Source organism: Ptychodera flava, chromosome 14 (assembly GCF_041260155.1).
Source record: "Ptychodera flava strain L36383 chromosome 14, AS_Pfla_20210202, whole genome shotgun sequence".
Classification (NCBI taxonomy): domain Eukaryota; kingdom Metazoa; phylum Hemichordata; class Enteropneusta; family Ptychoderidae; genus Ptychodera; species Ptychodera flava.
Window position 1 is genome coordinate 26993495 of NC_091941.1, and position 56500 is coordinate 27049994.

At 35.4% G+C, this 56500-nt stretch overlaps 6 protein-coding genes across 11 annotated transcripts in view; 3 read left to right on the forward strand and 3 right to left on the reverse strand.

The window, feature by feature from the left end:
• Positions 1-367: 367 nt before the first annotated feature.
• On the reverse strand, positions 368-18032 carry LOC139149956 (WD repeat-containing and planar cell polarity effector protein fritz homolog). Of its 2 annotated transcripts, XM_070722044.1 has the most exons (27): positions 17858-17992; positions 16313-16417; positions 15726-15770; positions 15261-15305; positions 14803-14873; positions 14595-14654; positions 14158-14278; positions 13519-13655; positions 13065-13142; positions 12786-12886; positions 12483-12545; positions 12248-12347; positions 12054-12090; positions 11694-11764; positions 11412-11462; positions 10968-11039; positions 10383-10474; positions 10140-10244; positions 9593-9698; positions 8494-8608; positions 7634-7757; positions 7188-7250; positions 6483-6585; positions 5734-5848; positions 5043-5153; positions 2751-2863; positions 368-1969 (listed from the first exon to the last, which is right to left on the reverse strand). In XM_070722044.1, exons 2-25 carry the CDS (start codon positions 16371-16373, stop codon positions 5110-5112), a joined length of 1980 nt encoding a protein of 659 aa, XP_070578145.1. In that variant the 5' UTR covers positions 16374-16417; positions 17858-17992; the 3' UTR covers positions 368-1969; positions 2751-2863; positions 5043-5109. The 2 variants fall into 2 exon arrangements, with proteins under 2 accessions (XP_070578145.1, XP_070578146.1); XM_070722045.1 differs by lacking the exon at positions 5043-5153 and having other exon boundaries at positions 17858-18032.
• A 25-nt stretch (positions 18033-18057) lies between these two features.
• Positions 18058-22810, forward strand: LOC139149957 (coiled-coil domain-containing protein 97-like). Of its 2 annotated transcripts, none has more exons than XM_070722046.1 (3): positions 18058-18108; positions 18620-19302; positions 21111-22810. In XM_070722046.1, exons 2-3 carry the CDS (start codon positions 18678-18680, stop codon positions 21554-21556), a joined length of 1071 nt encoding a protein of 356 aa, XP_070578147.1. In that variant the 5' UTR covers positions 18058-18108; positions 18620-18677; the 3' UTR covers positions 21557-22810. The 2 variants fall into 2 exon arrangements, with proteins under 2 accessions (XP_070578147.1, XP_070578148.1); XM_070722047.1 differs by lacking the exon at positions 18058-18108 and adding an exon at positions 18306-18345.
• Positions 22811-26579: 3769 nt separating this feature from the next.
• On the reverse strand, positions 26580-38821 carry LOC139149962 (deubiquitinase DESI2-like). The gene is made up of 5 exons (XM_070722056.1): positions 38472-38821; positions 36381-36453; positions 35814-35907; positions 31966-32107; positions 26580-30375 (listed from the first exon to the last, which is right to left on the reverse strand). The coding sequence occupies exons 1-5, from the start codon at positions 38508-38510 to the stop codon at positions 30145-30147; spliced, it is 579 nt and encodes a 192-aa protein (XP_070578157.1). The 5' UTR covers positions 38511-38821; the 3' UTR covers positions 26580-30144.
• A 14-nt stretch (positions 38822-38835) lies between these two features.
• Positions 38836-47233, forward strand: LOC139149961 (membrane-anchored junction protein-like). Of its 4 annotated transcripts, none has more exons than XM_070722053.1 (11): positions 38836-39004; positions 40037-40201; positions 40364-40403; positions 40635-40710; positions 40990-41115; positions 42021-42055; positions 42467-42579; positions 42996-43140; positions 43739-43817; positions 44843-45011; positions 46638-47233. In XM_070722053.1, exons 2-11 carry the CDS (start codon positions 40098-40100, stop codon positions 46681-46683), a joined length of 933 nt encoding a protein of 310 aa, XP_070578154.1. In that variant the 5' UTR covers positions 38836-39004; positions 40037-40097; the 3' UTR covers positions 46684-47233. The 4 variants fall into 4 exon arrangements, with proteins under 4 accessions (XP_070578154.1, XP_070578156.1, XP_070578152.1 ...); XM_070722055.1 differs by having other exon boundaries at positions 42470-42579; XM_070722051.1 differs by lacking the exon at positions 46638-47233 and adding an exon at positions 45607-45703 and having other exon boundaries at positions 42470-42579.
• A 4565-nt stretch (positions 47234-51798) lies between these two features.
• On the reverse strand, positions 51799-55125 carry LOC139149963 (neudesin-like). Its single transcript, XM_070722057.1, has 4 exons — positions 54816-55125; positions 53601-53661; positions 52830-52933; positions 51799-52445 (listed from the first exon to the last, which is right to left on the reverse strand). The coding sequence occupies exons 1-4, from the start codon at positions 55008-55010 to the stop codon at positions 52314-52316; spliced, it is 492 nt and encodes a 163-aa protein (XP_070578158.1). The 5' UTR covers positions 55011-55125; the 3' UTR covers positions 51799-52313.
• A 182-nt stretch (positions 55126-55307) lies between these two features.
• The window catches only part of LOC139149960 (actin-related protein 2-B), a 12476-nt gene continuing 11283 nt past the window's right edge, over positions 55308-56500 (forward strand). Inside the window, exons 1-2 of the mRNA XM_070722050.1 lie at positions 55308-55468; positions 55849-55959. Of these exons, the coding sequence (XP_070578151.1) occupies positions 55421-55468; positions 55849-55959 (159 nt within the window). The 5' untranslated portion in view covers positions 55308-55420. The remainder of the gene's footprint in view (positions 55469-55848; positions 55960-56500) is intronic.

Consider the following 56500-nt stretch of genomic DNA (forward strand, 5'->3'; position numbering starts at 1 on the left):
AATCTGAACGAAATGAATTGAGGTGCATATGTATGCCACTGTATATCATCCTTGTACTAAGTTTGAAAGAAATTGACCCAGGTATGTCTGAGATATGTGCATGGACACACACACACACGTGTGTACACACTAGCCCAATCTATAAGTTGACGGACTGAGCATAAAAGGAATTTTCAAATAAAACTGAACAGAATAGAATTTTCCTTTCATTTTGTAAAATCTTCAGGATCAGTCACCTAAAGATTTGTTACAACGTTACAAACATTAAGTAACTGACATTAACATACCATAAGCTGAGCGAAGTGAGACATATAAAATATTTGGGAAAAAGACAGTGAAAATATTGAGAAAATCAAACAAAATGCGATTATTTACAAAGAAAATTACAATTACTTTTATTACAGAGTGCAAGTATTTTACACTGCGAAATGGTTTCAAAATTGAATACATTATAGCAACTTTGAAATCGCAAACTGATGGCAAATTTTGTAAATTTGTGATGAAAGACAGAGTCACCTCAAAGTTATCTACTTAGTAAGTTTACTGTCACTTTACAAAACCTAATTTGCCTAATGTTTTGAATATCTGATTAAACATATAAAGCTACAACTATAATTGTGACCAAGATCTGAGAAACAACAACAACAAAGTCTATTTATAATACTTGCAATGTAAGTGTGCATACTATAAATAGTGCCTTCAGTCAATAACAACTATTGGATTATAAACTAATATATGATAAATCAGTAAAGTAATTGAAATTAAATATTAGAAAAATTCATAAAAAATTAAGAACAGTATCACCTGTGTATGGTGAGTGTCAGTGCATACATAGGCCTTTTTGTAGGGCCTACGGTGCTAATGCCCAATATTGACAATCATCCATAATCCCTTACCATGTGGTTTTTCTCAAAATCTACACATTTCTCACTGTTTGAATACCACCAAGCATTCCATGGTACAGTAAATGTCACCATGTGATACAGTGTTTACTTCAAATTCCTCAAGGTTTAAAATGTAGGGGAAAAAATTGTTTGCCGGGTAATTCAAGACACCATTGTGAGAAGCTTTATGAGACTTGTTATTGGATGTTGCTGAGAAAAGAAATCACTTAAAATTTGTATCAGATCATTGAAACATGCCTGTGGCAGTACTCCGGAGATCAGGTCATTGCTTAAGATAACCCTTGCCTTCCCAAAACACTACCATTAACCGACTAAAGGTTAAAAGACAGGGTCTGCATACTCTACATACCCACAGTGCCTCTGGACAGAAAAAAATATCTGAAACACCGACAGATGGAAATGTTTTATTTTGATTTTCACTCAAACTGTTCTAGTCATCAACTGTCTGGAATAAATATGCCACAGTTCAAACCACATAAATTATCTCGGAATGTTTGCTTTCAAATAAAATGCACTCTCACCCTTAAGGTATCTTCACAGACAAGGTTTCTCTGATTTGGTCTCGTATGAATTGCATTAATAAGTTGAATTTATTCATTATTTATTGTTAAAAAATCACAAATAAGTTTAAACAAATTTGAGATGTGGCCATAAATGACATACTTTTGGTTGCCCAGGCTGAAAGAATCTTGTACAGTGTCTCTTTCCATTGTAACTTACAGAAACAACTTCAAGCAAACAACTTTGAAGGAAAAATTCTCTGCTTCCATAAAACGCTGGATGGAAGTTCTGTTGTGGAATACTTCAGCATGCTCCAATGCAGAATATAGAGCTGTATGCTACAACTTGGTTGACATCAAAATTGTAGAGATGTACAATACTGTGTTGCACTGGTAGATACAAAGGTCTCTTTTACATTCATGAGAGTCAATAAGTCTTTTCTCAGCTCTAAGTAAAGTTAATCTTCACTGGCATTCACACTAATCCAAAATGAATCACTTTCAGAGTCTTTGTACCACTATCCCTCTCTACATCCCGTTGCCCCTGGTTACCAACACTGGCACCTGAAATGTAAATTGAGAAAATTCCCTCAGTGTAAAACAGTCGCCATAAGCAGCATACCACAAATAAAACAACAGGGCCTTGAAAACCAAGGATTAAATTGCACTTTTACTATAATAAAAATATCGAAGAGGATTTCACTCGCAAAAATTGTCATGTAATATATTAATGATTATATATATGTAATGATATTCATAATATTCATATTATGTACCAGTATGTTTTGAAGTGAAACCATGCACTTTGATTACAAATGATACAACTGAACAGACCCTCCTACCTATCAACACAAGTGTCATGAAAGTGCTGATGAAAACCATATGTCATCTACTCTAATTACAACTCTCTATTGTGCGGTATTGTACTGGTTGGCATTGATCAATTGTTGGGACAACAATAGGCAAGTGTAGGGACCTTGAAAGCAAAATAATGGCTCCTCATACAAGAATCTGACAGATGGGAAAAACAGAATTTTTGTGAGCAAGTGTATCAGGTAAAGCTCAGTAATTAGACACTTTAAGAAAAAAATTGTGCCCTGTACAATCACTTCACTGTGAATGAATTAAACGTGCCTGTGTTAATTTCCTAATTAATTTCAAATTACAAATATCTATTTAAATATCAAATATAAATATCCATGATAGTTCAATTAACACAGAGTGTACCCAGCAACTTTAACTGTCATTCAGGTGTTTTTGTGTAGGGTTCAATACAAAGGGGAGAGATGTGAAATTGTTTTCAGCTTCATTAAACAGTCATAAATGTAGTGAAAAGAAATCTGACCTCTGGAAGCCAGGACTAGTGGATCATCCTTCAACACAGCGGCATATACATCACCGGGCACTGGTACATGACCATCTCCACTCTCATCCAAATAGATGTCATTCATATCAGTGCTGCAGGGAGAAAAATACATTAACAATTTAGCATATTAACATGTCTGGGGCAAACAGAAACTGTGCATTACACATCATCAATGAGCCATATCTGAAAGAAATATTTAATTATATCTCTATGATGCACAGAAAATGACAATTTAAAAGCAATCAATTATGGTAAGTTATCCATGACAACATCATCTGATAACATTCATATTCCTATGAAATGGAGATTAGCTATGATAAGTCACCACATTTATTAGACATTAATAAACTAGCCACAGTCAAGTAATTTAATAACACAGCCAGTTACCAGATGACTGTTTATTTCATGGGAACTGAATTACAGATGTTACATATTACAAATGCACTGATGTACATACCCAGATGGCAAAATTTAATGACCTAGAGTGACCTCTAACCCTAGACTCTGGCTATGGAATGTTAAGGTGAATGTCCTGTATAAACATACTTTCAATATTTTGTGAAGTTGTACTTCCACATTGATACAGATACTGGCTTTCACATTGACCTGAAGTACAGAGGTTAAAGGTCACTGTGTCTACTGCCAACAAATTTGTAAGTCTAGTCAAAAAGAGTTCCAGAATCTTGATGCAGTAGACAAGAATCACATATCTTTGTCCTGATTGATGATCCTAACCATGCATGTTTAGTGTCTCACATAATAATTTGATTTATGTCATAGCAAATAACCACAGGTTGATGAAGGCAATGCAAACCATAACACTGCCTTATTCCTATCCATTTTTGAAACTGCAATTTAAGCATCATCCAAACTTTTACAGAGATTAGACTCTGAAACATCTGTTTTATCAGCCTACATCATGCTGGCTATGTTCCTGTGTTTTATGTAAAGGCAGACAGTAGCAGGCCCCTATCAGGCTTGTAAATCATGAGGGACAATGTAATACAACCACTACACTCACATCAAAGACACGGGTACATGGATGTGTGATTATAATGATTGCAATGATTTTACATGGACAGTTTATGTCAACTTTTCAACAACATATCTTACTGACATCCAATTCTTTCATTTCAGTTACTATCATTTTATATATGACCATTTTTCCTGTGACCAATACTACTTCTAACTTAAATTGAAAATAATATAAGGTTATGCAATGTATATGCAAATGTCCAAACACATTATAACAGTTGGGATCTTGTCCTGGACACAGTACTTGTAATACAATACTTAAAGCATATGATGTACTACGACATACCAGTAACTCCTAATATTTTGTGAACATCCTGTACACTTTTTAAGGTCAAATTGTAAAAGCCAAGTTCAAAATTTGAGAAAGCTCTGTATGTACATCAGGTCACATGATCACATGCTGACAGGCACATGACCAGTGTATTAACTATGTACAAAAGGAAAATTTACCATGCGGAGTGAAGAGATCATCGTTGAACAGAGTCATTCAAAATAAACTCAGATTTTTTTGATAGGTGTCATGTGATATACTTTTTACAGAATACTCTAGTTGTATCAAGTTTTCCTAGTGTTTACATTAAACAGCTGCTGGGCAAAAGGTCAAATAGCATCCAATGACCTTAAAGATATTACACTCATGGCCATTGATATAGAAACTTACTATATGAAGAAACTAAATACGTTTCAACAGCATGATGTATAATAGTTCCTTTCTATAGGCCCATTCAAGCACCTTTTACTAGTGAAACACTTTCACATAATGATTGAATCTTTTCTATTTTCCCTTCATTTCACAAGCCATTACAATAACAGCATGTCACAGGTTTATTGGGAGACTGACCACTGGTGCTCACTGTAATTAGCATTTACAGCTGAAGTACATTTGGTATCAGCTATAGCACATTATGAAAACACACTGAATGACTTGTTTGTGACATTATACAAAAATACAAACAATTACAAGAATTCTTTGAAATTGCCAAGGGGAAATAAGTCTATTTTTAAATTCTATGATGTCATAAATGAGAATGGAAAGATTTTTCCACTATTTTTAGATTTCCTGATGTTTCATGTATGTTTCCTTCTTTTTTCAAACAGATTTAGAGATCTCGGCAACATAATTTATCACAATGCCCACATTTGAATGAAGCAACAATATCAAATCATTGCAAAAGATATTGGTAGCCCTGCCCACAACACGGCAGGTCTTAGACTTTGGGCCAGAATATCTCCTACCTCTTCCCATGGCTACTAGTGGTACCATTCCTATCGCTTTTACTGTTTCTTCTCTTAAGTTGCAGCTTCAGCTCCCTAGCGCTTCCTTTAGCTGACTTATTTTCTGACTTCCTACAATGAAATCCGACCACTCCACTCACACATCACCCTGTCATTAATGATGCTTACCCAGAGTAATCTACACTCGCATCATGAATGGGTTAACATGGATGAAATGCATGCACACACACACAACAGCTTAAACGTGTTAATCTATATTTCTAACTTAAAATTTATGATGTTACGTGAAGGTAATGAAATGGGCAAGACATGTTTGCTTTATGGTCAACACTAGGTGAATAAAATTTGAACTTGACCACTATTATCATTATTACTATTATCAATATTTTTATGATGATCAAATTTTATCTTTAATCTATTACACTGATAATATTACCGCATGCTATGTTAAGATTATATCATTAATACATGCTAGGATTCTTTGATTACTTATCAATATAAAGGGGAAAAAAATGAAACACTGAATGAGGAGGGAAAGGGCCCAGAAGTTAGGATTGGTTTTCACTGGTGGCTGTTCTTAAGAATCTGTGTTAAAAGTGTGGATATGCAGGTTCTTACACCAAAAATCAGCACCACAAGTATGAATATATTCTACACCGCAGGGAGACAAGCAACAAGTGAAGACTCTTACCTCTTGCTGTGGATACCTCTACGGACATGATCTCCATCATCTGAAACGTCACTCTCATTACCATTATCCAGTGAGACCCGATCACCAAACTCATCAACGGAGGAGTCAACACTATCTGTGATTTTTGAAAATACAACATTGGATGCAAAACGTTGCGGATGAGACATGCAGTGATATAAATATATCAGTGAGTCATAGCTGGCAGAGGATCTTGCAGGAAATAGCCCAGTCAAACAGCTGCCTATTATTTAAACAGTCATATACCAAGCCAGCCATCATCTAAACACCGTGTATACTAAGCCAGTTCTGGGATCCTGATAATTCAAAATATAACCTTTCCAAGCATCCTGGTATATGTTTCAAACTAGTCTGCTGGAAAATTCAGCGTTGTTACACGATTGGTTTGAGAAAAGCTTGACACCCTTATGACAAGTCATAGCTAAAATAGATGGAAGTACAGATTACATCACTGGTTTTTGATGCCTAATTTGAGAAAGGAAAGAAAAAAATATATCATCAACTGCAATCAATATAATGTTCACAGAGACTAATAACTAGTAAGGCAAACTTTCCCGATAATTTGACTGACAAATGCAAGCAACCAACTCCATCTTGAAACAAATAGGCAAAAGAAAGAAAGGAAGACTGAAGGGAACAGCTAACTTCACAAAATGTCTTGAAGGAGTGTAAGGTGACAGCAGATGGATGTATAAACAAGTTATAAACAAATTTAAAGGTCAATTCTTTACCAGTGCTTGATGAATGGGGATCATTCTCGATATCTTCAGCTTTCTTTTTAGCAGCTGCAGCCAATGCACGTTCTCCTTTGTCCATTGCAAGGTAATGAATATCCTGAAGAAATATTGACACATTTTGTAAAATACACAAACTCTTTGTTATCAACACTCATTGTGAAAAGGCATTGTGCAGCGTTCACAGATACAAAGATTATGAAGGTGCCTTTAAATTATTACAAGACGATACAACAAAATTTTCACTGTAGACTCCTGTGCTTTCTCTGTTTTTGTTCAGTAGACACAGCAAGGCTACCATTTCACTCAGATATTTTGAGTGGAGACAAAGTCTATGTAAATGTTGGTAACCTTTAGACATGACATGCTCTGTGATTTGTAACATTGTACATATTATAGATTAATATTCTAAAGGAAACACTACAGGTTGAAAGGTCAGTGGTGTTTTGTCTTTAATAGGCTTTCAACTCTGATGTGGTAGAGAGAATTTACATAAACACAATTCAACTGACTGTAAAAATTTATGTTGGTATAACAGCATTTTGTTAAAATGTTTACCAAAGAAAATTTGAAACCGGACAAGCAGAGACTTCATGATGGTCACTGACAGTTCTTATAAAAAAACAATAAAATTGAAAGTTTCCTGCCTGCATGAATGACTGACAAAGATAGACTTATAGCTTTCTAGGAGAACAGTCTTACCATGACAGGTCTCGTGAGTGCAGGTCAACAGCCAAAAGGAAAGCCTTTTCAAATCGTTGATACCTATCAGGAAAATTAAATCAGAATTTTCTCTGTGAAATATCTTTCTTAGAAAATCTATCTGCAACACACATTTAAAGAAACTCAAATTTTTGTCAAAAATTATTTGAGGTTATTATAGAGAAACTACAGAGAAACTGGGATGTTATACAAAGACATTTCACTGGTAAAAAATTTCATCTTTTAGAGATTTTGTAGGAAACGTGCATGTTTTAAACATTGCCAACAAGCTGTAACAGGCTCTTGCGTGAATATATGGATACAAAACTTCGAAGTCTGGCTGCTTTTACAGCTGACTTTTACATACTACACATTGTCACAGTCACAAAGTCCTGAACTCTTATAAAATTCTTTTCCTAACTTTTGTCAACATTTTGACCATTTACCTGAGTAGATGGTGGAAAAATCTCCTGGCAAGTCTACTGATAGCATCTCTGTACTCAATAATGATCACTTCAGATAGTGACCTTGGTGGGGCATAGAAAGTACCAAGGGCAGCTTCCAGAGCAGCTAATTGAAAAATAAGGACAACAACAACATTGATATGTGTGTGTGAATGTATAAAACAACAAAATTAATACAGGTACTATTACATAGCTGTGCTGAAATTCAAAAAAAGTTTACATTGGAGCTCCCTCTTCTCAAAACGGCTTTAGTATTTGAGACAAGATGGCAAAAAATTTGAATCTCTCTTCTAATGGATTATTGTAACTCCTCTGTTTATGATAGTCTGGCAGAGCTTAGATACAGGAAGCTGAGGATGTAAGTGTTTAAGTTTTTCCTGGAAGAACGTAGTGGAAAATAAATAAGTCTGATCCATATGGTACTCATTGAGAAAGAGACCCTCTGTGGTAGAAGTAAATGCCAATGCAAAGAAACAGCGCCCTCATAGATGAAGGAATGAAGTCAATTAAATCTTCACTTCCGAGGTAAGTGTTTCAATCCACTCACCAAAACACTGTACGCTATCTGTAAAGTTTTTGGAATAAAATACAATCCAAAATGAAAGAGCCAGATTACAAGTTTTCAGTCAAGATATTCATCATTGGCATTGACATTCATCAACACAAAGTAATGTTTTTGATCCAAGACCCTATGGTTTTCAGAGAATTTACAGCTTCACAAGGAATATTCTTGCTACACCTTAAAAGATGCTATTAAAAATGTATAAACCAATATAGTAGCTGTCCTGTTAAGATGCAAAATTATTGCATTTTGAAATGTTTGTCAAGAAATTCTGCCCTACCTTCACTGTCATCATTCAGTGGATATCTTAGCAGATGGTCCATGATTGCTGAGAGACATACAAAGCAGGCAGTGCCCTCAGTGTTCCAATTCATGGCAGTTAATAAATTCACAGCCTGTGAACAAGTGGGAAAATACAGACATATGCATTGTTTATTCTGCGATGTCGACATGAACTAGCGACTGTCATGATGTGTAATTCAATTCATCACATAATTCACATTTTGTTTCAGTGAACATTATGTGAGATTCAAATGATATAGGGTTTTATTGTCGGATGTAAATCTACATACCTTTATCATTTTTTCAAGATTTGTGGAAAATTTCGCCTATCACATATTCTTATTTATCACACTTGAATCTGATAATGAATCACATATTGAGATCAAGTGACCAGGATGACAGACAAGTTTCTAGAAAAATACCGCAATTATACGGTGTCGCTCAAATTTGATCAGAATTGGTACATACCAGTATGGGTACCAAAGATCAACAATAAATGTTGTTGCTATCTGTGAGTGCAGGAAAATTCTACGTTGATGTTATGACAATGATTTCTGCACAGTACAACCAGAAAAACAACAAGAAATATTTAAACCAGAAAAACAAGAATGACAAAAGTAATTAAGGTCTGAAACTTTAGGTACTGGAGGTCAACTTTAGCAACTTGATCATAGATGGTCTTCCTCCCCTCTACTGACGGTCTTCCTCCCCTCTACTGTCTATGGTTTGAGCAGGTCTGTCAATATGTAACAGTTCATAAACAATGACAGGAAATGACTCAAGTCAGTGGAGTAAGATTGTTTCAAGCCTGTTTCAGAATTTCGCTTTTTCTTACCTCATTTGCACATTTTTGACACTGATGTGTTCATTTGAACAAATTCACATCTCAACCCCTACATCTACCTGTACATCAAATACTGAGACGGTAGCTTTGGCGGTATGGGAGCCTTTGTGTGTGACGGACATACATCCGCACATACCCACAAATATACAGACATAGACGCCACTTAGACTCATCATATAAGCTCTTTTTGGTATTTATATATAAAACCAAATATGAGCTAAAAAGGTGAACAGAACTGGCAAAATAATCTCACCTCATCAGACTGCTTATAATGCAGATACTGGCGTACAAGTTGCTGTGCTCCTAACTTACCACGACTCATCACACCAAGATGAATTTGAAGCATTGCTAGTGGTCCCCTGCCAGTTGAAACAAACAGTTTCTAAATATTCCTTGACAATAAAATGTTTTGCATATCGTTTACAAATAAAAATACTCTTTGTGATATTTAAAACTGCCAAGTTGATTTGATTTCCCTCATTTTCATATCAGATAATTTTTAACATTACCATGCTTACTTTGACACACTGAGTTTTCTTCTTTTAAAAAATATCAGCAAAAGTACCATGTGATTATAAGCGTAATGGAGAAAGCTTCTGTTTCATATGGGTGAATTATCTTTAACATATTATATCATGATAGGATTACAAATAGGAAACCTGGATTTATTGTATCACGGCAAGGCAACGATATTCTCTAGGTACATATCAGAGACAGTGGACAAAGTAGGCAGTGTTGTCAAGGTCATTGACTAAAGATCTATATCGGGATTACTATATTATGATTTTGGCAAGGATTACCTGTCAAATACTAGGAGTAGAGAGTCAATTGCATCTGGGATAAATTCATTCACAGCAGGACTAAAAAGCCGACACCAGCTCATATTTACAAGACTTGAAGGTGACCTGAGATGTAAAACAAGCAAAGCAGAAAAACATTTCAATAATATTCTGTTGAAGGTTTGGTTCAATGTCATTTAATAATGACTGTAAAAATTTCTACAACTTTATTTCTTGATTTTGAAAATTTTTGTTTGCTATTACCTGAAATATGTTGCAAATTGCAATGTTGGAAATGGTCTTGGATCTTCTCCAATCAGCATCATCTGTAGAGGGTTCAGTGCCATGTCAAAACACTGGCAAAAAAAAAATAAATACATGCAAAGCAGTTAACTCAAGGCTGTCAGTCACTCCGCACATGAATAATTGCAGATATGAAATTTAATACCAATTGTCAAAGCGAAGATGATGTATAAATGCAAGACAATGATCACAAAATATACACAAGTCAGAAGTCTGTGCATGAGTAATGGCTGTAACAATAAAAAGTTCAATTAATTTCATCCATTGGCTGAATTTCTTTGTTTTTTTTCACATTCACCCCATTTCCATATTAACCTGTTCTTGAACACTGTTGGTCTTTGTCCATTTTGGATACTTAATATCTGCTCATAACAATGACTATTGGTTTGACGCTAACATCAACAAATACAATCAACAAACAATTAAAATATTCATGGGGAGGACAAAGTCAGATCCACTAGTAAATTAACTCAAAGTTTTCAAAGTTTTCTAGTTATATGATGTGAAATTCAGACATAAATTCACTCTATTCTTTGATGGACTTACCTGTACCTCTCCTCTGTTGCTAGCTACAAATACAACACAGCCACCTGGATGCCATGCTACCAGACTTGGCTCCTGAGGAAACAAGAAGTAGCAAAGAAGATCAAGTCATGTAGTGTGTATGAATCCAGTTGAAACCATAGTCCATGATTAAAATCAAAGCACAAGACACAGCTACACAGTTCACTGTCTGCATCATGCAGTTTTATTTGATCACTACACACTATTTTTTGCAAATAACACACAAGATTATATTTAACATCTTTCTTATATTTGTGTACAGACACACACATACCATATACAGCAATATTCAGCATAGCTCATTATCAAACAGTTTCATATGATTAACCATATCACCCCATTATCCTGTGTAGGGATCCAACTCTACCATAGAAATCAATAGCATTGGGCCAAGCCATGATGGTGAAAGTTTACGATGATATTTACCAGTTCAGCCTGTGTGTACTGAGTTAGCCTCTTGTGCTCATCATAAAGTACCTGTCAACCAAACGAAAACATGAAATCGTCAGAGACTAGTGAAAACATGTCGATAATTTGGGTGGTATTCACTGGTGGTGATGTTCACAGACAGATCTGAAGACAATAGTGGAAAGGGAAAACACCATATGTGTTGTACATTTGAACAAATCTGAACATGACTAAAAAGAATATTTTCATATTAGCATTCCATCAAAGGTGACTTAGACACCGAGTCTTTTTAAAACTTACCACTTTGGCATCATCACAAGCAAGAATTAGTTTATCTTCGGATGAGTTTCTACCAAAGGAAGTAACACCGGCTGAAAGGAAAAAGAAGTGAAACAATCAACAAAAGAAATGAAATTAAACAGTTCGTGTGAAACAAGTGTACTTTTTTCTGTTAAACTTATGTACTTTGTCGTGAATGTTACAAATTAACAAAAACTTGGTTGTTTGCCACATTAGCAGATTAGATCAAAGTCACAAAATGTGATGTCAGTCTGGAGATACAAACAAGACAGTGATTTTTTATTGATTGATGACAACAACAAGCTACAAGGAATGCCAAAGTATTAAGTGAAAGAATCCCTGATCCATCACTTTCCATACCTTTGGTGGGAATGGTCGTCACAGTTGCTCTTTGAATCTGAAGGACAAATGAACACAGAGAGGTTAAGTATCAGTCACAGCTCATGACGAGAAATAAAATTTACACCTAAACAAGCAGTAAGCAGTATATATAAACCATCTTTTTTAGTTGGCTCTTGCCCCATTTTGAATGTGAGACAAACAATGAGACTTACCTTTGATTTTGAGCATTCATAAATACAGCTATCAACTACTGCTTCACGTGCAGCTGATGTACCGACTTCTAACGTGTAAACATGACGTGGTTGTGTTGAACTGTAAATGAAAGTCATATATATCAAACAACATGATTTCAATCACAGACATTTATTAACATAGTAGATCTCATAATATTGAATCTTAAAAGCTGTACATGGAATTAAAATCATGTCAACCTGCATGGCTGATTACCTGAAAGCAACATGGATCGGGTCATATTCTGATCTCACAAAACACAGCTCTTCTAATTTTCCCCTGGAAAGATATAAAAAAAACCCCATAAACTTAATATTTCAAAAACAAACAACTTGTGAAATAGTATAGAAAGTAGAATTGCACACAATTTAACATCTACTTGGGCGTCTCTCAAAAAAACCCAACTATTAACATTCCATGTAGACAGCCATATATCAACTTGGATCAAGGAAAGATGGAGTGGTACAACATCACACAACATGAACAATAGAGGGCACTGTTCATTTACATGATACTCACTGACTCACACCCAGAATGACAATATTGGCACGATCTCTGTCACTGGACATTGGAGACCATGGCCAAGCTTCCTCACCAGATATCGGCCACCATACTACAATCTGAAAAGAGAAGAACCTCACAGTTGTTTGTCTTTTGCAATAAAGTGAACTGAACCAAAATGTTCAGAACTTGTTTATCAAGTTGTCAGCCAGTATAAGCAAATATTAAACCTCAACTTTGAAACCATGACAACTGCAAGGCCAGGTTAATCACTGAAATGTACAATTCTAGACCTACCCATTCTTGGTTTGTATTAACTGATAATTTTCTCTCCAATTTCCTTCCCTTTGGTCCAGGCACATCAAGATGTGATATCTGTCAAAATGAATGAAGACAATGCATCAAAACATCCCCATGCTATGCTTGATATATGGTCTGGGCAATACAAGCATTCCCCTCCCAATTTCCAGATTCCACTCATGTCTGTAGGTTACGGAATACCTCTTTTACTGAAAATTAGTTTCATTATGAACAGTGTGAACTGCAGGAAAAACAGACTACATATTCATTTCTATTTATCATCATGTTTATTAATTTTTAGATTAACTTGGTAGTGTATTAGCAAGAAGGTGAGTTTGAGAACCAGCTGGACTGGTTACTGGTGAATGGAGAGATTGTATTGTCATTTGTGTACTTTGGAGACAGATATCTTATTCAGCCTAGTCATTTATTATTCTCAGTGCAGACTTACCTTGGGATCTAATGTAGAGACCTTCTCTATTTTTTTGGATGGTGTCTCTCCTGGCAATGGTTTCTTATTGAAATAAACTAAAGTAACTTTGGCTTTCTCAGGGTAGGAGAATACAAAAAAGTTGTCTGTCACAACAGCTGTAAAATATGGAAAACGATACATTGAATGACATTTAGGTAATATTTAAATAGTAAAATTCTCTGAGCTATTTCTCAATGGCATGAGAGCTTCTGATGCACAGTGGATCAACACTTTAAACTGTAATTATCACTTTCAGCCCAGTTGCTGCTGGCATTTTTGATTTTCTGTAACATTACCAAACTCTATATTTTGTTAATCACTTGTGATGGGGAATATGGTGTGAGAAAGGACTGTTCATCAGTACACAGTAAAAGAGTTGATTTTTTGCTTGCCTTTTAGGGTATGTCGGTAAAAAGAAACAATTTGCCAAAGAATCATATATTTGCAAAAAGACACAATTCTCCAATTTACTAACAGTCAAGAAAAACTACTTAGAAGTACACACTCAGAATGTATGTCACAAATATGACTGCCTATTCACTTCAACTGGAAATTCAGGTAGCCAAGTTTCTTTCTAAAACAAAAAACTTATCAACAGACAGGTTAAAGTTAACCTACCGCTATTCAGGGGTTCAGCAGCTAATTTTCCTTGCAAAGTTTTGTCAATCAATAACTTATCAATGTCACCTGAGTGTACTGATATGTATATTGTAATCAGGACTCCATTGCTAAGTATCATCTGAAATAAACAACATTTGCAGAGCATTAATCTGTTGTAAATACACTATGTCAAACCCTTATGAACAATCATGATCAATGAGAGATAGTTGTATTTTCTTTGAAAGCGTTCTAAGACATATGTTCCAAAAAAGTACGCTAAAAGTAACACATCTGAACAATAACTTACAGTTTGTTTCCCAGTGATTTTTTTCACTCATTCCGAGTCAGTGGCTTGATGCCAACTGACAGGAAGTTCTGACACAACTACCGCACGACTTTATAGCAACGAATAAACATACACAATAAGGTCAAACTTAACAATGCAAGGGATTTACCTGGAATGACTTTCTACCTTTCCATTTGATATGAACACATTTATGTGTTGCTAAAAGTTCCTGAAACAAATAACAAATAAAGCTTGAGAAAAACTAATTTAGCTTTCAAAGTGAAAAGACAGGTTTGAATAAAGTCAAAAGCAGAGTATTTCGGCAAGAAGGAGGTATGTCTTGGCAAAGAAGTGGGGTATGAAGGTTGAAGAGTCACCTCTAATTCTCTGATAGTGTCCCTGAGTTTCTCTGGTCTCCGATTCTTTGGAATCCACGTGACATCTCTACCTACAGAGAAATTAAAGAAGACACTGTTTGATGCACAGCTAATCTTCATTAAATTTTCAGTCATCCACAACTTCTAAATTACTAGTCTTTGACTATTCTATTCCTTCATACGCAGCTTGAAAGACACAACAGCCCATTGAGTTTGTACTCTATAAAATGACCGTTTTGAAAAGCTGTCTTTTTGGAAATGTTTTAGATCACGAGAACTTACGGTCTTTTCAGGGTCTTAAAAAAGGGCACAATTTGAGCTGTAATTTATAAGGCTCTTTTAGAAGTGACTTCATATTGTGAATGTCTTGATTTGTTTATCAAATGTGTTCCAAAAATGAAACCAATGAAATTACAGTACTTGAACTGATGAAACATATATTTGGAAGCGGCACTTACTTTCAGCATATTGTTGTTTTTCTTCTAAATAATGGTTTGTAATGGCTGTAAAATATGGTGCAATTATTAGTAAGCTTCTAACTGTTATTTGCAGTACAATGTATAATACCTGATATTGCTGCAACAAATACAATATCAGAAAACTGGAGGCATAACCCATTTCCTCGGTTTGCATTTCTCACAATGATGACTGCATTTAAATATCTTTGCAGAATAATTCTAAGATATATCATAATGACTATGAAAAACATTTTAAACCATACAGAATGCAAAACCCAAAATATCTTACAAACATTCAAAGAAAGTGACATTCCTCTATGATATTTCATATGACAAAACTATAGAACGATAAAGCTATATGAATAATGTGAATCAAACAGGAGAAAAAACCCCAGAATATACATAGATAGTGTGTAGAAGTTTGGCTGCTGACTGTACATCAAAAATCACACCATGATAACTCACTCTGTTCTCCTTTATCATGGTAGGTATAGCATCCTATATCTCCATCTGCAAAAGAAACAACTGTAGCATCAGATGAATTCAAAATGTTAAAAAATACTCCACCTTTTAGTTTTATTACAATGTCCATGAAGATTTGTCTGTTCTATTCCAACAGAGACATTTAGTTTCTCATTTTTACAATGAGGATTCAGTAAAATATACAAAAGGTCACAGTATGACCATGTTTTGACATTGAAGCATTGCACAGAAACTGGTGTGTACAAAACAAAAAATCTTTGCGTGAACTAACTTTCACACTGAACAAATTTTATCCTCTCAGGTTCATGTAAAATCAGTTGCAAGAAGTGTAGTTTGAGTTCACAAATGTGATGTTTGAAATGATATGACATGAAAGTAAATCATTGAGATTTGACGTTTGTTCACAACCTCTTCAACTCAAATTCCCTGAAAATATGTGAACAATCATATTTGGTAGCAGCAGGATTGGGTCAAACCATGGTGGTGAAAGGACTCAGAAAAATGGCCGAACTATACTTGTGAGCATGCCAAATGTTGTGCACAAACAATATCAGACGTTGTAACCATACCTGCAACAGCCACAAGATTTTTCAGTGACCATACATGGAATTCACCGAGTAAACTTGCCATTGTTGAAGCAGAACAGATCACTGCTCTCAGACAGTTCACACTATCTGTTTAGAAAATAAAAATATATTGTGCTTACATGGATCTGTAATAAGTGGCTACAGTTTTGAAAAAAAACAAAGCTCTATATGCTTAAAATTATCTGTAGTTCTTCTTTGCATGATGATAAGCAATTTGCACAACAAATGTTAAAATATTATCTCATGAGTAGCCTAGCCTGCCTAAACTTCTGTGCACAACTTGAAGTGTTTTTTTAAAGTGTTGTTTTGAAGAGTTGTTTTAAATCAATACTTCATAAGGGCAATATATGTAGAAGCTACATATCGCTAAATGATTAAATGGTGTTCCCAAAACTTCTAAATTCATTTTTATAAGATCGCTTCTTGGGGGTGGGGGTTAGTTCCACAGAAAAGTGCATGGGTATGTACCAAACAAATGAGTCCCTTTTCCACAATAAAATCCCTTGACATGAGTTGACTTTACGTAAAAAATCCTCCCTAATCATGGGTTGATCACCCCAATATGAGAATATTGGGGTAACCCCCTCCCCCAACAAGATTGCGTTCCAATACCATGTGAAGGGATAACTCCCATAGGTGTATCATGTTCACTTATACAATAACACGCAATGGATCGACACAAGCATGGTTACTCTACGCCAACAGTTAATGTGATGCAAGTGAGTTGGAAGTCTTGTTGGTTCTTACATTTCCTGTGATGTCAATCATCTCAATGCAATAACAGTCTAGTGTCATAATAAGTTGGAATTGTTGTGACTTATATTTGACTGACAGTGATCATCAAGAGGTGATTGCTGAATGGCATGAATCTTTCAAACAGACACACTTGTGACTGTGTTTTATGTACTATGTTGATCTCCTATCAGATCATGAAGACTCTACAATCACTACTGTCACTCCCACTATCAGCAACTTTGTCTTGCAAATCATATGAATGATCAATATTTAGTACCAATCTTTGAACTTGTCATTTTTTATATATGGATATTCAAATCCATTCTTGTCTAAACTATAGACATGTTTGAATCCCTTCAACGGAATCGACTTCAGCCTGTAACCAATAAAATAATACTCATACTTCTTGTCAGCGTTTCAGAAAAAGGACAAGGAAAGGGGTGAATGCTAGCAACGTCGAGTCGAGTAATGTTAGATCCTGTACGAACATGCATCTCCGAACATGCATATTGCAATTGTATAATGTTGTCCTACATTTACCTATTAGAGGCGCTAGACTCAGTTGTCTTGACACTGGCAATGCAACCTGTAAAAGAGAACTTGTGCAGCTCAAGCTCGCGTTGCGACCTTCAACTATGTTTTTAACACGTTACATTACTGCCGTAGTCTTTGATAAATCTCTGTGTCAAGGGTCGAGAGTGATTTCTTCCTTCTTGTGATGCAGTCCAATGTTACGTAGCAAAGATTTTCAACATCAGATTTATCGACCGTACTATTCAAAAGAATTGTTACCTTTTTAATGTAGCACATAATGGGTTGCCGTCCCGTTCTTACATGGCATAAACATCGTTCACTTCTGAAGCTTCGGGTCAGCGCTCGGTGAAATATTTGTTGTTACTGGCCGGGTCATCAGAGGTCATATGAAACACATCACCTTATTGCACCGAAAAGTAGATGTCTGTTTGTTACGGCTATTACAATTGGTGTTCCTGAATCACGTGATATTTATGCAAGATGGCAGCTACCTGGCCTGATGAGTCGTGGTGAGAACGTAGTAGCCCAGAGGGAGACAGTTTGGTTTGATTTCATTTAACACTTGTCAAGTCTAAAAAATTTGGTAACAAAGTATCGTTGCATGCACCGGAGGGACGGTGGTCCTCGGAAATAATTATTCTTGTCAGCTGAGCAAATTTACTGTGTACAGTACAGTATGACTACGAGTACAAGAATACACACATTGGTGCTCCATTAACATCTTTCAACGCATCTAACTGATGCTGGTGGGTTTTTTTTTTATCGTATACTTATGTAGTATCATATCATAGTAAGATAGTTGTACAGGGTGAGCACACACCTTTTGTCATTCTTTGGTAAAATATATGCATACATTTATTAACTTTCTTGAAGAATGCATAACATTTTAACTAGCATAGAAAATTTTCTACCTCCTATCAATGGGACATTCTCCATCACAACCACTTTATTATTTAAAGCATGATGTGCCAGGTTTCATTCTAATCTTATAAATCTCTTTTTTGTGGCATGGGGAGACAGATTTTTGACGTTTGGACAGGAAAACTAGACAGCCATTGAGCCAATCAGCTGAGGAAGGATGCACTGGGGAGACTTCACAGATGAGCCTGCAGAAAGGGCCAGTACTGCTGAATTGAGCCCAGAGGAAAGTATGATTAAGCGCATTGCAAACAGCAATGCGAGAATCAAGAACCAACAGAGAGGTGAACCTGACTTGACTGAAGAGGAAAAAATTAACATATTAAGGGACCTGCTGCACAGAAAACCTGCAGTGTTCCTGGAGAGGTTTGGCAGTTTCTTAGAAAGTCAAGACATGCAAGTGTTTGATAATCTTAAGAGTGATTATGAGATTGACTTCTACTTGAAGGAAATTCAGAAGCAACTGGATAGGAAGAAGAATTTAACCAAAGTCCGTAACAGGCGGTACGAAGCGATGAAAAAACTAATGGATGATGGGACATACTTCAGTGAAGATGCAATGCAGGAAAGGGATCCTCTTATGTATGAACAGTATGTCGGTCAGTATTTGACTGCTGAGGAGAAAGAACAAAGACACAAGAAAATTGATCAGGCTGATTTGAGATTTTCAACCATCCTGATGGATTTCATGGACAGGAAAGCAGTTGAGGAACTTCTTCAAAGACAGAAGAAAGCTGAAGATGATGCAATGGAAGAAGAAGAAGAGGAAGATAGTGAAAGTGAAGGTAACGGTTACACTTCTTAGAATATTAACAACAAATATCAATGCAGCTACTGTTCATAGATATTGTTGTAGTTATTATAAGTTGATATACAGTAATTGTTTGGGATTCATTTCTATATTCAAGTTTTGATATTTAAAATGTATCTATATGTTCCTCTTCTTTTGAAGGCTTTATTTATAAAATAATTAAATAGATGATTACATTAACAAAATAATTTTAAAAATATCTCTATTGCTTTTGAAATCAAACAAAGTTCTTTTTGTTGTTATTAAGACTATTAAACAATGCCATTAGACAGAGATAGTCTTTGTTCTAGGGTTAACCTCAAATGGAGGCCAATTATGTTGGACCATACTATATATATATATCAATGAGAGATAAAAATATTAAATCCGACATTTTTGTTCAAGGAATGTTCTTTTACGCCCTGCCTTTTATAGTTTAATATCTTTTCAATTGAAGTTGTTTACACACGGATATAAAATGTGACTTCTTCCAGTCTTCATTGAATTCTATAGTATACGCTGTCCTATGGTAGATCCTCACTTACGTGACCAGCATGGAGTCTGTGATGCCAAAATAATATTATGATGCCCACATAGCTAGTTTTAACCTGCTGCATCAAGCAAAGTATAGACTTAGGTTTTTAGCTACTAGAAGCTATTGAGATGGGTATCCGTCCGGCGACTGTCATCAGTCTGTATGTATGTATGTATGTATGCATGCATGTATGTCGTGTGTGAGGATGTCCGTCCACTCAAATATCTTGAGAACCGCAGTACTTACAGATTTGATATTTGTTGTGTAGATTCAAAATATGATTATGAGAAACTGCCTTTTTTTATTTTTTGATATTGTTGAAATGACCCAACTTAGATTTGTTCAAATTGTGATGAAATATGCAAATTTGTATTTTTAAGGGATTTTTTGCTCATTTTTGGTCAAAAATTATTTCATCAAAACCGCTTGTCTGACAACTTTGATATATGGTATACAGTTCATAGGAATAATCAAAATATGATATATTGAAATTATGATGAAATTTGCAATTTTGTATTTTGGCGCAATTTTTGCCATTTTTGGTCAAAAAATTTGTTTCTCAAAACTGCTTGTCTGATAGCTTTGATATTTCGTAAACAGGTTCCTAGGGGTTATCTTAGTGTGATATATTGAAATTGTGATGAAATCTCAATTTTTGTACTTATGGGGTTAATTTTGGCATTTTTGGTCAAAATCTTTGTTTCTCAAAAGTTACTCTTCTGATAGCTTTGATATTTGGTTCATAGGGTCTATCTTAATGTAATATATGGAAATTATGATGAAATCTTCAATTTTTTATTTTTGCAGCTAATTTTGCCTTTTTGGTCAGGCTCTCCTGAAATGAGCTATCAAAGATATCCACCTTTGTCATCAACATGTGTCACAAAAAGTTGTTCTCTACATAACACACCAGAGCTCTGTGGACTGTCAGGTCGCTTGGTTTTTCAAAATCGCTGAACAGACAGCTTTAATATTTGGTAAACAGGTCCCTAAGATGACTTTAGGGAGATAAATTCATACATTCAGGAAATACGTAATTTTGTATCCATGTCTACCCATATAGTAGCTTCAGGGACATTGGCCCTATGTTTTATTATACTTGAAATTGTTTTTGCCATGCCAAGAGAAAAATGTCACAATTAAAAAGTGGTACCTTTCCATAAAAGTTTTGCACCATAATAGTTTATGAACTGATTAACTGTTCAAGGTGTCTTTTTTTGACGGTATGTTCCTATTGTTTGATCAAAATCATATTTTTTTAAAAATAGATGATGAAGATGACATGGTAACTGATAAAACACAAGTAAAGAGCAGAGACTTGGATTCAGATGATGATGCTGAGGATGAGGAAGAGCAAGGGGCAACTGCATCAACATACCAACCTGTGCCAGCAACTGATGAAGAAAAATCCATGTTGAGACATGAATTCATGCGCAACATGCAATTACGATTCATACAGGGCCAAGACAGAGACTTTGACTATGGCAGTGTGGACACCAATGTTGAATACGATTCTTTAGATATCAGAGAGCATGACGAGGAGGAGAGTTACTTCGATGATGAAGAGCCCTCTACAGCCAGGGTTGAATTCAGTAGTGATGAGGGTAGTCAAGATGTGAAGTGTGTGCCTTATACACAGTCAGCTGACAATGAACCAGAGTACGATGAGATGGAACTCGATGAAAAAGACAGTAATGATGAAACTGATAGGTAGCAATCAATATATTGTGATAATGATTGGTACAAATCGATATAATACATTTATGTGTATGTGTAATGGTAAAATCTTTTGATAACTGCCCAAGCATTTTAGTTCAGAAACAGAAGTCATATGTTTATCAAAAGCAAAAACAAAATAAATATCACACAATACAAAAATTGTATAACTGGTGGCATCTTACCATTTGATCAATGAAGTTTTTGGAAGCAACATCATGGTGCAACAAGTTTAAAGTTTATATCTAGTACTGTGAATACATCTGTAGGTCTTGATCTCAAAGACTCAGTCAAGGTATATGGTCTCAGAACTCAATACCTTGAGAAATCATAGGCTATGATGAAGGAAATATTATGTTTGAGGATTTTGCAATGCATCTCAAATACATGTGTACAGAGAAACTGATTCTGAAGAGTGCAGATAAGGTACCTCATGTTTTATGTAGGGTTTCTTTTGGCAAAACTTTCTTTATATAAAATTCACAATTTTTTTTAGAAGAGAAAACAAGTTTTTTTATTTCATAATTGATGTGTTTTCAATTAATGCTTACTGTGGCACTCATGTTACAATGGCTGTCCTCCCTAAGGGCATTTTCCCCATATTCAAACAACTTTAGGTTAGGAGGCCCGAAAGGAAGTCTTTCAATTTAATTTTATAGACATCCGTTTGTTACAATATGACTCACCAGCTGAAAGCAGAAGTTGCAGGTTTTGAATGATATAAACATACTGACCAAAATTGCATAAATTTCGCAATTGAATTATGGTGATTAGATTATTAGGTGTATCTAATGTCACATTGCATGATTGATCAGACGTGAGCATTTTCTAAATTCATATCATGAGCGACAACTGTCAGCATGCAGAGCACTGTGGAGAAAGTATCTAGATATTCTTGTTGTGATTTAGCATATCATCGACTGGCCAACTTTCTTTAAATGAAGTCAATGTGCAAACTACGGGGATGCTTTCATCGGAGTTGCTGTTTGTTTGATATCAGTGCAGTTTTACTTCATAAATTGCAGCATTGTTCAAAATTTGTCATCTGTGAACAGACGTGTACATAAATGTAAGCAAAATACAGCATCATCATGTACCAGTTTCAATAAAGTGATACATACTTTTCAGTTATTAAACAATAGCAGTGATAGATTTATAATGTTAGGTGTTTAATTTTTTTCAAGACTGAAAACAATGATTGTAATTTATTCTGTATTGTATCTTGAATCAGATATTAAAACATCTACTTGAACTTGATTTGCCTTTATCAATCTCTTGCAATGGAGACAGCACACAATATTAACCAGTGTTCTCACAGTAGGACCTCTTGTCGGAAATTCCTATCCAATGCATGAGTATGTGCACTCATTGTTCGACGTTTATAGACTTATAGCAGTGTCATTTAAGGTGAAGTACTACGAATTACGTCAAAATTAAGTTGTGGTGTCATTTTCTTGAAACTTTGCACAAATATTCTTGGAAGTTGTGCAAGTTCAAAAATGAAATAAAAAACGGGGGGTCACCAGCTTGTTTCCATGGAAACGGACGTTAAAATGGCGTCGTTGGAAATAAATAAAAATGATATAATTCACTTAAACTAAATAAAGCAATTATAAACGCTTAGCAAATGAGTTAATTTTAATAAATACCTAGACTTAAGATCCATATCTATCGAATGTATAGTTTTCATGATGTTTGTGAAGAATTTTAACATAAGTATCGATTACAAAATGAAGATATCAAAATTATATCACTTCATAATTTTCGAACTTTCTTCCCGTCGCTTTGAATGGTGTCATTTTGACCAAACTTGGAGAATAAAATCCTGACATAATACCATTTAGTTTACACTTTTAATAAAAGGGTGTCACCACGCTACTTTTACAATATCTCCAGGTGAATGGGTAATTTGCCGCCATATTAAATTGGAGAGAAGTGTTAATTTTTCGCTCATATGGAATAAAAACCAGCTTCCTAGGGGGTCAAAATATGACAAGGTTATAGGTCACATGTATTTCTAAGACACTGGGTCCAAAAATTAGGTAAAAGCGCAATTTCAACAATGACAGGTGATGTTAAATACATGCGCTATAAAATAACCCATTTGCGGCAGGCTGGAGTTAAATCTGCGCAGAAACGTTCTAAAGCGTGTGCGCGTCCGAATTCGTCGCCCTTTACCTTAATTGTTGTCAGGGTATCATTTTGTTCCAATGTTCACAGTATTCATAGTTTGAATGTCGATAGCATCGCTTGATATGATAGTGTACATATCCCATTCAGAACTGTTTGTTACATACACAGGGAAAAATATATTCATAGTTTGACTTTTTCTTTAAAGTAATAAGTTGATGCACTGACATATCCATTTATTGAAGGTGACACATGCTATGTTGTTGCATGCACCATTTATATTGGACAGTGCATTTATTTTGAAGTAAACAGTGATAAAAAGGTTGCACTTTCAATGTTTCTTTAATATGTAACCTTGCATCTGTAATGATCCCCTTAGGCTAATTTTGTTGCTACTCAAATTATGAAACCTGAAAATATAAAATAATTTGAAAGACAAATTGTACTGAGGTTTGTGGTTATTTTTGTTTGTAGAGACATGAAAATAAATTAATGCTAGAGATTACCAGTACATATGGGTACAAAATTGCCAAATACTGAATTTTCACCCTTTCAACAGTGTGTAAATGATGTCCCAACTGCTGTGCAGTGAGAAGTCCCTAATCAACACTTAGAAATGACTCATCTAAGCTGAGTATGTCATCTCTGCACGAAGCCAAGCTGGGTCAATAAAATCTCAGGCTCAATATGATCTATTTCTGATGTTACCAGATGTCCAATTACTCAACGAGAACTTTCACATCACTGAGTAGGCCCTTGAAGATGCAATGATGTGGCCAATTAGGTTTGCCTAATTAGGATTACCATTGCAAGTTGGAAAAAGTCTGTGGATAATAATAGGAAAGCTGTCAATCAGAGCAACTGTAACTTTGCATTTTGTGACTTTTGGAGAGGTGCCATTTGTTGTATGATTATTCTTTCAACCAGAATTTAAATGTAATCAGGACTTAGGTAAATTTTTTTGATAAAGAAGGCAAGAGCAATGATGTAGTTTGAATCCCCAAATTTTATTATTTCTTTTGGAAACACAGTCAGACAAGATGCAGAATATTGCACACAAATTTAAAATACAGCATGTTGGCATTCATCTAGTCCATCAAATGTAAAGCTGCTGCCATATGCAGACTCAAGAAACACTAACTGTCAATAGAAAAGTTCTTTACAGTCATTCAGCATAAAAGCAAATTTGTTCACTGACTTCACCCTCAAAGCAACTGCCAATACACACACAAGTCAGCGAGGAAGTATTTACAGAGTTATGTTGATCTGAAATGCTAACATACACAGAAATCCCCTGTACAGCAACTGTGAAGTTTGACTTTGCTACACAAAATGATCTCTACACATCAATGGCATACACAAGTCACTGCATAACTTGATTTGTTACAGAACAGATTTCCAGAGGAAATTATTACCTCATTTCATCCCCATCTAAGAATTATTTAACACACTTCATTTTCAGTAACCCTGTGTCATCAGATTTATCAAGGTAGGATACTGATTCACTGGACACATAATTCCCTGGAACACATTCAGACAAGATGCTAAATGCTAAAAAATACTATCGACTACTCAGCATGGGGCACACCTGTTAATGTGAGAACTAAAGACTGATAATGTGGCATTTTGGGCACGCTGCAAACATGACAGATTCATATCAAACAAATTTCACTCTGCTGTTTCAAAGATGATGCCCTAGAGACTGGACACAGTGATGAAGCGACACATTTGTCATTAATCTAGTAGTCTCCCCATATGTAGGTCAATGTCATCTGTTGGAATGAAATGACAGCAGAGAGATGACAATCGCTATGTAAAGATATCTGCTCGCTACATACATGAAACTACTATAGAAATTTCAATACAAAGACAGACTAGACTAGAGAATTTCTAAGAATTTACATTTGTGGATTTCAAAATCCAGAAGTAAAGTGCATGACAACAGAGTCAAAACTGCTTTTTCAAAACAAGAAACATATTCATATGTGCACACTTCATTTACATCACCAAATAACTGTAGAAACTCAAAATTCAATGACCTTGAATAAATTGACAAGGTCATATGGGATTGCTGCAGGCCAGTATTTTGACCATTTTCAACTATGTGTAATACTGACACATTTTTTAATACAAACACACAACCCAGGAGAGTTACACTGGGGGAGGGACTGACAGTGTAGTATTCATTGAAGATTAACTATTGGAATGTCAGTGATATACGATTTCAGTAGAATGTTTTGGCATTGTGCCAGGGAAGCAGGGTAGATTAATTTGGCGGAAGCACTGACATCTTCAGTATGTGTACAAGTTGATCATAAATGTCTGTAACAACAAAATTGAACAATACTTCACAAACGATACCAAACTAAAATTTGATATATCATCTAGTCTGCAAATGTAACTAAAAGGTACTGCACACATCATCCACTCCAGAATTTTACTGGTCCAATGAACATGTTCATGTAATGATGGACACGTTTACATCAGGTGACAATACATGCCAAGAGGAAGATCAAATCATATGATCATGGAAACCTGGTGTGGGAACCTTCACAACTTTACAACATCCTTTCAAGGTTTTCCTCTAAGCTTATTGGTCCTTCAGGCATGGACTGTAATTGATGAATGTGTGATAAAATCTGTGGTTAGCTGACTTTACAGCATGTGCTGAAACAGGATGGGCTGACATGTAGCAGAAATGTGTGACAAATGCCTGAGAGAAAATTTAAGATTATTGCCATGGATTAAATAAAATATTGCAGATGACGACTCATCAAAGGGACAAAAAAGCTAGAAAACATAAATAATCCACTACACCATATAATTAATACTGGCAAGATGCAAAAGAAAGTCCATAAATACAAATCACATTGTGCTCTCAGTTAGAATCATTAACTAAACATGTATTTATATTTTCATGTTTTCATAGGTACCAGCTTTTACATGTTCCTTTTGTTTTTTCTGCAGATATTCTGACGGTTAGAAATGAATACGAGTTATTGTAACTTTGATTATTCTTACATTGTGATTTCAAAGTGATATATATTTGATATATAAATATTCACTGCAATGTGCATGAAGACAGTGCTCAGGTATTGATTTTCAAAGAAATGGTGGTAACATGTGAATGCAAATCTTAACAGCAAATAAATAAATAAATAACTAGCAGATCAGGTGTTATGAAGATACATATATACGTACACATCTAGTAAGTGACATGTACACATCTAGTAAGTGAAGTTAAAATTTCTGTGATATTATGATTAATGATGGCTTAAGTAATTAAGTTGCCTCCCTTGAATTTCAAGAACCTTTCCTGAAAAGGGAAATATTGCCATCCTCTGATATGAAATTTGTTCTTGACAAGACCATAGAAAACTACAGTTATGGTCGCCAACAATTGAAGACATCCTAAGAAAACTTTACAACAAGAAACCCTGTGTTTATCATCTAAGCCTGTTCTTTACATACTGAATGAAAATGATAAATATCAGTTTACCTAAGCATACTGACTTGTTGTCAGCTTTGCCCTGATGTCTTCTTACTTTGGAAAACATGAAATATGAATTTTGATGGCAAGCAAGAAGAATGGGCACTTATGCAGTACCACTACAACAACCAAATGCACCAAAAGACACTGAAAATTTTGCCCAAAATTTTGTAACTTTCCTTGTAGAGAGTTTTTATTTCCCCACAAGATGGAGTCAATAGGATTGTTTAAAAAGCTAGTCTAACAAATCGATTATTCAAACAAAGGAAAAATAAAACTGGTAGTGCACTTTCAGTTTGTTGTCATACAATGGCAGCAGTGGGGTCATATTATAGCACCAGTTTGAATAGTTTTCTTGGTATTTTCAATACAGATACATATATGTTATGCCGCTCCTGTATATTACGTATATATATCTAGGAATATCTGTATAAAACAAGGTGTTCCAATTCAACCAAAATCATATTTGTTATTCAAATGTTTGAATACTGTAACAATGAAGAAAGACCAGCTTTTTCATATTCCAGAAGCTGTATTTCTATCAAAGTTCTGAACAAACAATAACAATTATCACAAACAGAGTTGTATCCACTTCTGGTATGCTTGTTCATATCAAGCATAGTACATGGTGCAAACTATTATTACTAAGTGCAAATGTTACATGCTTCAATAACTTACTCATGTTACAAATGTTTAAATGTTGTCTGTTGAAAGACAAAAACCATTACCGAAACCACAATTTGATGGATTTGCATGTATTATTCCATGCAGCAGAACCTACATTTCAGGGGTTTACATTAATATTCACCTTCATTTTGAAACAAAGAAAATGTGTTCATAAAATATGCATTGAGCACATAGTCATTTACCCTTGAAAATTTATCATTTTTTGGCATGTTCAAGGTCCTGAATATAATTGGCCATGTCTGCCTTGACAGAGATTGCTGAAGATTCTTGATTTCTATGGCTGTGGTTGCTAAAGAATTGTTTTTATTTGGCATCCTAATTAGCTTTATGAGCATAAACATTTGTAAATTTGTAGCAAAACTGGCCACTTCATTGGGGATGTGGCCACTATTGCAGATCCAAATATTGTTACCCTCTATGCTTGAACAGAATTCATCATACCGTATATGTTTTGGCAAAACTGTCGAAGATCATCGATTACTGCTAATGAACATCAATATTAATATGGAATACCGAAATCTGCTAAACACATAATGTAACTGTCGGCTTCATGTGAGGCCGAAATTGCCCTGGAAAATGTACAGCCCATCGCTGTGATCACCTTTCTACTCTTGTAGCCAAAAACTGCTGAAGGCTAATGGTAGCTATGGTCACAGTCAGAGTCACTTGACTAAATTTTGTAAGATTCATTTACCGGTATACTAATGACACTATTGTGTTATTGGTTTATGGTTGCCATATTTGTTGAGCAAATACTTGTAATTTTTGGCATCACAGTGACCATGTGACTGTTGCTCAGAGTACAGCAACAAAAGCTATTGTTGTCTACTATACTTGTAGAAAGTTAAGAATGGTATTGTGGACAGAAATTGGCAAAATATTCAATGAAAAATCAAACAATCAAACAATTTTGAGATCTCAATCTATTAATTTTGATTGAGGTTCATACAAAACATAAGCACACATGTACCACTGCAAAAGAGAGGACATATGCAGCCATACTTTTTTGTCTAAAATGACAAAATATTGACAACAGCAAAATTGATTATTATGAATATCATTTGAACTTGAAAACTTAGACCGTCTTGAAAATCTGTATTAAATATCAAATCAAATATATTAGATTAATCAAGCTATGCAATGCTGAAGATTTTCAACAAAAATAGGGAAAGCAGTCTAAGCAAAAAGCAACTGTTAATCTTATCAAGATTTAAGGTAGTATGCGCCTCAAATGTGAAAGACTTAAAACTTTTGCTCAAACTCTCCTAAATGAAACTTACAACCATTCTCTTACCAAATCAACAATAAAAATCAGGGGTCACTGTGCAAAGTTTGGAACTAGCGAAACAAATTACTCAACATTTTGCGATATTTGAAATTCAAAATGGCTGTCATCCATGTGTTGACTCTATGCGGGGAAAATTAAATTTTGGATTTTCGATAAATTAAGATGGTAAAAGTTTTTCTTTCTCCAAGAGCTTTTAAAATGAGCCCAAAAAATGCTAGATCGGGAAAGAACTGTAGAAATTTGAGAGTCTGAATATGTCCCCAAGGCGCGTTCTACCTTAAGTAAAACCTAAAGACCATCTATTTGCAATCTACAGGCCAAACATCAAAGCTGTCTGAACAAGTTTTAACAATTCCTACATTTCTCTTTTAATATGTCTGAATCTCAGCTCATTTGCATTTTTGAAACTGCCATGGACAAAACACAACCCTTGATACATGACGCAGCTATGTATCAAATACCTGTATATACATAAATATCAATGTTACAGCTCGCCGTTTTTTTCAGCTGTTGTACCTTCATGGATATGGTTGATCAAGACCTATTCCAATTTAAACATCACCCTTATATCAAAATGTTATACATAAACGGTAAATTATCTGATCATACTCTTCCCCATGATTACCCTGATTCAAGAGTGTCTTTCAAGAGTAGTATTCATAATAAGTAATTTTTGTTCTAAATTTCAGCTGAACTGCATCCCCTTCCCAGCTGAGGCAAAATATAATTTTTGAAGTCCACTCACAAAATTTCCAAACATATGTTTACAAACATGACACTATGTCTGAAAGTCTGTGAAACTATAGAACAGGATTAAAAGTGTCATAATCTATATTTTGTATATATATAATATATTATATTATATTTGATGGCTTAGTCCCAAGGAATGAGTGCTACAAAAAGATATTGACTTGACTTCTATACAGGTAGGACAGTATTGAAAATAAAGAGGACTGTCAGAGTAAAAGTTTGATGGCTGAAAGACCTGCTCTCATATTAGGTTGTTGGTGTTTTGTCTTCTGCTCTCCCTTGAGTTGCTGTTCCTAGATCTACTGCTGCTGCTGCTACTGCTCGGTCTCTCTGGTTCTGGTTCTTTGATACTCTGTTGTAAGGCAACTGGTGTCAGCCATTCCTGTGGTAGACAGCGCTCCACGAAGGGCATGCAGGAACTGACGTAGGCTAGCCTATTGACCCATGATGGAATTTCTTTACCAACTAGAATCTGGTGATATTGTAGGTACAAAGAAAATAGTGTAAATTTCTTCCAGCATGACACAAAAAGATATCTGTACAACAAAATATTATCACAAAGATACTACAACTAGAAACTATACACCATGTTCAACATTTAGCTCAATACTTACTTATTTCAAGATATTAGTTTGATCAAAAGTTAGTGGGATCAATAATACACTCAGTATGAGGTGCAGCACAACATTCATATTTTGAAACACCCTGACACAGAATATGGTATGACTGTATAACCTGTGTGCACTTGCATACATACAAAGGATGTGTTTCAAGATAAACAAATTGATCTGACATGTTGAAATGCACAGAACTGAAACTAATGGGTTCCAAAAGGGAAAAGGTACAATGGATTTATATTACTTTTTGATTTAGAGAACAATTTTTACACCTGTTGCTGAAATTAGTGGAATTCTTTGATAGATATCCCCAAACATAGCAACTCTATAGAACAGCTATCAGTGGCAGGGCCATGCATATGATGTGCTATGAAATGGCATCGTCGTACACCACGCCCTCTTCGGCGAGTCTTATCACCCAACGCCGAAAAGGATTTTTGCGTAGGTCAGCGGAGCGAAAATTATTGCTCTGGCTCGCGAGAATGTGAAATGGATATATACATGATAGGATAAGAAAGCCTTTTGTGGGTTATTTTCCAAATACTACACTGTGAACAGTACAGTCTGAGTAACACTGAATCACACTAGACATAACACAGAGTAATTGGTGTGCATAGATTACTAATATCCTGTGTATATATCCATTAGATGATTATTCCCATTAGTGACAATAGCGACAATTGGAAATCAATTAAGAAATCTGAGTAGAAATCAATTTGAGAGTGAATCACAACATTTGTCTGGCATATAATTTTTTTCTTTGCAATGTTCATTTCCATTACACATTCTTGATACTGAGACAGCCAACCCCACCTAACTCTCACAAAACTTTACGGCAGACAAAGTGTTAACAAGAGTTCACTGCATATGTTGCCTGTCTATGTATGTTGTGCGTCAGAGTGTGTACTTGTCTGGGCATCAATTATGGAAATTGGTTATTTCTGGATAACTTATCAAAGGTTGATGAACTTTATCATTGGTGATCAATCATAAAGATACATCAATCCTAGTTTCAACAAAATTGAAAAACATTAAATGATGTAATTGCATTAATTTTTGCAACAACTAACGGTAAATTTTGGCAGATACAACCAATAGGAAATACATTCCAAAGGATAAAGTTCTGAGCACCAAGGACACAGAGGGTTACCCCTTTGAGCGCCAACGTCAATTTTTGTCGCCTTTATAAAATATAGCCCCGTCAATTATTTTCAGATTGTTGCCAAATTTTTTATCAAAAACTGTAGCCAATGAAATGTGATGTCCATTTGGTCAAAATTATCAAATAATTACCAAAGTATTCATAAAAATGTTGCAATAAAATTTTGGTGGGAAAAATTACAGCACTCAAAGAGTTAAAATGTCACAATACTAAACATTTTATTATTCCATTCACTATCACGATTCCTGCAACTCTTTAATTTGCAAGACATGGCAGCACTCACCTTTGCAAGTTCCTCAGAAAAATGATTGCAATTTTTATGCATGAGATGATATTTGTCTCCTTTGAAAGCTTTGCCTAATTCTTCTACAATTAATTTAACTTCTTCTGGCGTGAAGTCAGTTGTTCCTAGGTAAATAGACTCTCTGAAAAACAAGCAAAGTAGCATACTCTGTGAATGTGAACTACATGTAATAATGACAAACAAAGTTCAATATTGTACAAATTCCAAAATTATCATATTTCTAGATTTCCTCATATTGAAAATTAACTGCAGCCACATATATGCATATTGATTCAATAGCTTATACAGATTTAAATTTGCCTTGTTTGATGTGAAACTACTACAATGACATACAGCATAAGGCTATTTACAGCCCTACAAATCATTATTCAAAGAACATCTCATGGTAACAGCAATAACCATTGACAATTATGGAAGAATGTACAACATTTTTACCTTCCCTATTTTAATCCTCTGTTATGTCACTTTTCCAAGCAAATGCAAAACATGTTTAGGAATGTCAAAGTAACTTACATCATGTATCATAAATGATATTTTTTCCTTTCATGGAAATACATGTATGGATTTTAGGTTTGTCTCACTGTCTGTCAACATGTATAAATTAGTATATTTACACTTTCTATTTTACACTAATAATTTTCTGAGATTCTCTCTAACTTTCCGGGTGTTTGGTAATATACATGTATTCAAGTACAACCTAAAAAGCTAAATGTTGAAGTTTGATATTAAAAATTTGCATATTATTCTAATAGCAAACATTTGCACTGTACTATAAATGTGTTTCCATAGTGATTTGGTCAATATTTTCTAAGGTTCTATGTGATTGATGGTGTGTGTTGATATATTGGCCAAAATTCAGTACAAAATGTTGTTATATTGCATAATACAATTTTGAATCATGCCTTATTGGTTTTTAGATGTATATTTTGGATCGCATATTTTCACTTGGATTTTGCTTGCTGTACACACATAAATAATTGTATTCGTACACTTCTGAGGCATCTCTTTGCCACTTTCAAAACTGCAGTAGCTTTGATACTTTATATCTGTCTGATGTGACAGATAACTAAGCTTGAATTATTGACACTTTGGGATCCCTTTCTCTTGTAGATTTCCTTGTGAACTATTGGCCAAGCACAACCACAAGTATCAATTGAAAATGAATCTGGACCATATTAAGAGAAAGGCTGTACTAAAACCACATCCTGGTCTGATTGGCTACTTGTCAGTAGAGTGTAGAAGATACTCAATACTTTTCAAATGGTGACAAATGCACATTAAAATACATTTTGAACTGTATTTGAAATTGCATCAAGATTTGAGTTTTTCTTTTTTATCCCTGATTGGGTTCAAAATTAAAACCTAACATCAGCAGTTACCTCTTGATATGGAACAGCAAAGTATCTACCGGTAAAATAAATTTAAGCTATGCTCTATTAAAAGCCAACTAAACTTTCTTGCCAGGAAAATAATTTTGAAAAGAAAGGTCTCATAATATCAATAAAATAAAATTAAAATATCATCAATGAAAATTTACACATTTTTCATTCAATTTACATTTAACGACATTGTTTTGTGACTGCACGCAGCTGTAACTTTGAAATGAAAAGAACACTGAGTCAGTTTCAGTGACTTGATGGTACACGCTCACTGTATTCTTTGTGTGACAGAAATCAAGCATCACTTGTAGTATCTCTAACAACTGATGATTGACTCAAGGAGAAAGGACAGTCTCTCTGTAAATATTTGACATATCATGGTCAACTTGTTTTCGGCAATTTTAATCATGGATGCGACGGTTAAAGGTCAGATGAATAATGACATGAAAGTAACATATGTGTGTTGTTAGAAGAGAAACAGGAATATGTTTGGTGGGATGTCGCATGTCATTTGTTGCGTAAACTGCCTGTACATCATCACAAAATCATCATAAAATGTAAGGTAAAATGAAACATGACTAAAAATGGTGCTACAAAAAGTTGTTTCAAAGCAAACTGGCCTGCTTAGCTTATTCATCTTCAATTGGAACTGATGTGAAACAAAAGTCACATACATGTACGTGCACTGACAAAATGTTGCTTTGTAATGTACCTTAATAATTACATTCAAATTTTTTCAAACAGTGATCTGTTTTTCATTGTTATTCAGGGTATCTATGCACTAATGATCAATATAGATGAGTCGGAATAGACTACTGCCCATATGTCTTGGGCTGTTACCGGTATACAGATAATTCCAACCTTTGCCCACCTTTCCATGTCAGATTTAGGTTCCTTCTTAAAAGTTAAGAGTATGGGAACAAAATCTGGATTTGATACTATCTTTACACTAGAAATACCTGTAGGCTTTGTGTACACGTGAAAATAAATGAAAACAGGTGGAATTTTGTTTCTAGTTCATAAATTGATGAGGTTTCGACAGGCTCCCTTCTTTATAACATTTTTGTTGTCACTTTTTCAAAGGTGACCGACAAGCTGACAACAATTTGAAAATCTTTCATCAGATCAAAACAGTTATGCACATGGTATTATAACCAGCAGATTTTTAAAAAAACAATGGCCTATGTTATTGCAAACAACAAAGGCTGATAAATTTAAATGTAAAATGTTTTTAGAAAAATCCTGTGCAATTTTCCAGTGAATCCACCTTTTCACACTGAAGGTCACAATCTTATATAGAATGTACACTGTTACTATCTTGGACTGTGCTGTATATATCATGATGACATTAATATCATTGATTTCTTCCTTGATGAAAATTTGAACCAGGCTGCGGTGCATTGACTTGACAAGTATGTTAACAATGTTCTGGACAGTGAAATTGCATGTTAAATATCTGTAATTAACTCTGACATAACTTCGGTTTTAACATTTAATCAGTGTGGCTTTGATGGGAGAGGTAATAGAATTGTGATGGTATAATTTGAACCCTCAAATAGACCTACATTGGATGTTATTCTGCAAATTACAACTACAATATTCCAATACATACAAATAGCTTTTGCATAAAGGGCAGGGCATAGGCTATATTTTATGATTCATATTCATCTCTCAGTGGACCCCCTCAGCCCAAATGGTTGATTGAGCAAACAAATTAAGTCACCTTTTCCCAACACTCCTGACTGGATACTCAATCCATCAATCATCATACGTTAGGGTAACACACAATATTATCAAAATTTCTTTTCATGAAATAAGTATGGTCGAAATTCAATAACATGTACACTGCTATGCAATGGAATAGTGTTGCTTTTCAATGTACAAATCATCCAAATAATGTAAGCATTACCTGTTCTGACTCATCAACTATAAATACCCTCAGAAGAATGAAAGTGTCAAGGACAAAACAAGCCAGTGAGGGTAGACTTCAATGGAAAGGCCTTGAGGCAATAAAAAGGTAAATAACTTGACTAGGTACAGTAGGGACAGTCAGGTAATAATTATTACAGACCTTGATAGAAAAACTTATTCTAAACCCTTTCAACAGTGGAATTTGTTACATGCCCTATGTTTTCAACAGGGTGGGTGGATCTATACACTGAGATGCAGGGGTGGAAGGGTTAAAGGAAGCGATAAATGTAGAGTACTACAGAACCTAGTGGCTTGTCATTTCTCCACAATTTACTTCTGCATTCATGTGTTACTAATGCCAATGGACAGAGAAGCAAATGGACATTTCTGTCATAGCTATGAATCTTCCCTAGCTCTCAGTACAGTTCTGGCTAGCTTTACCCTGATAAATGATGAAAGATCACAGGAATGCCTGACTGAACCAAGCAAAAATTTTGAGTAAATTGAGACCAGAGGATATAATTGTAGAAGACTTACTTGAATCTGAACTGTTCTCCTAGTTCCTCAGGGTTCTTGGGCATTATTTCAAAAACCCCACTCAGTGGGAAAGGGTGACCTCCATATGCATACTCTGTGATAGATGAGACAAAAAATGAATTTCCTCATCAATATTTCAGTGATGGTGAACAATGTTTTGTATTACTAGTGGTCATTTATCCTTGCATGGAGTAACACCGTAACTATCACAATGGATGAAACAATGGTGGATACAAAGCACACAAAGAAGCTATTCAAAAATATGGTACCTTGAAATTTAATCCCGGTCAACTTTCTTTCAAAGCATTTCAGAGGATTATGACACTAAAAATAGAATTGGCAATCTGTCTGGCTGTTTTAACAAAGACTGTGCAAAGTGTTGGGTCAATTTTCGGGAATTTCAAGATGCAGACAAAAACACCAGATGATATCTGGAAGTATTTTACTAAATTTAACCTTGGATTGAATACTACTTTTTGTGAAAGACTGACATTTAAAATATTGTAATTCATAACAAACTGACAATTATCATATACACTGTGTTGTAGAATACTAGGATCCAGTTACCTGTACCAAAAGCTTCAATTCCTGAATGAAACACTCCGATGCCTAAAGATGAGGTGTATTCATTGGTCCAGAACTAGGAAAAAGTATGAAAATTATTAGTGAACAAACCTACATGTAAATAAAAGCCATATTGTTTACGCTTTTGCCTTGAGTTTGCATTATGATAATTCAGAAATATTTAGAATATTAATATGTATTACATGTTTCATCCATTTCAGTGTCTCATCTGTTGCATTTGATAAACAGCAGGTTTGTAGATTCTCCTTTGTTGATGTATATGTGCATGAAAAAATGTTCACAAAGTGGTTAGAACTGGGGATGAATTTAACTTTATTCCATAAAAACTGAAAAAACTGAGAGCGTGGCTAAACCATTCATACTATATACAATTTAATGACTGTAAGACAATGTTTTAATAGGTGCTCTGTTGTAAACTAACAACTAGGCTGCACTAAATTGTTAAGATCTGGCTACATATACAATTTGTATTTACTGAATGCTATTTTGTTATATGTAACTGATGCCAAACATACTAGAGGTGAACAGTAGACTACAAATAAGGCAGTGATGATTAATGTACTCAGGGTATCAGAAGAGGCACCATAGCAAGTATCAGTTTCTCCTTACACTGCATGCTGTGTAATACACTGCACACTGTGAAACACAGTCCCTCCACACACTGTTCAAAGTATATGCCTCTGGAATGTCAAGGCTTCTGTGTTTGTTTTTCTTTCTCAATAATCGTGGTAGAACATCCTTGTGAGAAAAAACTTTCAGTCCCTTTAACCAAGGATATAATAATAGAGGCTTAGTAATTTATTAGTAATGTGTTACAAATGGTAATCTTTTCTTGTTTTCTTGGCTGGCCTAGAGGAGTGTAAACACTTTTAAAAATTGTTATTTAACCTAGCATAAGTGAGTCAAATCATAGACAGTAGAGGGGGTACTGTCTATGGTCAAATGGACAGTTACTGCCTTATTGTGTGCCTGAGTGTGACAAGTTCTCACGTTTACTGAGATTTCACAGTGTGTGGGAATATCCTCTCAAAAGGTTAACAAGTGTCACTTTTCATCTCTGTGAGGATGTGATAAGTGGAGATGGAAAGTTCACAATGAATATGGGTTGACCATACAGGTGCATCCAGATGTTCAAACGAATAATTAGGATAAAAATAACTCAAATTACACTCAGAACACTAGAATTCAGAATTAATTTCTACAGGCTAATATTTGATTTGCAGTTAGCTCTACCATGACAAATTCAGTGACAATCACCTTTCCCATTGAGGTTGGCCTTGGGTATTTACCAAAACAAATGCTCATGGTCGAAATTATAATACTGACACAACACAACACGCTGTCCTTATCTTTTCTGGGTTACTCATTGAAAAACAGAAACTAAATTGTGACCTTTATGTCAATATTAGTGTTGTACCAAATTTTCTGAAATGATATAATTATAGCATAGACAGTAACCCTGTACTTTCCATGATTATAGCAATTATCTGCAGGGACCAACAAATTTGAGATAGTAATCCATAAGGTCACTCTCTTGGTTACAGGAGTGTTGATTATTAATAAAGTAATTATGCGCCACACTAGCAATTATTTTCTGAATTCGACTTCGTGTGACACGCAGACCATCCGTGATGGAGGGTCTGTAAGTGACACTATATACCCTTTTAGTAAAATCGCCAATTCACTGACTTATAGTACCCTCTGCTAGAAATTCCAACAGCGTGTGCTCTTTCCTCATTTATCATAGCAAACAGTGGCTACACAGGGTTACAGACGCAAGAACTTAAGTCCAACAGATCACGGCTGCTAAATGGCTACGGTTTGACATTGGGTAATCTTCAACGTATCCAGGAAAACAGATTAGAAAAACGACAGCCCCTTTAACTTTAAGGCCATTGTTGGTTTTTATGAGTTCATTTGTTGTATTGCCTAGTTTCCTGTAATTATTTTGAATGATTCAAGAAGGTTCCTGTGTATTTCTGTGTCGGATGCATCTGACCATAGTCAGAAATAGACAAACAATTGAACCATGAATGAATTCCACCGGAGGAAAAGAAAATCGCAGTTACTTACCATGTCGTAGACATTCAAACGAACAGGTTCATTAGCCATAACTTAAAATAGTTAGCGTTACCGGTATAATAAACAACACCAGGAACTACGAACTATTCCGAACATGGGAACAACAGTTGAGACCGACGTATGTTTTTTTCGTAAAAACGCCACTTCCGGGTATTCCCTAATTCCTCTCGGTTTACAGCACGGTTTACGGATTTAAGACTTGTCTGAATGATATAGGTATAACACTACTAAACAAAAATGAACATATCAGAAATATCACGATGAAATAGCCACGTAGGAGACTATATTCGCCGGTGTGAGCTTTTTCAACGGTGACAATACAGTTCGTTGGCCTCATATACCACTACGCAATATTGTTTGCGCATAATGACGTCATTCTTGCGTGACGTTCGCGCCGTGCTGAAAAGTACGACGCTGTACGAGATCTGACCTTCTGCTGCTTGCGGAATGGCGGTCCATTCGAAAGGAGATAATTAAAACTTTATTCACAGGTGTTAGCATTAGCCTTTGGAATTTTCAATAAGGTAGGTATTCTTCGAGAAATTATTATTACTGGTTGCATCAGTGACGGTGTCGCTTGCATTTAGCACAGTCACTCGTGATCTATTCAGCTCTTGGACTATTCGCCTATATAGACGCGTGTACACAAGCGAGGGTTTTTTTCTCGCATTGAGTCGAGTGCCTGTGCTCTGACAGTGACCCATCTGACTGTTCCTTTTACGTGTTTTGTTGGACAGTACATAAATTAGTAAACCATTGCACAATACCTTTCGTTTTTAAGTTTTAAGATGTGATATTATATGAATGGAAATGGGTTGAAATCGTCTAAAGTGTTTACAGTTACTGTTGTAAACTTGTCGATGTCATGTCTGGTCTTAACCCTTTCACCCCCAGCTCCCTGTATACAGGTCCAACTTTACCATAGAAAACAATGGATTTGGGACAAACCATGGTGGTGAAAGGGTTAAACTCTTCCTTTTCAAAGATTCTGTATCTTTTAATATATTGCATTCTTGTTGTGTGTATCAGTAGTACTAGTAGCATGATGGTTTGTTAAATCATTTGTGTGATTTCAATCATTTTGTTTGATTTGAATTCTGATGTGATGTTGCTTGTTTCATGTTGTTGGTGCTATAAATTTTTGCATGGACTGTCTGCTTCCCTAAAAGCATTGCTTCACAATCATTGACCTGTACACTTTTTTCAATTTCCACTCTGATATGATGTTTTCTCATTGCAAAAAAAAAATACCCTCAGTTCAGAAAATAATACCTATGTACAGTTCATCATCTTGTAAAGACCTTCCGCCTCGATGAATCATTCTTTAGAAATCTATTTATGTGATGTAGACTATCATGACACTGCAAAGATGTTGTCTGTGCTGTCGATGACAGGTTTTAACAAATTTTCTGATACAGTAGATTGGTTATGGTCAAGAAATGTTTAGTACAAAATAATGAAAATTTCATTATGATCAATAAAATTTGAGCAACATAACAGTAATACAAAGAGTTATTGCATACATTAACTGTCCAATGTCATTTCTTTGTATCTAGGTTGTCAAAGTGTCGAACAAAGTCATCAACAGCCTCCCTTCACTTTTGACAACTCTTGAAGATGAGTTTGTTAAAGTTCAAGTTCTCAGAGATGGACACAAGACTTGTGAGGCATGGTAGCAGAGTATTTAAGTTCAAAATACAGTACCACAGTGAAAAGTCAAGGTAGGTTGTCTAAAATTTTTCAAAGTTTGTTACTTATGTCAATCAGGTTGATGTTTAGTTTTCTATTTTTCAAGTCTGAAGACTAAGCCATATCAACCTGGAATACACATATATATTGATTGTATACTAATGATGCTGATGATTTTATCTTATTTGTCACAGATTACCCTGCAGTGATGAAACAGCACAGAAGGAAGTTGAGGTAAAGAAATAATTTCAGTAAAATACAAACACAATGCCATCACAATGTTATTTTCCACCTAAATCATCCACTGTACTTTAGGTAGGAGAATAAAAAAATATATTTTTATGTCAAAAAATGATGAAAATATTATGAAAAGTTGCAGGTAAGAATGATAAGCTGGAAGAAGGTCATGTCAAGCTGCTTGGCATAGTATCAGGTAACCGTTTCAGCATTATGTTTTACCAACAGCAAATTATCAAAGTTATCTTTATGGATCCGGATGCCTTGCAGCCCTTGAAGACGGATCATTTCTTGGCATTTCCCTGTATCCTTTGTAACTCAAAGGAAGATACCAGACTGAGTATATTGCAAAGCAGTGATTGAAAGATTGACAATCAGCAAACCAGTGTTTGAGTGAGGTGTAGATATCTATGAATCATTTAGGATGCACTTCAATATGTATCTCTTTGCACCAGTGTCTGAGAACAGTGTTCCGGTATTTGTGTAGTGCCCCTTCTCAACGAATTTCAGTAATATGCTCTGCACACATTTCACAAACAAATAGCAACAAATATTTTGCCTTAACTAAGTTGTATTATACAAGATAAACTACAGTGGAAGACTGCAAGAAAGTTAGAGTTCTATCACAGGGAGCAGAAATTAAATGCCCACCCGAATGTATTCAATATATACTTACTTGACCGAGATGATAATGATGATTCAATCTCTGGTAAGACTTGCCATTTCAGTTTGAGTTACTGGTTGTGTAATTACTTTTAGGAGCACACACACCATACAGATCATGATACGTTTTCACATTTTATGGTAAAATTCTATCACTTTCTCATTCCGTCACTTGCTTGTATAGCACAAAAACAAACCGGTCAATGCTTCCATAAAATACCTTCAAGATATGATGGAGCTGAACAAGATCTGTGTTGCCTTACAGGCTGAAAATTCTTTCATGAAATTGAAATCTGTGTAGATGTGTTTACTCTCCAAGTGTGCTGTTTGTGATAAGTTTGAAATGAATATCATTGCTCATTGAATAAAGTCTATAGAAATAGTTGAATGAAAATATAATAAAATACACAAATATTTTAAATTAGCTTTGAGGAGATAAAAATGAGATCCCACTATGCGATTCCTATCAAGTTTGAATGATTGAAATATGAATTTGTGTGATGCCATTTCCAGAACATTTTGCCAAAAAAATCGTTAGCAGAATCAAAATTCAAAAATAGACCTGCTGTGGAACTATGTATACATCTGCTTATCTTCTGTGTATTAAGACACCATTAGTATTGGTACAAAATAGTATCTGTTGTCGTTTTCATTACTATATGTCACTGTCAGTAGAAACTGTTCTCCTGTCTGTGTGATGGACTTGGGATTTGTGAATTTCAGCTTCCCAGTACATGTAATGCATTTGATCTGAATTTTCACCTCGCTATTGGGAGAATTTTACAGCCATTGTAGTCATCAATAATTTCTAGAAAATTTACATTCCCATTCTGCGATGTGTTCATAATTCCCAAAATGCACCTATGAACAAAAAAAGAGATGACAGAATAAAGCCAAGCTTAACAAATACCAGATTTTAAATTCATATTTTGCTAAACTGTAATATTTCAGAAAGAAGAGCTGAAGCAGCAGAAACAGATCATCAGGTACTTAATTACCAGAGTAAGATATAGAGAACTCTAGTATCGCATGTAGTTTACCGAACAAAAATACATGCCTATTCATAGTCCATAATTGAAGACATCTTCTCAGATTTAATGGAGAAATGAAATGAATATTGCTTCCCAGTTGGTTAAACTTGTTAATCTTTTCTCCTTGTTTAAAGGCAGAGCAGGTTTCGTGTTCAGTACTAGTCTTACATTTTGCTTATTTATTGTTTTCTAGTACTTTTATATTGGCTTCATCTACATCTTTCTCTTCCAATAAATAGATAAATGTGGTACTCCCTGAAGCCATACCAATTTGTTGTACTGTTTCAAAGCCCAAATGCATTATTTTGGAATGTAATTACAATATATTTGTAAAATGATGTTTCACTGTTCCAAATCTCCAATAAGCAGAGAATTCCAGTTCAAGATACATCAGAACAGAACGTTGAAACAACTCCCATGAGAGATGAAAGTCATCCAGCGAGCAAAACAAGGAAGACTTTACCTTCGAACAGTGACAAGTATGTATGGTTATGACACTTAACTATGCTGACTTGGACTACTGGTGCATTTTTTTAACAGATTGAAATTAATAAATTTCACAATTCTTTTTCGTGGCCTGGTCTGTTAATGAGACTGAAAGTGATGTGAAATTTCACATCAATATGACCAAATTTCACTTCACCAATATTTCTGTCAATGGTTTCCAAATTTATTTACCAGGTGGGGACTATGTCATTAACAATGACTTGTTCATCAATCAAATTAGCGTGACCACAGGAAAGATACTTTGCAGAGTTGAGTTGAGTTAGAACTCCATTTCACCATGAACAGTACTGTAACCTGCTGAAATGTTTTAATTTTCAAGACTATCTGAATGGTTGTGTAGAAATACCTGTTTCCATGTTTGCTCAAATACGTATTTCAACAATCACAGGGTAAAGTCACAGAGAAAGAGAACTGAAGCTGTAGTCAAGCAGTATGCACTGAGAAGCAAGCTCCATGGAACTGCCAACACTTCAGAGGACGAACCAAGCAGCAAGAGACCAAAAAGAATCTTACAGAGCAGTACCTCAGTTAAGGTAAACCTACCGTAACTGTATAACTAGAGGTACAATCATTGCCGTCAATTTAAGGTAGTGTACGCCTTGAAAGTGCAAAGTCTTAAACCTTTCCTCATTGAAACTTTAACCATTGTCTTACCAAATCAAGAATAAAAATCAGGGTCACCATGCAAAGTTTTGCACCAAAGAAACAAATTACCTAACATTTACCGATATTTGAAATTCAAAATGGTTGCCATCCTGTTGTTGACTCAATTCAAAATTTTCGATTTTCAATTTTCAAAAAAACTAAGACGGTGAAAATTTGCCTTACTCCAAGAGCTTTAAAATGAGGTGCCAAAAGTGTTAGACCAGAAAAATATTGAAAAAAGTTGAGTCTTAATATCTGTCTGCGCGGCTCATTCTATCTTAAAATTATATTTCAAGTGCATTTAATTCAATATGCATATTGAAGTTTGCTCCAAAAATTGAAATCTTTCTGCAAGAAAATCTTCTTCCATCAAAATGTGAAATAAACAGGGCATAAGATGCAGTAATGAAGACATGGCATCCTGAATATGAACTTTACTTATAAAACACATAAATCACCGTGGCTCTTCCAAAAACTTTTTTCCAGGAGAAGACAACAGAACAAACAGATAGGTCACCTGAAGCTGGAACAGAAGCAAACTCTTTCTCACCTGCAGAACCTGAAGGTGATGTGAAATATGATAATTTTCATCACATCTTATGAATTGATGGATGAATATTGAAGCTTTATATGAATCCTTGTTCTAAATCTATTCTGCTTTCATCAATGATATTTTAATATGTTGTTCATCAATGAGTTAATACTTCTATAGCACTGATTGCTATTTCAGGTTTGTTACTAAATATAGCTACACACACACGACATCAGACACTACTGCTTTACATTTGGAGAAATTGATGTAGATGAGGCTGTTGTTGCAGCTTTTAGTCTGAGCAATGAATTACTGTGACCTTTAGTATCCTTTGTAACACTAATAGGTTTTGTTTTCGTCATTCTTGCAGAAAATGTGGATAAATATTTATTTTTGCATATTAATGAAAGGAAAATGATGTAATTTGCAATCAGTGCTATATAATATAGCCTAGGTGTATTTATTTATCTGCTGATTTTAATGGGTAACAAATCTACCATACTTTTTTTAAGATGGGCAAATTGATAATTTTTGATTTTGTTCATGATTTCATTAAAATTATCCTGATTCTACGTTAACCCTCTCAGGTCTGAACCCCGATATGTATGGGCAATTGTGGCATGTTACAAGAAAGTTAGGCCTGAAATGGTTAACTACCTAAGCACTGACCAGAACTGATACAGTTGCAACGGATAAAACTAGAAATTGTCAAGTCCCTTTATTTTTTTGATGGCGAACAACTAAACAGAATTAAAACTCTGTTACTAGTGGGCGAATGTGTTTTTACATAACTGTTGGTGTTCAAATTTAGGGGGAAGATAATAAAATTTCATTGAATACATTTTGTATTGATTTGTTATTGTATTTCAAAAAATAAAGAAGTCTTTTACTTTTAGTTGTACAATTTCTTAGCTGCACTCCTGAACTGTATTGATTTTGTAACTACATATTTGTAATAATTATGTCGTACCAATCGATTTCTCAATGCTTGTAACTGCCTTCGTTGAATGCATGCTTCCTACACAGGAAAATGACTTCCTTCATTCTCACCTCATCAGGTGGTATTGATCTGCCAAGCCGACGACCAGATAGAGACACCATTCAACAAGATCAGCTTGAAGAACTGATGAGGCTTCAAAACCTTGCAAGGCCCACAAGGCAGACCACTGATTTGTCTGAACAGTCAGTGCAACAAGAATCAAGGGGCATGCTTGGGAGTGTTTGGAAGTGAGTACAGGCAATACAGAAGTTCATTCATACACTCCTTTCTATGTGCACCCTGATTTTATCTGTCACAGACTTTCAGTCTCTCACTTGGCTTAGGGTAGTATGTGTCTTGACAGTGAAAGATTTAAACCTTAGCTCAACTTTCCTCAATTAAACTTTCAACCATTCTCTTACCAAATCAAGAATGAGGTTCAGGCGTCACCATGCAAAATTTGGTACTAGAGGAACAAATTACCTAAGATTTCCAGATAGTTAACATTCAAAATGGCTGTCATCCCTGTGTTAACTCGATGGGGAAAAGTTGAATTGTCAAATTTTGAAAAACTAAAACAGTGAAAGCTTTTCTTACACCAAGAGCTTGAAAATGAGCCCACACAAGTAGTAGATCAGAATAGAATTGATAAAATCCGAAAGCTTGAATACCTGTCCCCGAGGTGCATTCTACCTCAAGGCTGTGCTGTCATTGTTGATATGATACCTGAGTTACTGCTGAGGTGACTGGAAATGGGACACCTAATTAGCAGATTCCAGCTGTATTGCTGGCCATATAGTGAATTCACTAGGTAATTAGCAAATGACTTTGTCAACTTGTCAGCGATATCGTTTTACATTTCAGTCAGCTGCAGACACTTTGTGCATGTAGGGGGTATGTTGCCATAAAGCTTATCTGGGTTTGAGTAATTCAGTAAAGGGGTGGCTGCTTGTTGCTTCATGGGATTCAAACTGAATATTAAAGATAATTATGATATTCTTGTTGATATGATACACTACACTACTAAATGAAGATATTTTTCAATCTACACTTGTGGTCTCATTTACTGCTCTCTGAATTTCAATAAAATCCCTTTTTGTTCGTGTCGATTTCATGTGTTGTATTAAAATGAGTGGTTTCTTCCAAATAGCGCAGCTAGTGCCCTTTGGAGTGGGGTGTAATAAATGAGTTAATGATTGGCACCCTGTGGTGAAGATTGAGATAACATTACCATACACTGGTCCATGCACAAGTCTTATTCAGACAACTTATTTGTCCTATCTATACCATAATCAAAGGAAAAATCTGGTGTCACTGTAATTTATCGTCTGCAGACCAAACATAAATTTTCTTGTGCATATTTTGACCTTATCACAGTGTCTTGTTAGTTATATGAAGATCGATCAGTGCAGTTGTTTTCAATTGCCCCAGACACACTGTCTGCGCGGGACACATTGTTTTGACTGATCATCCCCCCTTTGAAGTTTTGCAGCCAAAAAAGTCATATCCAATCATTGGCCATTCTATTTGGAAGAAACCACTCATTCGTAACACAACACTTGCAGTTCATGAACATGATGGAGAATTTGTTGAAATTCAGAGAGCAGGAAATGAGACCAAACATAGGTTGATGAAATATCTTTATTGAGTGGTTTACTTTGGATCCACTGTACAATATTATTCCAGATAGTATTATTATCTTTTTTCATTTTAAATCCAATGAAGCAACAAGCAGCCACCCCTATACTGAATTATTCAAACCCAGATAAGCTTTATAGCAACATACCCCCTACATGCACAAAGTGTCTGCAGCTGACTGAAATGTAAAACGATATCGCTGACAAGTTAACAAAGTCACTTTGTTTTTCCTGCAGTGCTCTCCTGACACCAGCTAAGAAACTACTGAGAGGAAAGAAGTGATGCACCGTTGATGATCAGTGAGACATGTTTGTCAACTTTTACGGAGCTGTTGGTCACCAAGTCATAATCTTGTTGAAAAAAGCTATGAAGAATGGACAATTGCTTACCAGCACAAAAATGGGTCAAACCGTGTTAAATTGTACCGTGAACGTATATATCATTTATTGTGCTGTTCAAGTGTTGCTTTGTATGATTTTTATCCTCGCTTGTGAAGTAGTCGATCATGATGGGACTGAGCAATATTGTTCTGTTCAGGCTGAATATTTACAGAAAACCAAACAGCGAATTGCTGGGGAAACTGTCAGCTTCAGTGGTACCTTTGAGTGGATAGACGTGATGGTCATTCATATTGAAAACAAAGTTTCCCTGCCAATCACAAGATAATTTTCATGTTTCAAACAAGTTGAAGCTCTCTTTTGTACTCACCACTAGAACATAATCATTATGACCTAATCACCAGTTATGATTTTAATCATGTGGTGTTTTCTTTATAAAATATTATAGTTGTGTTCGTTTATTGTAAAAAAAATAAAAATCCTGAGAATATTGACTTGATTGTGATCCCTTTCTGTGTATAAAAGTATAGTAATACATCAGATAGAAGACATTATCTCAGTATTTGCTTCCATTTGCAAAAGTTCTTACCAAACATGTCAGGCAGACCCTTACACTTTACAGGTGGGGGTTAATTAATGACTTCTTATACTGTATGGATAATTTTTGAATGGCAAAAGAGGACATTGTACCGGGTAGGTTGAGATACAATTGTTCACTTGATTACAAGGAATTTAATATGAATAGCTTTTTTGTTCTCTACTTATTCATAGACGTCAAAACCAATATTTTGCCTAAACTTTCGCATAAACCCCCTTAAAGTAAATGGTTCCAATGGACTGTTACACTTTTAAACAGGTTTGGTTGACTCCCACACAGTCATGTGGGATGTTGTATAGAGAAAGTCATTCCCACATCTTTGGTGGGACTTGGTGAGCTTGGAATTAAACCAAAAAACCCACACATCGTGCTTTTGATGTCCGCCACCGTCACCAACCTACTTCTTTGACATTTTAAGACATCAAAGAAAACAAAGCTGACATTTACAAGCTTCAGCATGTCAATTCAACAGGAGTCTGTGACATTTAAGTGGCGATAGGATTGGAATATGACATTAGTTTGTCCTTGCATTGAGTTCAGCTGGTTCTGGTAGGCACAGTCTTCTCAATGCCTTGGAAACATTGACATTTAGCTTCAGATTGGACACCTCCACTTCCGTACTACTGACATTTGAAAACGTTTAACAGCCTACATGTTGCCTATGACATTGTTGTCATCTTATTGTAGCAAATGTCTGCATTCAAGTTGAGTATTTCCACCAGCTGCCAATAAATAGATTGTTCCATTTAGAGGTGGCAGTGTCTTCAGTACATTTACATCCCCTTTGTACTTGTTTGCAAATCCACCCCTGTCAGATTACCAATATATGAATATATCAAAAAGGTTGTGTGTTAATGGACATAGAAGCATGGTTAATCTCGACCAGATAAAAAGATTAGTGCTGTTATAGTGTGATACTGTATTGTTCTTTTAGATGTCTGTGAAAAGTCTACTCTCTCTACCTGTAAAGAAGTTAAACCTTCCTCAGTCTTTACACTCAAACAGTGGAATGTTCCAACAAAAGCCAGTAAAACTGTGTGTGGGAGCATGGAGGTACAAATGAGTTTGTTGACGTGTACATAAAAGACGGAAAGATTCAAAGTATTTTCCCATGTATACAAGGACCATATGTAAGTGTTTCTCTGGCTTTATATCAACCATCAAAGGCAAACAGTGTATTTGTACCACTTCCATGGCATCAGCCCAATCTACAGCAAGTTAATACATAATTCAATATTTCATTGTTAAATGGTTTTCATTAATTTTGCTGACAGAATGCTGTTAGAAGCATATTCAGCAACCATCAGGATGTAGATGGTATTCACTGGAGAAAATTATTTGGCAAGTTCTCATACGAATCTGAACTGACCACATGCTATTGATGGACTTGCCTTCTTTAAAACAAAACAGTTCAGAACCCTCTTTCTCACAGATCACAGCAAGAGAAATGATATAGCATCAATGCCGTTCTAAGAAATAAGTTGTGACTTGTGGGTGGGAAATGAAAGATCACCAGGAAAAGATGTCTTATGAAGCCTCCATGCCGATTCCACCTTATATCCTCTCTTTTAGCATTAACATATGGGATTAACGTATTTCTCATATGGAGAAAGCCACATCCTGTGTTGATGGATAAAGGCCAACATTTAATATTGAATTGAAAAGTTTATCAGAGACCATCAGTGTATTTAAAGCATGTACTAGAAGTAATTGATTTCTTTCCTCCAAAAGAGAGGCAAAGTAATAAATTTTATGCTTTAAATAATAATAATGTTTGTTTCTTAAAAAAATGCCTTCTTTTTAAAATGACAGGTCAAGGCGCTGTACAGCACTGACCCATTTATGAAATAACATCACAGTTAACAATTAAATGAAAGACTTTGTCTTAAAAGCTGTGTTTTTACTTGAGATTTAAAAATATCAAAATTCTTACTGAACAGAATTTCTGGTAGAAACCTTTTCTATAGCCATGGAGCCTAAATAGAAACAAATCTCAAACCTTAAAGGAACTACATGAAGAGTTGCAATATCTCTATCCCACTTACACCATTTTTGTGCACATGGGTAAATCAACATTTGATAGATTTAAATGATATTCTTGTCGACTACAGAGTTATCAGATAAAATGTTTTCTTTCTTTGAAAACTAACCGAACAATGCTGATGTAGAAACTTTTCTGTCATTGCCTTGTATTAAAATTTTAAGATGACGCATGCATTGGCAAAGGTTAGATGGTCATGTATGGTTGACATCAATTTTGTCTGCTTCCAAGCTTCTCCCTTGATGCTTTGGTACAGTGACAAAAACTCAGAAAATATTGTTTCACAATTACTCCAAGGATACCGTCCATATTTATAGTTTATTTGGCTTCGTTTTTTAAAATCTGCTTCGCAGTTACATCATGCCATTGTGACCCCTTACTTTCTTCAGGACAAACTTTGTTATCTATATATATCAATCACCTTGCCTCACACAAATCTCTGATTGACACCGTATTCATAACTTAGTTGATGATCATAATATCCCATGCCATGAAAATGCCTGGATCCTACATGAGGTGAGCATAAATTGGGATCAAGATACCAGAGAGTGTGTCAAATCACTATCAATAGATATAGAAGTATCATCAGCTGTGCTGTCACAAGTCTTCAGCCCAGTCAAAACTACTCTTCTTTATTTTGTTTATCGTAATCAAGCTCACATCAATCACAGTCCCTCCATCACGGAGAGACTGTGCATCAATGAATCTATGATTAACCTTGTATTTATTACTTTGTCAGTGGACATCTCCATGGCTATGAAAGTGTTCATATCAGTCAAAGGTGTGCAGATTCATCCGTTTGACCATTGTAAATAAATATTTCCAAAGTATCAAAAATAATTGCTTGCGGGTATTTTATAGTAACTGAAATAAAAAAATACCGCAATTATACGGTGTGTCGCTAAAATTTGATCAGAATGGTACATACCAAGATCAACAATAAGTGTTATTTCTATCTGTTCAGTGCAGGAAAATTATTCGTTGATGTTATGACAATTTCTGCACAGTACAACCAGAAAAACAACAAGATATATTAAACCAGAAAATAAGAATGACAAAAGTAAATAAAGTCTGCAATATTAGGTACTGAAGGTCAATAGCAGAGAATCTTTCAACCATGCCGGGATTTACAAAAATAGACATCCATGGTTTCAGCAGATCTGTTAATATGTCACAGTTCATAAACAGGAATGACAGGAAATGACCAATTAGCTGTTTCAGTTACTGCTACCACTCCCAAACATAATAGGTACCCTGCATACAAATAGGTTAAAGGTCAAAATCCTCTTATTCAGATGTGTGGGCTGATTCAGTACACTGCCACCACTCCTGCACACTTGCAGCATTTCCCTTTTTCTTACCTCATTTGCACATTTTTGACACTGATGTGTTCATTTGAACAAATTCACAACTCAACCCCTACATCTACCTTTACACCAAATAATAAGACAGTAGCTTTGGCGGTATGGGAGCCTTTGTGCGTGACGGACATACATACCCACAAATATACAGACATACAGACGCCACTCAGATTCATCATATAAGCTCTTTTTGGTATTTATATATAAAAACCAAATATGAGCTAAAAATAATTCAAATTGCACCATTGCTAGTTTGACTGTGGCTGCATAATCAATACAAACTTGATAAAGTGTAAGCGCCACCAATCCTCAGACAGTGACATTAATTCTGGATTTTCTTCATTTGTGACCATAGAGGGCACAACTGGGCTTCTCCAATTGTCCACTGATTCAAACATACAGCAACATTCAGAAGAAGCCATCAGTGTCTCTTATTGACACTTCTGTTTTGAGCAAAAGCACTATGAGGACAGATCCTAAAACACTGCCCATATGGTATTTTAATTCTGTGGTATACAGATATGCTATTCACAATATTGAACTGATTGGTCACAATCACAACCAGTAGACAATACTCTTTTCCCTCAAAATATAATTCAAAGATATACATATTTTAGGTGATATGCATGAACAAAGTGTAGATATCACACATGTACAAATTCCTGCATGCCAGGGTCTTGGTTGTGACTTTACACTCTTTAGCAAATAGGACATGCAGTTCCAATTTTACACACTATGGTGGTGAAACCTGCACTTACTACAGACACCTCTCTAATCAGGACTAGTCTCTATTAAGGACAGACTTTGTGAGCCAAATTTGAAAAATTGATCAAAATGTTATGTATCAAGTAAGAAAATCTGTAAGAATTCTTCAGCATTCCCCAAAGGGTACCATAGATTGACAAATTCATTGTGCTTTAAACCATGTACCCTAAGCTGTGGGGCATTCATAACAGATTTTGGAACCAGCTAAGGAAAGTACATGTTTCTTCTATCTGTCATTGTCCCTCTCCATGGTCCTTTGAAACACATGTCCAAACAATTAAGGCCTGACTTCAGTTTATACAAGTATTCCAAGTTGTTAATTTATTCAAAAGGACTCCCTACTGTGTTCAACGTACAAAAGGTTACAATACAAAATAAAAACCCAAAACTGTTCAATAAAGGTTTTTGATCAAAAATGGAGGGAATATGAAGATATGGAATTTGAACTACAGGATCCACTATAGTCTCATAATTTGAACACAAATGATAAGAATTCATACAAAATGAATACAAAACTACCTGGCCAACACCTACCGATACAAAAGAAAGTGGACCAGGATCAAAGTCATTGTACTCTATTTTTTAAATCAAGGTTTGGAGAATCCCAGTGCATACAGATTGTGTGACAATGCCTCAGCTCTCTTCATTCCTCAATGCGTTTACCATGAAATACTCTCCCCCATATTAATTGTACACAAATTTATATATACAGAATCTTCAAATTTCCATTTCCAAATTGAAATCATTTGCTATTTGAAAAGAAGGGTCTACAGTGTGTAAAAAAATATGAAAGTATAGGTTTTTGCGTCTCAAAGTTCAGTATGCGATCTGCCATTACTGACAACTGTAAAAGCCATGTGTCCTACAACTGGGTATTTCTTCTTATACGTATTTTGAAACACATTTTCTAAATCTTCAAGTTGGCTGTCAGTCAAACCAGTCTGCAAAACAAAAATTGTACATGCAGAATGACGGTGGTAAACTTTCACTCTTTTCTTAGTCAGTACTGTATCATGTGCAAAATCACAAGTAGAACAGTATGAACATCACTTCATATTGATTCACTCACAAAGCAACTGGTTTTGCAGTAAGTTGAACATAAATTCTTTCCCACGTAAACTGTGTCTGCTTCAAATTCTTTCAGTATACCAAGTCCTCTGATAACATGCAAGAACAACACTGTAGATCTCTAACACCTTGGTATCCAAAAAATATTTATTACTTCTTCGATGATAACTGGTGTGCTAGTTCAAGGGTCCAACCATGCATGCTACAGACAAATCTAGCTACTGGCTGCTGTTTTGTCGTGGTCAAATCTAGCTTACCACGTCTGCTGTCAAGTCCTCTGGTGCCAAAGACATCTTGGCAACTGCACGAGTTGAGTCTTTGCCGGTTAGTGCATTGTAAGGAGCATCCTTTCCATAAAACTCTGAATATACATTGAAAAGGAAAAAAAGATATAGGTATAGTGCAAAAGAAGTACATGCATATGAATATTGTTCTGAATATACCTTGTAAATACAAAAATACTATAGGTTGGAGACTCAAGCCAACTAAATATGACAGAAAAGTTATATTTTAGTCTTTTCAATTTAGAGCTTATCACTTACAGAAAGTTGCAGCAACTCTTCAATAAAAAGTCTCTTGCACTTTTTACAAAATGAAACACTAGTGATACACTGTTGTAAGTACCATGTGCTTTGTTTGTGCTAAATTAGCAATGTAGCTAGTATGGCAAGTGCCACACAGTAAGTATGTATCATATGCTATTCCCCTCAGACGAGAGACGAAGGCACAAGCCCAGCAAAATCTTAAAGCTGAACAGACTTCTCACTGTTATATTAGAGAAGCAAAGGGAACAACTGCTGTCGACAGGCTATGCTAGATAGGTTGTTAGTTTTTGTACAAAAATCTGTACAGATCAGTACACTTGCTCTATATTACATTAGGTATGAAGTTGCTATGTATCCCTATTGTCTGCTTCTTATCAAGCATGTATCAATGTTCTGTTTCACAGATGTACTTCCAGTGTTGCTGAAGTAGACTTTAAAAAGCAAGCAAACATACGTATACAGCCAGTTCTTAAAGCACATTACCTGGTGCTGAGCTGACATCAAACACCACTCCTTTCACTGCTAGATATATTGGTAAACGAGGCTGAAAAAAAAGTAGAAAATGTCATGCAGCATTATGTATCAATGCAATGTTATGTTATGCAATGTCCAGTATTAGGCTCACTGAAAGATACTATACAGGTTAAATATACAACTAAACCTGGACATTCCTTACTAGAACCACTTTGTTCAATACCACAAAAACCACTACATCCCTTGTGCCACTTTATCGTAAGCCATTTTTACCCCAAGTGCTATTTTATCCCACATCACTTCCTTCCAAATCTATTATACTAGTATTACATTACTTGAAAGTTTAGCCAATTCCATGAAAAACTTTTGCTTACCAGTAGTTAGGGTTAAGTTTTGGGTTCTTTCACAAGAAATGATTTTATTTTTATTTGACTTGGTTCTTGCTAGTTATGCTATCCTGAAACTTCTTTACGATAGGCATGAAGGTATCAGAAAGGCTACCTCTGTAGGCTTCCCAATTCAGACCACTGCTCATTTGGAAAACTTCATTCATGTCAGGAATAGTTTCAGACTAAAGGTTGCATGAAATCATTATTTGTGGAATGAATTCTTGTTTGAAATGAAGGAGCAATGGGATGAAAACATGGTGGGACAAAATCTGCACAGGGTAATGGGGTTCTGTCATCTTATTATGTATCACACTTTTATTGTCACATATGTGATGTAATTCCTATATTTACAAGCAAGCAATAAAATATTATTATTATTATTATTATTATTATTATTATTGTTGTTATTATTTAGCAGACAGTTTGCCTTAGATATCCTCAAAAAATTATTATTATTATTATTATTATTATTATTATTATATATTAATTGATCGACTGATTGATTGATTGATTGATTGATTAGTAATTAATTAATTAATTAATTAATTACAATTTGACGCTCAGAATGCCTACTGCGCCTGTGATCTGTGTCCCGTTTGCTACGATCCGGACTGTGGCTACCACTGGTTGTGTCGGAGTGGGGAATGGGGCTGAACACAACATCACCAATGGAGAGGCCATGGCAGGGCTACGAATCGTAACCAACTACTGTTAGCGTAACGAACACCACGGCGGTAGTACTAGTAGCGATGGTATACTTGTACTCAAACCATTATCCCCCAGCCCACTGCCAAGTCGACTTCCACACACTGGGATTTAAAGTTTGATTACTTACGACGGAGCCATCATACTTAGCAAGATCTTCATCAGTGAACATACGCAATGGTTCCCGTATTCTATCAGGGGAAGGCCCTTTGGCTTTTTTATCCTTTGTATCTGACTCGTCGGCGGCACCAGGTTTTATGCTAGCAGTAAAAAACAGTACTACTACAACAAGCACGGACGACCAGCTGCAGAAGGCTGCCATCATTGCTTTCCTTACACGTATATTACAAATGTTATGATTGGCTTAATGTTTACGGAAGTTGCGATTTTAGATCAATCAGAGGTTATTTTGCTCCACGCCCATTAACACAGTCTCGCAAGCTGAGCCTCAAACGATAGTAGTCCAAAATTCGTCAAGTAAAATATCAATTTACCAATTAACTTTATTTTTGTGTAAAATTTATTAAATTGAGCACTATTTTCATACGTATAAATTATTTAGAAATATTTGAAAATATTACGAAGAAATACAGTGAATTTTTGTCAAATTTCGATGTTTCCTAAAAATGTGCCGTCATCGCCATATACTGAGAGTACAGTGAAGGGCGGAACAAGACTTGGGAGACTAGCCGGTGGAACGATCGCGGAGAGTTCTACCATCCATCATCATCTGCCATGGATAGTCAAGGCAGAAAAGTTATAGTGTGCGATAATGGAACTGGGGTAAATATTCTTTTAGGTCGGATGATCATCGTGATTCGATGGCGTTTCTTAACGTTATAAAGACAGACAGAGCTAGATGATGTTATTGGAATGTTGACAGGAAGTTGCAATATTCAAAGGTTATCGAATAGGATTCTCACTCGGCCGTGATTGTAGAAAGTTGCTTTTTCTGTTCTTTATACGAAGTCGCAGTTTTGTTCCAAGAAACCGAAAAGATGGTTTGCATGAAGGAGTGTCCCAAAACGAACTTATATCGTTGAATTTAGCAAAAAATCGTGTACGTTTACCGAAACAGGAAGTGAATGAAACTTCTTTCGATCCCCACCCACCCAGACCCAGCCTTCACCTGCTATGTTAAATTCATGCTATTTCTGTTCTAGTTTGTGAAGTGTGGATATGCCGGATCCAACTTTCCAGCCCACATCTTTCCATCAATGGTCGGGAGACCGATTTTGAGATCAACCCAAAAAGTTGGAGACATAGAAGTTAAGGTACGGCCACTTCCTGGTTATGCCAATACTATAATGGTGTACTGTAGGGCTTCTTGCAACACGGGAACCACCTGATAAATAATTAAACTTTATTAGCTTTTGGAGCATAGTTTAACCCTTTCACCCCCAGTTCCCTGTGTACAGGTCCAACTTTACCATAGAAAACAATGGATTTGAGAAAAACCATATTGGTGAAAGGGTTAAGTTACAAACTACTCTGCAGGGATGAACAGTTTTTCCAGACGCACCCAGTCCTCTCTTACCTGGACAAGTGCATTTGTTTTGCTTCTCATGCACCAAAACAATTTCTAGTAGTCGGTTGGCAGTGCTTAACGGGACTACCAGACAAAGTTGCAGTGTCACTTGACCCAAAATATGTTATTTTCATTGGTTATTGAAATTTCAATTTTCCAAATGTATTTGCTGAGCCCAAAGCTGTGAATTTGTTTTACCTGCAGTGTAGTTTGCAGAAATGACCAAATCCTCCAGCCAAGCAGGCATATTCAGTTACATCATTAAACTTTGTTCACAACAACAACAT

Excerpts from the sequence above, each read along its gene's own strand:
- LOC139149956 (XM_070722044.1), bottom strand. The coding sequence starts at position 16,373 with ATGGCAAGTTTACTCGGTGAATTCCATGTATGGTCACTGAAAAATCTT. Across the intron at positions 13,656-14,157 it reads TGCTGAACCCCTGAATAGCG|CTGTTGTGACAGACAACTTT; the intron begins GTAGGTTAACTT and ends CATATTTTACAG. Across the intron at positions 12,546-12,785 it reads GTCATTCTGGGTGTGAGTCA|GGGAAAATTAGAAGAGCTGT; the intron begins GTGAGTATCATG and ends ATATCTTTCCAG.
- LOC139149957 (XM_070722046.1), top strand. The coding sequence starts at position 18,678 with ATGCACTGGGGAGACTTCACAGATGAGCCTGCAGAAAGGGCCAGTACT. Across the intron at positions 19,303-21,110 it reads GGAAGATAGTGAAAGTGAAG|ATGATGAAGATGACATGGTA; the intron begins GTAACGGTTACA and ends TTTTAAAAATAG.
- LOC139149962 (XM_070722056.1), bottom strand. The coding sequence starts at position 38,510 with ATGGCTAATGAACCTGTTCGTTTGAATGTCTACGACATG. Across the intron at positions 36,454-38,471 it reads GTTTGAATGTCTACGACATG|TTCTGGACCAATGAATACAC; the intron begins GTAAGTAACTGC and ends ACTTTTTCCTAG. Across the intron at positions 32,108-35,813 it reads GGAGAACAGTTCAGATTCAA|AGAGTCTATTTACCTAGGAA; the intron begins GTAAGTCTTCTA and ends CTTGTTTTTCAG.
- LOC139149961 (XM_070722052.1), top strand. The coding sequence starts at position 40,098 with ATGAGTTTGTTAAAGTTCAAGTTCTCAGAGATGGACACAAGACTTGTG. Across the intron at positions 41,116-42,020 it reads TAATGATGATTCAATCTCTG|AAAGAAGAGCTGAAGCAGCA; the intron begins GTAAGACTTGCC and ends GTAATATTTCAG. Across the intron at positions 43,818-44,842 it reads CTCACCTGCAGAACCTGAAG|GTGGTATTGATCTGCCAAGC; the intron begins GTGATGTGAAAT and ends TCACCTCATCAG.
- LOC139149963 (XM_070722057.1), bottom strand. The coding sequence starts at position 55,010 with ATGATGGCAGCCTTCTGCAGCTGGTCGTCCGTGCTTGTTGTAGTAGTA. Across the intron at positions 52,934-53,600 it reads TGATGTCAGCTCAGCACCAG|AGTTTTATGGAAAGGATGCT; the intron begins GTAATGTGCTTT and ends ATGTATATTCAG. Across the intron at positions 52,446-52,829 it reads AGGACTTGACAGCAGACGTG|ACTGGTTTGACTGACAGCCA; the intron begins GTAAGCTAGATT and ends TTTGTTTTGCAG.